Genomic DNA, 72,089 nt, shown 5'->3' with positions numbered 1-72,089 from the left:
TTATTTTGAATTATAAGAGTGGATTCACCCATCAAGAATGTACATTTATAACATAGACTAAAGGATTAGAGCACTGTCAAATTGGATCTTTGTGTGATATATAATAGCACTTTTTTCTATTTATTTGAAAGATTGTCAGACCTTTGCTATTTCAACAATGGATCTTTCATACATTATGGGCTGATTCAATAATCCAGATAACCATATTTCTGGCCATTACTCTCAAAAGCCCATTTCTCTTCCTTCGCTGTGAAATAAAGGATCCATGGGGCAGGAAGGCCTTTGTCTGGGGAAAGAAGGTGCTTGAGCCTTGAAGAGGAGCAGGTCCTCTGGTGCAGCTGCACCCTCAGACCCTCTGTGTTCCAGGCCTCCCCCTCCCTCTACACACATGACTGTGTCTGTGTGTGTGTGTGTGTGTGTGTGTGTGTGTGTGTGTGTGTGTGTGTGTGTGTGTGTGTGTAGCATTTATGTGTGTGCATGTGGTGTGTGTGTGTGGCATGTATGTATGTGTGCATGTGAATATGTGCATGTGTGGTATGTGTATGTGTGTGTGTGTGTGTGTGTGTGTGTTTGTGTGTGTTTTTGTGTGTGTGTGTGTGTGTGTAGTAGTGTTAATTTTGTCACCTTTTTTTAATTTAGTCTTAGTCTTAGTCTTGTGACGAAATGTCCTTTTTAGTCTTTGTCATATTTAGTCATTGAAATATCATTTTTGTTAGTCAAGTTTTAGTCAACTAAAAGTCTCGTAATTTTAGTCTAGTTTTAGTCAAAAGAAAACTAAAGCTATCTTAGTCAGTTTTAGTCAAAACATTTCAGTCTTTTTTTATAACAAATTATTTCAGTCAGTCAGTATGTTTACATGCACAGGTAAGTCGAGCTACATAGCTCGGCTGGGATTTGACCATAGACAGTAAAAGATTTGACTGGACCACTGTCATGATCTTCGTAGACCAGTGTTTCACAAAGTGTGGTCCGGGGACCACTGGTGGTCCGCAAGCTATCCCAAGTGGTCCACGAGCAGACCTGGTAAAATATAATATAGATGAGTTGTTTGCAATATTGAACCAACTTGTATGTAAATTCAAACAGTTCTACAACACTGTCTATGTCAGATATGCCAGTTTAAATCATATGAATCCTCTGACACAATTAAGCAAAGTGCAAAGACAATAAGCAAGGTGGTTCAGTGAGTATTGTGTAGGCTAATATACTGCTAGGTCTATTTTTAATTGTTTTTAGCTAGGTAGTCCGTATGCGCTTTTTTATTGATTAGTTAAGTGGTCCTTCATCTGAAAAAGTTTGAGAAACACTGTCTTAGACTCAAGTATGAATGTTTACTCCGCCACGCTTAGATGGCAATATGCTCAAATGCAACACAAAACTCTCTATCTTAACTAACTTGCTAGCTTAACTTTCCATATTAGCTTACTTGCTAGCAAACTTTGCATCATCAGTGTAACTAGTTAAATAGTTGACATTACTTGCTGAAAATTTTCGTATGGACATTCTGGGGGATGTTAATCTGTATATGTATGAGAGAAGCTTCAGCTTCTGGGTATGTAGCATTGTGGCCTAATGCCTAGGTAGTTAGCTTGCTAACTCTGGCAGAAATCTCCGGTGTTCTTGTTCCATGTAGTTTCGTACAGGGTTGCAGCAGAGAATGTCTAGTTGCAGCAACAGCACGTAGACTAGCCTACAGGAAAGCTGCTGCGCATGAACCATGAACTCATTCGGAATATTTTTAAAACGTAACAGCTATTCTGGCTTCTCATTTTTTAGACGAAAATGAAGAGAGATTTTATCTTAGTTTTTATTTCATGCAAAACATTTTAGTCTCGTCTTTTTTCGTCAACAATAATGCATCTTAAGATAGTCTTAGTCAGTGTTTCAGGACATTAGTGCAGTCTTGTCATTGTCTCGTCTTAGTCATGGAAAAAAAGGTTGTTGACGAACATTTTTTCTCTAGTCTCGTCTGACGAAATTAACACTAGTGTATAGCATATATGTGTGTGTGTAGCATATATGTGTGTGTGTGTGTGGCATGTATGTATGTATGTGTGCTTGGCGGTAGCGTTGAGGGGGAGCTCATTTCGCATCACCCAGTGCAGCCTGAGGAAAAAAAAGCCAGTCAGGTGCTAAAATGTGAACGTGGATTAGTTTCTATGCCAACGGCAGCAGGACGCGCTCACGCAGCTAGCCATGGCCTGCCATACACTTGTTTTTGTCCCTTTCCTTCTGTTTTTTTCAACCCCTCTCTTTTCTTTTCCCTTTTCTTTCACTTGCTCTATCAGTCTCTGAGATAAGTCTGGGTCCTGCTCTCTGTGCTACAGCTTTCTGATGCAGCTGTGTGGCAAGGCTCGTTGCCGGTGCCTGATCCACTCTAGCTCACACACACACACACACACACACACACACACACACACACTGAATTCAGCACGTTAGCTGTCATTTGAATGGCTGCCATTTGGAGATCGTTGTGTCTTTGTTTAGATTCAGGCAGATTCACAATTTGAACATCACATCATCATCTCTCTGTTCTTGTGCTAAAAGAAAAAAATGCACAATATTCTTGATGATTTGGGGTCTGACTCCATATTGTATATGAAGCGTGGGGTCTATGAGAATTTTTGACCTTTCTGTCATCGTAAATGTGAAATTGTGAGGTTTCTTTGTTTGCGATGAACCTCCGTCAGCCAGCCTTCTATGTCTGCATGTGTGTGTGTGCGTGTGTGTGTGTGTGTGTGTGTGTGTGTGCGTGCGTGCGTGCGTGTGTGTGTGTGTGTGTGTGTGTGTGTGTGGGTGGGTGGGTGTTAGGTTCTGTGTATCCATGGGTGTGCATCTCTGATATCTTTGTGGCTTGTGTGTTTGGCAAGTGTGTGTGTGTGTGTGTGTGTGTGTGTGTGTGTGTGTGTGTATACAGAAAAATAGTAGGAGGAGGAGAAGAAGGGTATACAGAAAAGAGAGGCGGAGAGAGAGAGAGGGAGGGAGTCAGGCAGGCAGGTGCAGGGAGGAAAGGGTTAAGGTGAAAACAATAACAAGGGGGAGTGGGAGTGTACGTCTCCCTGGAAGTGTCTGGCGCTCTGTTCATTGACAGTGTCGTGCACCCGCCGCCCGGAGAGCGCCGGCAGGCTCACAAAGACAGACAGCTCGAATTAATCCCAGGGGGGAGTGCGTGACAGTTTGGCAGAGCAGAGAATTGAAAAGGAGGAGGATGCTGAAAATGGGGAAGGCGCTAGCATTTGTCAAATCATAATTAAATGATGAATCACTATTCCGTTATTAACGATGCCCACCCTGAACCTCGTCAGTTTAAAAAAAACTATATATATAAATAAATGGAAAAATACCGCTACCTCTCCACTACCACCATGTATGGAAATACAAAGATAGATGGCTGATCTATGAATATGCCTACAATTTGGTGCATTTGGAGAGGAGAAATTATATACAAAATATACTACATCCCATTGTCAACACTGGTCAAAATTCAGAGCAGAACAATAGATTCAAGAGGAGAATGGAGGCAGTCATCTATGGAAGACATGAGGAGGAGACGGCAGTGTGCTCAAGTGAGCTGCACTCAGATTGTATGTTTCTGCCCTCTGCATTCTATAACACTGCACAGTACGCTCACCAACCCAAAGAATCATGGGACGTCATGGCACGTAATGGCATCTTTATCCAAAAACTCAGACTCTGTCTGAGAGCTTGCATGACTGCGTAATGTTTCCTGGACAGAGTAGTTCCAAGTCATTACGAAGTGACATCATGACTGAGTGATGACATGGGAGGTGTAAGGTGCGTGTGTGTGTGTGTGTGTCTGTGTGTGTGTGTGTGTGTGTGGGGATCTTATTATGAAGCGGGAAACCGTGCTTTGAAGATGTTATGTTGCTCTTGAAGCTGTAATGTTTCTGTGCTAACTGTGGTGTCAAACAGATAAAACAATAAAACATTATTTGAATGGTGCTGGTACTGCTTTATACTAAAGTAATTAGAGGCCAAGGTGTGTGACAAAAGCCAATTGGCTTCCTGATAAACTGAATATTCCTTTTCTGTATGTTTTATTCATCCAGCGTGCAGCAGAGCACCTTTTAACAGTGACCTCTGTGTTTAATACTGGCTTGCGTTTGGTGTAATAACATTAAGTTTGGTTACAGAGCAATCAAACAGCATTTGTCATCTGTGGGTGCAGTATGTCTGTGTGATCACAGAGAGCTATTTCATGTTGGTAGAACTGTGGCAAAGCTTATAGATCTGACAGTGTGTATGGGTGTGTGGGTGTGGGTGTGTGTATGTGTGTGTGTGTGTGTGTGTGTGTGTGTGTGTGTGTGTGTGTGTGTGTGTGTGTGTGTGTGTACATGTGTGTGTGTGTTTTAAGATGGAAATAGACACCCTTTGTGCCAAACTTTGATCATGCTTCGCTCATCAAAAAAGGTCTGAAAAAACTTTTTTTTCACAGAAAAAAAAGAAGTGTTAAATTGTCCTTTTTCAGAAATATCAGATGTGTTGTTTGTGTCTGTCTTGTCTGTCCTGACTGAATAATACAATTATTAGCATTGTACAGGATTTGTTGGAGGAGGCCCAACACCTCACAGTATCTGAATACATTCTCTACAGCTAAAAAGCTGCCAAGATCTGGTCACAAAAATGCCACCAGTAGTGTCTGAGAAAACCCTTACACCTCTCCCCAACATGCTATCACGGCTAATGACACAGTCTATTTTATAGATGGAGTCCAGCACAAGTATGTGAAGTTGTAACACAAAACACTTATCTCTTCATCATGTCAAAGACGCACACGTGTGGTCAAGAATTCACTGTTGCACCTTTATGTGGTAGAATGCAATTTCTGTGCTGTTCGGTAATTGTAGATGCAGAGTATTTTTCAAATACAGAAATAACTAGAAATGTAAATGTACATACACTTCTTTAGCCTATACTTTGCATCATTTTCCATAGTCTTATTGAATCTATTTTTTTTTTTTTTGCAGGTTGGCAAACATTGCTACCTCCTAAAATAAAGAGGGGGAAGTTAACGACATCCAATTACTGGTGTGTCCTTCACACACAACCTAGTATGACACCAATTGCCACCATGTTGTGAGAAAATAAACATCCTCTGCAGGTAGTGGGCGGACAGTCTCCCTCGGGTGAGAACCTGCCCTAGTCATCGCTTGGAAGTATGTCATAAGACCGTCCAGTATACAGTATATATGTACGATGGTGCTGTTTACATGGCAACCTGTAGAATGTTTGTCATTCTACTCTTTTCTCTCTTTTTTTAAGAATATACCAGAGACATGTATATTAAGGATCTTTGAATATACTTTAGGTATACATTCAATTTGTGTGTGTGGGAGGGTGGGTGGGGTATGTGTATGCGTGTGTATGCCTGTGTGTCTCTCATCCCTCAACTCACTAGGGAAAGGGTACTTTTTAACTCATCATTCTCTCATTAACCACAGTAGTCAGGATCTCTTGGCTGTGACATCCAGACCTGCACTTGAGTGATGCCTTGTTTCCTTCTGTCAATATAGGAGGTGCTGTGCCATAAGAGGTCGACACCAGACTAAACTACATCCCCCGCCCTACATGAGCACACACATGCACTTACACACACACACACACACACACACACACACATACACACACACACAAACACACACACAAATACACACACACACACACAAATACACACACACACACAGACACGCACAAATACACACACACACACACACAAATACACACACACACACACACACACACAAACACACACACACAGACACACACACACACACACACATATGCACCCCCCCCCACGCACACACACCCTGGTCTGCACCTACTGTATAACCCCACTCTGTAACACACACTATCTCACATACATGTGCTTCTACACACACAGCATACTGTACATGGATATAGTGTACCACACACAGCCAAACAAAAACAATATACGTGCTCTAACACATACACACACACCACCCACACACTCATGCTCAATCTGTTGTTTACATTCATACCCCCTGCCCAACATCACACACACACACACACACACACACACACACACACACACACACACACACACACACACACACACACACACAAGCACAGACACACACATACATACACAATCACAGAGACACACACAGACGAGAGATTTGAAATAATGATCATTCAAAATCCCACACTACTACCCAGACACTGCTGGGGTGCCCCTCCCCCTCCTTGCCAGCATGCACACGCACCGGTGCACAGGGGGTGGTGTGCTGCCTGACGGAGGGGCTGACGTTGAGTTATGGAGGAGCCCGAGAAAGTGCAGCGCTCGCGTTGTACTGGGAGGAAATGACATCAGGGAAATGATAAATAGGAGTGGGTCTGTTTTAAATCTGCTAAATAAACCAGCGCAGTTGCGTTCTGCTCGTGGAAATGATGGGATTATTTTTCACGGCTGCGGGATCGCTAATGTATTCAATTATGGAATGAGAGGTGCAACGAATGTGATGTCCGTACTTTTTCCAGCACTTCTGTGGTGATCGGTCTCTTCTCAGGGGGCTTGCACTGCCATTCTGAACACTGTGAATAGGCCTCTTGGCAGTCAAAATACACTCTTAAGTGACACAACATTAGCACCTTTCCACACACATGGTCTCTTTCACACACACACACACACACACGCATGTACACACACATGGTCTCTCACAAACACACACACAGACACACACACGTACACACACATGGCAGAGAGGACTTTTGCATTGTAGCAAATAATGATTTTAAGTCACTCGGCACAACGGGGAAGTCTCCATCAACATCTTTCTGGGAGCTAATTATCCATAACTTATCCATCATTAATTGCTTAATTAATTAAATACATATGCTCATTTGGGGTCCATGTCTGGCAGGCTGATAAACAGGCAATATGTGCTGCTGAGTGTTGGCCTACATTCTCCTTGGCCTCCTCATATGTTGTGCACATTAAGTGAGAGGTCAGGGGTCAGGTGATGTGGAGGAGGTCCTCTGGCAGGCCTGGACAGGCTCTGAAGCATGGCTCCAGCCTGCCTGACAGTCACGGAGCTCCAGATGAGATAAGCACTGGGATAAGATAAGCGGAGAGGGGAATGAACCCGGCCTCTCTCTGATTTTAATTCCTCCCGACGAAGGCCCGATTTAGAACACGGCCCCATGTACCTCTGATTCAGGCCTGGAACACGGCTGATTCACACCTGATTCAGAACATGGCACGGCAGATTCAAACCTGATTCAGAAGAACAAGGCTAATTCACACCTGATTCAGAACACGGATGATTCACACCTGATTCAGAACACGGCAGATTCACACCTGATTCAGAACACGGCTGATTCACACCTGACAGAACACGGAGATCCAGATGAGATAAGCACTGGGATAAGATAAGCGGAGAGGGGAATGAACCCGGCCTCTCTCTGATTTTAATTCCTCCCTGACGAGAAGGCCTGATTTAGAACACGGCCCTATGTACCGCCTGATTCAGAACACGGCACGGCTGATTCACACCTCATTCAGAACACGGCTGATTCACACCTGATTCAGAACATGGCACGGCAGATTCAAACCTGATTCAGAAGAACAAGGCTAATTCACACCTGATTCATCATTAATTTGTCACACCTGATTAAATACATATTCACATTTGATTCAGAACATGTCACGGGCTGATAAACCTGATTCAGAACAGTCGGAATGATGTGGAGGAGGTCACTCTGGCCCAGGCCTGGACGGGCTCACGGAAGCATGGCTCCAGCCTGCCTGACGATCCGCGAGGAGCTCAGATGAAGGATAAGCACTGGGATAAGATAAGCGGAGGAGATGAACCCAGCCTCTCTCTGATTTTGAATTCCTCCCACAATGAGAAGGCCTGATTTAGAACCATGACCCTATGTACGCGGATGATTCACCTGATTCAGAACACGGCAGATTCACACCTGATTCAGAACATGGCACGGGCAGATTCAAACCTGATTCAGAAGAACAAGGCTAATTCACACCCGATTCAGAACACGGATGATTCACACTCATTCAGAACACGGCAGATTCACACCTGATCTGTGAACACGGATGATTCACCTGATTCAGAACATGGCACGGCAGATTCAAACCTGATTCAGAAGAACAAGGCTAATTCACACCTGATTCAGAACACGGCTGATTCACACCTGATTCAGAACACGGATGATTCACCTGATTCAGAACACGGCTGATTCACACCTCATTCAGAACACGGCTGATTCACACCTGATTCAGAACACGGCAGATTCACACCTGATTCAGAACACGGATGATTCACACCTGATTCAGAACACGGATGATTCACCTGATTCAGAACATGGCACGGCAGATTCAAACCTGATTCAGAACACGGCAGATTCACACCTGATTCAGAACACGGATGATTCACCTGATTCAGAACACGGATGATTCACCTGATTCAGAACACGGCTGATTCACACCTGATTCAGAACACGGCTGATTCACACCTGATTCAGAACACGGCTGATTCACACCTGATTCAGGGAATTACTGACACTGGCTGATTCACACCTCTCATTTATTCACACCTCATTCAGAACCGGCTGATTCACACCTGATTCAGAACATGACAGGAAACCTGATTCAGAAGAGACAAGGCTAGATTTCCAGAACCGGATGATTCACACCTGATTTAGAACACGGATGTTCACACCTGATTCAGAACAGCTAATTCAATAATCTGATTCAGAACACGGCTGATTCACACCTGATTTAAAGGGCACCCATATGAAGTGTGGATATGCATGGGAAAACTCATATCTTTTACATTACATTACATTTGGCTGACGCATTTTTAACCAAAGCGACTAACAACATGGTAACAGTTAAGTTTTAAAGCAATTCTCTCAACAATTTTAGGACAATTTAATAACGATAGAGTACAGTAAGAATAAGTGCATCAGTGAGTGCTGTTTGTGTTGAGTGTTGAACAGTTGAGTGTCAGTTCAAGACGGCTGGTAAGTGCTAGCATCAGCAAGACTTGTTGTAAGTGGTGCTATGAAAGGAGATGTTCTCTAAAGAGCTGGGTCTTCAGGAGTTTTTTGAAAATGGAGAGGGATGTCCCTGCCCTTGTAGGAACTGGCAGTGTGTTCCACCAACGAGGAACAGCAGATGAGAAAAGTTTGGATTGGCCTGAGCGTGCTGGTGGTAGAGCTAGACGTCGTTCGTCTGAGGAGCGCAGCGGTCTGGAGGTAGCGTATATCTGTATTAGGGCATTCAGGTAGGTGGGAGCAGAACCGGAGACTACTTTGTAGGCAAGGGTTAGAGCCTTGAATTTGATGCGGGCCGCCATAGGTAGCCAGTGTAGCTGGATGAGCAGTGGGGTAACATGTGCCCTTTTGGGGTGATTGTAGACCAGGCGCACCGCCGCGTTCTGGATCATCTGAAGGGGTTTCACTGCGCAGGCTGGGAGACCTGTCAGGAGGGCGTTGCAGTAGTCAAGTCATGAGATCACTATTGCCTGAACCAGTTGAGTAGCATCTTGAGTCAAGTAAGTCCTGATTTTCCGTATGTTGTAGAGTGCGAAACGGCATGACCGGGCGACTGAGGCAACATGATCTGAGAAGGTTAGTTGATTGTCGAGAACAACTCCTAGATTTCTTGCAGTCCTGGAAGGTGAAACAGACAGGGAGTCAAATTTGATGTTGGTGTCGTGGTGTATGGTCAGTGTATATCTGAAACATATGCGACATGAGCCTACAATATGTGTTCATAGTGTTGGAGCACGGTGTGTTTATTAAATCTTTAAATCTGGTCAAGATAGCCAGTAGAGCATCTGGTTTGTGAGTCTGAATGGTTGGACTCGTGGGAGGCTTCAAATTGAAAGCCCGAAGGTCTCGGCTGTATTAATACATCCACTCATTTGTCTGGTGGCAGATAACTACATGCACTTACCGGGGAATATATACAAATCTCCCAACTAGCCAGCTGCTAAGTGTAGGACAGCAATTTGCCTTTGACATTCCCAACTCCCACTCCAGCAGTATTAGACACATTTAGTGCAGAGCTGCTGCAGAAGTCTGTACTGTCAGTAGAGAGAAAAAAGCAAGAGAGACAGAGAGAGAGAGAGGGGGGGAGGGGGGGGGAAGAGAAAGCAATTAAAGGCCCATTAGCAGCACCTCCAACCCCCCTCCATTAATCAAGAGACTTCTCATCACAATGGCAACGTGTGCTCTGCAGCCCGACAATGAGGAAATGAACAGACCCAATGCTCTGTGTTTGTGTGTGGGCTGTGTCTATGTGTGACTCAGAGGTGTGTGTGTGTGTGTGTGTGTCTGTGTGTGTATGCATGTGTTTGTGTGTGTGTGTTTGTCTATGTGTGTGTTCTACTCTTTGCATCCTCACACCTCCTCCTCATCTCTGTTGAGCCGTGTGTTCGGGGTGTCTGGTGTGCTGCCAGACGATGTGAAATTATTTTTTTGTTGGGGTCAGAGGTCATGGCCCAACTGGCCCCGATGCTACAGTGGTGAGTTAGCAGTTATCCTCCTCAGTGGAGACAGACACACAGAATTATCAATGTGTTAGCAGTTATCCTGTGACACACAGAGAAGAAAAATACTAGTGTCATTGCATATGTGTGTGTGTGTGTGTGTGTGTGTGTATGCATATATACTGTATGTGATCAAGTGAAAGAATTTTAACACCAGATGTTCTTACTACTTTCTCTGCTATTCCAGGGGCCGATCTTCGACATCCACAGACAGATAAATCAGTAAAACGACCTTGACCTTCATATACCACTCATATTGGACAGGTGCAACAAAATTTCACAAATTAAAGTAGGTTTTCTGTACTGTAGTTTGAAGCAAAGAAAACAAATCCATATTCTGTTCTGCACACTCATAGGGTTTGGAGAAATTGTAGGGATGCACTGGGTCCATAGGTGTTTCAGGACACTGAATATCATCATATGAGTTTTACAGATTCATTCGATTTGAATGCCCAAGAGGGCATATATTGAAGACGGTCTCCTTGGCATTTTGTGTGTGCATCAGCCTGAAATTACACTCCATGTATTCTGATGAATCAGCAGGCTACCAGTTAATACAAAAGGGTTAAATGCTGCTGATAGTACCTAGGCTATGTAAACAGATACACACTCATATACACATACAGCACTCATACACAAATGCACACATTCATGCAGAAGCACATAAATCCTCTTCCTTGAGGAGAGGGAGAGAGAAAAGAGAGAGAGAGAGAGAGAGAGAGAGAGAAAGAGAAAAAGAGAGAGAGGGAGGGAGAAGGAGAGCCACACAGAAAAGTTGAACACACCATCTAGCCGTGGCTGTCAGTCGCTGCCTCCCCCAGTCCCCTGCCCCCCTCCAGTGTGCATTTCTAAGATGGATGCTTTCTCGCACACATTCATCCGCTGGCGCCCCGGTGCTTTATTATCTAATTTTGACAGGCAGCCCCGCCCACCGTGCCGATGCGTCGCTCCCAACGAATACCTCAGGGACGCGCTGGGCACAGCCTCCGCTGAACCCAATCGCAAAGTGCTAAACGTGTGCTGCGGCTCGAATGCTAATTTACTGTACCGGGGGAGGTAGGGAGAGCGGGCTGAAAGACCTCTTGTCATTGCAGAGACTGAAGTACAGCCTCCATCCCTGGCGCATGGAAGTTTTTCCATTTTTATTTTCTTGAGTCGATAAAACATGCGAGTAGGGGAAGTCGTCGCAGGTTCAAGGTTTATGGTCACTGATAAAAATGATGGTTTTGTGAATATTTCTGGTGTGGGAAGAGGATGTGTTTGATTGAAATGGGTTGCAGGGTCTAAAATGTCATTGACTGGCTGACTCTGTGTCTCTATGTACAGTGGAAGCATACACTTAGACTGATGATACACTGGACAACTCTTAGTCACAATCAACAGAGAGCAATTTTGTAGCACAAGATAAATGTTTGCAAATGACAAAGGACCATTGTGTAAAATAGCTGGTGTTATTCTTAACTACAGTTATAACGAACCAATATGATTCACAAAAATATTGATACCTAAAAACTAAAAGTTACTGATACAGTAGCCTAATAAGCCAAACCAAATATAGCATGTTTGCTCAATGTTGCCTTCATGTATTGAAATTGAAATATATTGAGAAAGGCTAACTAGCTGTCGTTATTATTTAATTTCTGTATGCAGTTACATTGTAGACTGTATTTAATCAATGATCAATGCCACTACTATGTTTATAAGGGATGGGGCCTGCTGACAGGGTTTCATGGTAACAGGATGAGGTTGAGGATGCATTTGACACCCCTTCCCCTGTAGTTCAACGCTACACTGTTACCCATCGCACCTTTAAGGTGGACATTTATTGTGGATGCAATTTTAGGATTGGGTGTGAGCTTATGGTATCAGTTAGCTTGGAGTTGGCTTGAGATAAAGGAATGTTGTTTATCTATGTGTTCTGTTCATCAGAATGGGGCATGTCCAGCAAACAGAATGTCTTCTGGTGTGAGGGCTGTTTGCCCTGATGGCCATGCCTCTTTCATTTGTGTCCTATGTGAAAACAAACCAAAAAAATAATCATACAAAATGCAAGTGGAAAAAAGAAACCATGCTGTTAACTAACATAAAGGTTAAAAAAACAAGTTGATTTTTCCCAGTAGGTCCAGCAGGTAGAATTCATCTTGTTTAAATCTAGCAGTGCTACGAAACACACACTCTGTAGTCGAGCTGAAACTGAATACAGTCATGTGAGGACCTCAGTGTATCTGCAGTGATGGATTGTGAAATCAGAATATTCCATTGAGCACCACTTGGGAAGAAATTTCCACTTGAAGCGACCAGCATCTCCCATTCCAATATTTGGAAGTCTGAGGAATAATTAACATTCTGGTTGAGAATGTATGGCAGATTATGTATATTATTTTTTTGCATGAAATTCAAATGTAATTTGTAACCAGGCTCTGAATCTGGATTCCTCACAGAATTCTGAATCTTGGCTGTCTTGGGCATCTACAAATTAATATTTTAATTCAGTGTCAAATTCCAAGTGCCTTATCACATAGAACTGCAATATTACTGACTGTGAAATAGATGTTTGTTTTATTGGGATTACTGGCATTTTTAATGACATTTTTGATGGACTGTTGGTTTATTAGAATAATCCACAGGATAGCATTGATCCTTCAACTAAAGGACATTTAATCTCATCTCAACATAGGAATAATGCATGTCAATATCTAAATGCTCTTTTCAATGCTGTTGCATTTTGGCCCCGAAACAATAGAACCAAAAATTTCCATTTTTCACACTTAAATATGAGCTGCAATTCGGAGGCGTTATCTTCCTCTTCTTTTTTGAAGACACTTTTGTGGGATCTTGCTAAAAAAATCAGATAATCCTTTTTTTCCCTCCTTTTTTTGTCAAGCCGCAGTGGTGCTTCAGCGAATGTGGTGGTAATTTCATTCAGCCCCCCACGCACCCCTCCCCCACACCGCCACCCCACCCCCATCCTCACATGCGGACCGCATTTGGTCAAATTGCCTAAACCCAGAGCAGTTGTAATTTCTGGAGAGGCTGCCGAGTGGTGCTTTGAAGTACTGTTATAAAAAAAGAGAGAGAGAGAGGGAGAGAGAGAGAGAGAGAGAGAGAGAGGGAGAGTGAGGGAGAGTGAGGGGAGAAAAAAAGCAGGACAGCGTTGTCATTGGGTATGCGAGCAATCTGCGTGAGGCGAGGTGAGGGGGGAGGGCGGTGTTAAGTGCTCTCAGCGAGGAGTCGAGCCCTCCCCCGCCGATCCCGGTGACGCGCCCCGCACTCCGATTCCCTTTGAAGCAATTACCCTTTCACCTGTACAAGCTCATCAGAACACACACACACACACACACACACACACACACACACGTGTACACACACACACACACAGAGGAAACTGGCATTAAACAAAAACAACAAAAAAACAGGACACATATGTCATCTCTTACAGGAGTCTATGCATAATTTCCATATCACCACAACAGCTCACTGCTGCTGGTTTGTATTTCTACTGAGGCTTTGGACTCTACACCAGTGCTAAACGAATAACAGTGTGCATATCCATGCTAAAAATGTGTGCTATACAATAAAAGACAGGAATGAAAATATCATACCTCACACTGACTGGCAAACTATACCAATACTATTCATGTGTTTAAATCCCTTAGAGGTCATGAACAGTACCAGCTTATTTCCTCTATTCGGTGTCATCAGCGTCTGACTGTCAGTTTTAAAGACAAGATAGTTCAGTGTGGAGGTGACAATTCTAAGGTGCACTTTCCTCCCTGTCCTTTCTATTTTCCCATCTAAAACCCAAACCTGCACAGTGTTGGGCACAAGCACACCGTCGGAAAATATGTGTGTGTGTGTGTGTGTGTGTGTGTGTGTGTGTTTGTGCATCTGAATTTTTTTTTTTTTTGGGGTGCATAGGGGTGGACAGGGGTGTTGGGGCACATTCACGCAGTCCTGTCAGGGGCCTCTGCGGCTAATCTTCATGCACTCTGTGACCTCCTCACTGCAAACCCTGCTAAATATATTATTCCCGTGGGGCTTTCAGTGCTGCTTGGTGTCAGAAATCAATATGTATGAGGCGCGTAGATGGGAATTTCTAATAGATCTCCGTGGCCCCGCGCTGCTCTTCAATATCTGCCTCGGACTATTAGTGCCGGCTCAGTGGCGGTGAAATAACCGAGATAATCTTTTAAGGTACCTTTCTTAAGGTGGAACGGAAACGCCCGCTCATAGACTTTCCCCGCCTCCCATGCAACCCAGTACCAAATATCTCTGTGCTTTTTTTTATGTGCTTGCAAACATGCTGCATTTAGCACAATGACCCACACAATATTTAGAATTCTTGCATGTTTACCTGCAGATGTAAACGAAAGAAGGCACAAACATATATGCATTTTATGTTATATTATGTTCACAAGATATCACTGGATCAGCATCGGATATGTTTTCTAATTCTATTCTTTGGATGGTCATTTATTTAGAAATGGAGGAATGCAAGTTTGTTTTAAGGTTGTGTTTATCTATGGGAGTCTACATATGTCTACAGTATGAGTACAATACTAGTATATTTGCACACACACACATACACACACACACACACACACACACACACACACACACACACACACACACCTCAGCATTGTCAGTAGGGATATGCCATAGTGCTAATTGCCCATATTTCTAATGTGGGGATGATTTGCAGCGGCACTTAGCTGCAGCACACTGGAGCAAGAGGCTGGCTCCTTCAGTGTAGAAAAGACATCCGGCTTCATCTGGCAGTCAGGGGATTGAAAGGAGGAGGAGGAGGAGGAGAGAAGAAGGGATGGAGGGAGAGGGAGGTGAGGCAAAGAGGAGGGGGGGAGGATGGAAGGAGTGAGCGAGGGGGAGAGGAGGAAGCGCGGAGGGGAGGGCTGGCTCAGACAGCGTGTGGTCCCCAGGGAGGGAGAGAGAGGCTGAAATTATTCTCCGGTCATGGGCTTTTTTCCCCTCTCCATCTCACACCGAGGACCTCCGAGTATAATCCCTCGCCTCGCGCCGCACTCGTATATCTGCCGTCCCCGAGACAAAGGTTATCTCCCTCTGCTCGAACCCCGCTGACCACGGCCACGGCACACTGCAGCTCGCTCCTTATTACACACAGATAATAATGACGTTAATGCCACCAGCGACGAGGGAATGAACTCTAATGAATAATGACACATATCATTGTGATTACTGTTATTATTGTCTTTCTCCCTTCTCAGTCATCACATGCACGTGAATGACATTTGAAGTTTATATTTCCTCCCATTCAGTCTATCACTCTCTCGTTCTCTCTCTATGTGTCTGTCTCTTTCTTTCTTTCTTTCTTTCTCTCTCCCATCCCCCTCCTTTCCTCTCCGTGTATTTTGAATGGCAGGTAGTGGGCAGCAGCGGTCTCCAGAAATGCAGCAGCATTATGAAATGCAGACACGCCGAAGGGTCTGGTGGAGAGAGTCAGACACTCTCCTCCTCCCCCTTACCTGCCCACCTTGACATACCCTGCCATAGCATGGCCAATAACATGAGCATTTATCTCTTGTTAGATGTTTAGCATTATTGTTCCAGAGTCAAGTTCAGAGATAGGGGTAGAACAAAATTCAAGGAGGCAGACTCTACATCACACATTTCAGACCAGTAGGTTGATTAAACTATGTACTAGAGGGTTGTTCGATCAGGAGCCACATTCCACTTTTTACAGTTGGATGTGTATCTCTCACAAGCTACTCACACATGAAAGCTTTATCATGATAGTTGCCACAACGGTTCTGTATATTCAAAAAGACTGTGGGCTTTAAAATGTATTTTTCATTCAATTCTTTTCAGTTTACTCATAGAATGTATCATATGATTACACACAAAATGTGGAGAACCTTATTCTGACGTAGTAGTGAAGATAGTATATGACACAGGACTTTGTCCAACTTGTGGTTGATGCTGATGTCACCATATCCCTTGTAAACAGTGAAAAAAGAGAGAGGGACACAGAGAGGAAGCAGTGAACCAGACTGGATTTGGGTATGCAGCCTCTGTGCCAGGCCATGCGGCCTCACTCGCTCCGTTAATCTAGATAATTACCTCCCTCAGGTATATGCTCACAAGGCTCATCGGGCTCCACTCTGCCGTCAGGGGCACTGTGCCAGAGAGAGAGAGAGAGGGAGAGAGAGAAGGAGAGAGAGAGAGAGAGAGGGCATACGTCTGCTGATCAGAGGGAAGGGGAGGGAAAGGGGGGAGGACGACCCTCAGTGAGGGACAGGTGTCATGGCAGAAGGAGGACTCCCTAATTACCCAAAGGTCACTGGCAGCCATTAAGATCCCTATCCAAGTCCAAGTCTCTCAGGCTGGGGGAGAAACCCACCTAACCATGCTCACAGGCTGTCAAGCACACGCCACTGCCACCCATACAAAGGAGACACACAAGTTTTCCATGATTATTTTGTCTTGTGAATGGTATAAGAAATGGAAGTCAGCTTGTCAAAATTATTTTGATAGTTTCTGTTTTTAGCACCCATATTTTAATGAATGTGATGTCAGTTAAATCTGATGTAGGCAAGTTCAAAGACATTAGCATTTCTTATGGAAATGCAAAAAAAAACATGCAAGACTGTCTCAGTGGTGACTGGTTGTCGCCTGTTAATAATACACCTTTTGCCAGTTTTTAATTTTAGAATTAGATTTATCCTTTACCTCTGCCTATTACAGTACTGAGTAATACGTATCTATGAAGAAACATATGTTTTATTTACACATTTGACATTACACAGCTTTTTTTATTTATAAACAATCTATGCATCATACTACAAACCACAATAAATCCAAATCACTCCAGTCAATCTCATTTAAAATGAATTAGGGTTCTGACTCTGGCTCGACCACAGTGGTATTCCCACAATGCTCTTGGCTTAACGGTGTGAGGTCCGACAAACAGCTAAAAGGAAAATCAATATCCATAGAGGGGGCCTGATGTCAGGCTGCTCTCCACAGTTCTCAGTCAAAACACATCGACCACACATCAAATGAAATGAGTGGACACAAGGCCCCGCCCACCGGGCCATGAGATCATTTCCCTCCAGGAAAAAGCACAGCATAACTGTGGCAAAAATAGCACATTTCTAAAGAGAGAGAGATAGAGAGAGATGGTAAGTGGGAGAGGAGGCAGAGATTCCAGAAATGGATGGAGCTACAGGCAAAAAAGAGAGGGTAAGAGATTGCTCTGAGTGGAAAAACAAAAACTCAAGGAAATCCGATGGGGAGAAACTACTGCCAAAAAAATGTAAAGCAAGGAGCAGTGAGGGTGTGAGGGTCTATGAAATTATAACTGGATATTTTGTGTTAGAGAGAGAGAGAGAGAGAAAATGAAAGAGAGAGAGAGAGGAAAGGGGAGAGAGAAAATCCCCTTGGCTGTGAGATTGTGTGCATTCCTGCATGCAGGAGATAAAAATCTCTCCACGGCAGGGGAGGTTTGGCCAGCATCATGTAAGCAGCAACTGGTGGTGGAGAAGAGAGCTGTGTGCTGCCCCTCTTTGACTGGGCATGGTAGGAGCTCAGGAGCCCCTGTGGATCACCCATGTGCATCATTTAGGCCAACTCCTGCAGGGCCTCACAACTACACCCCTGCCCCTGCTCAGTAGCTGCCAACACCCCACTTCCTACCCGACTCAAGGTTCTCTAAGAGACAACAGCACTCCACACAGATAGTGCTCTGCAGTCAAGGCGTTTTTGAGAGGTGGTGAGAGACAGACAAAGAAAAGGGAGAGAGATGGAAATAGAGAGCACAGAATTCAAACTTTTCCACATGCTTACTTTTCTAATATGTGAACTGGGGAGGCCAAAATTCGGATTGTGTTTATTGTCTGAGGTAGAAAAATGGATAAAACATCATCCTTGAAGGCAACATCTCAAACTGTTGTGTGTTATACCGTGTGTCATGTGTCAGTGGGTGACGTTTTGACAAACGGACAGCTGTGAGCTGTCTGTCCCAGTTGGACGCTGCCTCCTCTGCAGTCCAGCCGCTCCCCATCTCCCCCAGGTCTGGCTCTTGCCACGCCTCCTCCCCTGCCTCAGCCGCTAGCTCCCTCTCCTTCCGAGATTAAAAGCGTGCAGCTCCGGTGAAGGCACGCAGCGCCCATTTCCTGAACGCCCCCTCACCTAGGAGATGAAGCCTGGGCATGCATGCGTACTTTGATGGCTTCATTATCGCTGTGGAAACACAGGGCAGAGACACATCACCGGGTAAAGGCCCGGCAGTGGTGCGCCGACAAAAATACTTGCAAGATCGTTAGCGCGGCCAGAGGGGAGTTGAGGAAGTCAGACAAAGAGGGAAAGGAATGCTGTTTTTTTACTCTTTGCAGTCATTTTGGCTACTCTTTCACAAAGGTTTTGAGAGGCCTGCCATGCCACTTACAGTCTTCCTCTGCTGAAATCTGGAACAGAATTCAAATTCAATTTGCTTTATTAGCATGTAGCATGCAGTTGCATGTTTGCATACAGTGTTGTCAAAGCTACTGAATGTGGTTGGTTAGGTGTAGGTGGAGCTTGGTCCTTTTAGGTTGCGATTGGCCTTGATGTTGGGAAGGTACGAAATTATGTGAAATGAAAATAATTGATAACTCTCCTCAAATGCATTAACATGAAAGCAGTGTGTCTATTTTGTAAACGTACAGTACAAAAGTACAGACATTTCTGTTTAAATGTAGGGGAGTGAAAGTAAAAAGTTCAAACTTCCATTTTAGAGCAGAAATATGTCAATCGGAGGACTTTCGTGTGCATTCTATTTGTCCGTTCAAGTTGTCCACCGAGCTGTTCAATTTTCAAAGCCGTTCAATGTTCAAAGTTGCACAAGAAACACCAAGGGAACACCCTCTGAAGATCTAGTGCAACTCGTCAACTCGGTCGAACCCAGAGTACCACGAGATTGAATTTCCAAGATGGTTGTGCCCATTAACACTTTGAATGCCACGCTGTTTTCGGAAGCTTTCGAAGTGCCAGCAATCTAAATTATTGTTGGCGATTTTTGTAGAGCCACGGCGTATTCTGTGTTATAGCTATGGACACATTCTATGGCTCATTTGAAAGATGAGACTTTAAGCTCTCAGTGGGTACACACCGTTTATTTCTACATGCCTCTGTTCCCGAGAAATCCCAAGCTAAACAGTGGCTAGTTTTCATCAAAATCCCTATTTTTTTTCTAGGAATGGAAATATAGCGTCTTTAATGAAATATGCGCTGTTTGAGCCTGTCACTCTTCTGACACTTACATTTCAGCCAAAGGACTTGTGTAAGATAAATATAGTTTTTCTGTTCACAAAACCACCTTTCCACTGCTGTCAGGCTCCATAATTCCTCCTCCTCTTGGTTGTTAACGTCTGTGTCGCCATCACCGACATATTTGGCACTCTGGCGAGGACGTGCCCTCTTCAGAGACTTTCTAATGAGGAGACACAGCACTCAAAAAATCCTCAATTGAAATGCATGGGGTTGGCCGTTGTCTACACATATCCCACCCGTTCCTCGGCAAAACGTTGACATGTGAATACATTGAGCCATGTGTTGTGATCTTGCTGGAGCAAGATTGCAGTAGATTGGTGTCGTGAAGCCTTGCGCATGCGCATTTCTGCCGAGATGGATGCCCGATGAGTGCCCAAAAAGCTTTGCCATATGGCCGCCGAGTGGAGGGACTTGCCTAAAAGGACTTTGCCCTCTTGCAAACGTGACTTGGCCCGGCCCGTGGTGGAGATGATACTCCCTCCTCAGCACGGTGATCAGCTGCCAGTCACTCTTTCTAATGTTTTTGACCTGGCGTGTGGTGTGGTGCCCTTGCGAGACTAGGTGATAAACCCATGAAAATAAATGGCCTGGTTTTGACCTTCGTGCGCAGAGCTGCCAACCCTCACGCATTTGATTGGTGTAAGAGGGCGTGGAGCCAATCAAATGAATGAATCTCACTCTCAATGTGTGAGAGTTGGCAGCTCGCATCACTGATTCGACCCAAAGCGGCAACCATCAAAAGGCGAGTTATGATAAAATGTCCAGATAAAATGTCCATATCGTGCGTTTTCATGAGTTTTCGATCGTTATCTATTTCAGTTCTATTCATGATAGAGTTCCCAAAATCGCACATAAGGTGTGTTAGAGTGTCTATTTTCGTAATTTAAAAAATAATCTAAAAATGCAATATTGTGTTTTTGGCACTCAACGTGTTAACAGTAAATGTGAGCAGTGTATGCTCTGTTAATTACATAGACAGTAAAAGATATGGACACAGCTATCCCATAGACTTCGAACGAGACAAGTGAAGCAAATTTGAACCCATTTCCTGTTGGTCGACTTCGGTTCAGTCCAGGCGAGTGGGAAATGTGTGGCGTTAAGCAATGGACTGAAACACAGTAAGTTAACTTAGCCGTAGCCGTGCTAAGAAAATTGATAACGTGCAGAGTGCTGCGAGTTCAAGTGAAGCTTTTGGTAGGGATTTGTTCTGACGTAGTGCCAACCCATCAAAAATCACTTAATTGCTTTTTCCCCTCGATGCTTTCCTATCTTACCCGTGGACTTTTCACTAGACTGCCTTCGAGTTTCTTATCTTTCTTAGAGAATATGGTTACTTCGCTCCTGTGCGACGCTAAGTTGTATGCTCATTACGTCATGCTAGCATTGTTTTCAGAAAAAAAAGTTTATTATTCAGCCGGAAAATGAGTTAAGAGGTTATGACACCAATCACACAATGTATTTCTCAGAAAATAGAAAAGGTTAATCTAAAGGCTTAAAACACCTAAGATGTAACGTTATTTGATGTCATAGTGATGCCAAAATGAATGGGGGTCAATGGAATGCTAGCTGGAAGTGGTCGACTCCTAGCCTCAGAGCCGCCCATAGTGTCTACACTCTCCGAACGTCAACATGCATGTTTAAAGGAATTATCCGGAGTAAAATGCACTTTAGATCAATTTATGGATGATTGGGAGTACATACGTTGAGTTGACATCAAAATCATGTCATTCGAATGTGTTTTGAGAAAGTTCGATTTTACCGTTTTTAGTCAAAACTCGTTAGCCTGGAAGTGACCAGGGCATGTCATTTCGCCGCTACAAAATGATATTTTTATACCTCTTCTACAGTTCCCAAACAACATTGCACTTACGTGGTAGTGAGTAGAGGGTCCCTAAAGCCAAACCGAAGTATCCCGAGGTCTTTATGTGGTCGGATAGAGAGTCCAGAATGAATTTCATCAAGCCAGTACCTTTCCGGAAATGTTGCTGCTGCAGCTGGCATCTTTAGGGGAAATGACATGCCCTGGTCACTTCCAACGAGTTTTGACTAAAAACGGTAAGATCGAACTTTCTCAAAACACTTCCGAATGACATGATTTTTTTTTTTTTTTAAGGATATTTTTTGGGGCTTTTATGCCTTTAATGTGACAGGATAGTGGAGAGTGACAGGAAGTAAGTGGGAGAGAGAGTCGGGGTGGGATCCGGAAAGGGCGGGAATCGAACTCGGGTCGCCGGCGTACGGTGCAGGTTCCCCAGGCAGTTGCGCCACGGCTGGGGCGAATGACATGATTTTGATGTCAACTCAACGTATGTACTCCCAATCATCCGTAAATTGATCTAAAGTGCATTTTACTCCGGATAATTCCTTTAACGTGAACATGCACCAGGTCAAACAGACACATATAGACATTCATTTTCCGTATAGGCTTAATTTTCCGTTTAGCTCAAAACTTTGAGCGGGTTCGGGGGTGTCACCCCTGGGAAAATGTATTGTTATGTAAATGCATAAGTTCTGCGAGTCCAGACCCTGACGTGATCCTATCCGGACCCAGACGATTAATAATTTAGATTTTCACGGAAGATTTCAAAGCTGCGCTAAATGTTTCGTAGGTTGGGATAACAGCTTCAGGAACTATCATCTCGCTTGCTGCTACTCAGCCAGTGAAATCTGTGCATTCTGATAAAGTCGAGTCAGTGAGTAAAGTTACTATGGTGAAGAGACTCACTGATAGCCTGACAGGGAAAACGAGTGAGGAGAGGAGACGGGACGAGAAACAATCGGATGGATATGTAAGTTAGCGATAAGTAAGTTATTTTCAAATCATGGATTGCTCAAAGGGGAGAAAGCTAGACAGCGAGAACAGAGCTTTATAACGATCAGGGGCAATTACCATGCAGAACTGTCACGTCCATAACGTCAACTAAATAGGCCTACGATGGCATTGTGTTGGCGTTATGGGTTTGACAGTTTTGCGCGGAATTGCCCTGGACCGACGAGGCGAGATAGGCGATTGTTAAAAGTGCCCATTTGAAGCACCTAGCGCCAATTTGAAGCTAGGCCTACCCATTCAACAGTGAACTGAGACCACAGAATATTTACAATTTAATTAAGAGGGCAATATGATTGATCCACAAAAATCTTAACACCCATTTACTGCCCAACAACCATTTACTGCCCAACAACGTGATGTTCCTTAAAGGTTTCCAGGATTTTGGGTCAACATTAAAAAAAAAATAAAAAAAATAGAATTAAACTTATGATTGATGGGTTCAAGGAACCAGCTGTGGAATATATCCATCCTTGTCTCAGCTCAAATCTTATTTTAAGTTCACGTTAAGATCTTAAAATAGCCAAGGCTACTCAGTTTTTCTCCCCCAATTAGGGCCTACTCTTATTTTCCTTATTTCTCCTCATTTCGAATGTTGCCTTTAGGCTACTAATTTTATTTCACATTAAACATTAGGCCTAGGCCTACAACTAGGCTCCATCTATCCATCCATATATATATATATATCCACGCATGTTAAACATTATGATGTTCCGGACCTTTGCTTGAGGAAATTTTCCGTAACGGGACCTCGCTGAAGTTTAATTGAATACCCCTGTTTTAGGCTATAGGCCTAGTCTTTCTACGTGGGTTTAGTTACTGATTGGGCTATAATGGGACCATGTCGGCTATGTAATCCCTGACAACTGGGACACTTTCATAGTGGTTGGTGTAAACCGTGACATTTCAGCGTCACAACAGGCTTTTGCCTGGACACGGGACATGCAACTCAAAATCATAACTGTCCCGGTTTAACCGGGACTTAGGTCACCCTATGCTAATTACAAACTGGCTAGTAGCAACTGCTAACAATAGCTAACAAACGGTAGCACGTCTTGTTGAATGGGATGCAAACAGCTTGGGTTTTTAACACTGATATGACATCACTGATGAGCTTCAAGTCGCTTAGGACAGTGGTTCTCAACCTTTTTTTTTAAGTGATGTACCTTTGGAGCATTTTTAGGGGGGCTCTGGGTTTTTAGGATAATGAAATTGAATAGCCTACTGAAATATAAAATTAATTTTATGAACTTATTATTTTCCTGAAATATGTATTAAATAATTGTTTTGAAGTATTTTTGCATGGATTCTACTTTTTAAATCTATGTATATTTTAACCCTAAGCTGTTTTGAGGGCATTTTCACTACCTTTATTCATAAGGATTTATTCTGGTCATTGTAAGTGCCACACACACATATTATATATTGTTTTTTTTTCCAGCAGAGTCTAGGCTATCCTGATCTGCCATCATTTCATGTATTAGTACTAGCATTGATTGATATTTTGATTTTTAAAGAATTAAAATATAAAAAGCGTATTATAAAAATTCTTATATTTTGACATGTATCTCACCACAGCAAGCTCATAGCTCTACATGCATTTCATGTGTGTGTAGGGCAGACTGTCCTGAATCTGGCAATATCAATGAGAAATTCTCTGAGGCTAAGCAATTTACAGACATATGTGGTGTGTGCCTTACAGAAATAAATGCCATTTTTTTATTTAGTGATTTAATGACCTTTCTGCGCTCCATATCTGTGACATGAACTGATCTGACCTGACTTGAGCCGAGTTTACATGTTATAGCCTGTGTGTGCCTATGGTGTCTGCACTCATGATTCTCTACAACTTTTTACTGCATTGCCATGAACAAAGTAAAGGCAAAAAAGGTGTTTCTTTGCCGAATAAATTGGGATGCAATATGAGCCTTGAATTGGATGCCATGCAGGAATTTGGTAGGATCTCAAAACCGGATTATGAACATTCTTTGCCATAGAGAAACACACAATAGCGTTGGATTATAAACATGCTTTGCTACAAAAACAGACGAAAATGTGAGGTAAGTCGAGCTATATGAAGTTATTATTTTGCTTGTCATTTCGTCTGTTTTTTAACCCAGAAGGATGTACTTGGTATCAAATGATAGCTCCGTGTCTCCTCTTTCATCTGACATGCGTGGCATATCTATCCGATCACCGCGAGTAATTCAAACGAGAGTAATGGGTGCGCAGGTGAACGCAGAGAAGTAAAGACTGTAAATATGGTGCAATTTGATTTAATTTCATGATTTTTTTCATTTTCATACTTTAACGTACAGACAAGTGCGTTGTCTCGTTGGAAAGCCCCACTTCTGCTCTGTCATGCAATAAAGGTTTCATCTCGCTGCGATGAACAGTTGCTGAGCAATGTAACAGGGAAAAAAGGGTGTGTTTTTTGGCGCACTTTGCGTCAATCGGCTTCTAAGGGTTAAAATCTCATGTAGGCCTACCCCCTGGAGTGCCTTCGCGTACCTCCATTTGAGAACCACTGGCTTAGGAGACAAATAGAATGCAGCATAGACCTCTGAAGTTCGCCTACAAAAAAGCTGCCATCTTTGACATCCGGTATCTGGCGATTTTTCCTATGGGAAAATAACATGGGGATTTTGAATTATTGCACCTGTTAAACTCTCGCGGGGATGAAAAAGTCTGAAATGCAGACGTTTTCCTGAACACACTTTTGTCCTCTGCCTTCGAGTGGATACTGTGATCTCCGGTATGTGAAGCCGGCACACATTTTTGCTACCCCAGAGCTAACTTGCAAGTGGTAGTTAGCTTCAATTAACAACCGGAACTCCTTATATGGGCAAAGGTGGCCGTTTTGGTTCGTTTTTGTAGGCGAACAGAGGTCTATTGGTTTGGCACATTGGCGCAGCATTGGCCTTGCAGCCAAAGACCGTTCACAGTAGGCTCCAGCATTTTCTACCCGAATCTCCAAATCAAAGTGGTGACGTAACATCTGAAGGGGTGCAGTGATCAGAGTGATGGTTTTGCGTCACAGTCCGTCTTTGTTCAGATTCGCAAGTTTGTAATGGTCATTTCAAAGTTCAAGATTTCGATATGAAGAAGTAAACTTCAGTGTTTCCGGTTCATGGTAGCTTTGTGGCAATGCACCGAACTCTACTCAACAGTAAATATATTGTAACATATAACAGTTCATATTAGTTGTACTTGTTTATTGTAGGCCTTTGGAGGGGCTTGAAGGACTGATACACTGCCATGTTGGTACTGTTCAGTTTCAGTTGGAGTGTTCTGTTTCAGATTTTTTTTGCTCATCACACACAGAAAGCTGACATTTCTTTCATTCAATCTTCCATTATCCCTTTACCTTGTCCGTAGGCTTCATCATGTAGGCTATGTGGTACTTCAAAGTAGCATTAGAAAACCTCCTCCCTATTGATTTTTTTAATGGACTTGTGCTGACACATCTTCATTCTTTTCATTGCCAATACCATACAAATAAGTGAAGCTCTTAAAAACACAGCCACCACACAACAACCAAGATGTTTTCTGTTATGGAACTCTCTCTCTTTCTCTCTCGCACACACACAGACACGTGTACGTATATGTGCAGACACGTACGCATGAAAAAGACGACTCAAATGTGGCCTCATGCTGGCAGAAGGGCGAACCATTTATATCAAGAAAGGGGTGGGCCGCAGAGCCCATCTGTCTTCGCCATGGGGGAGGGGGTGTGAGGTCGAGTTCGGTTTAATTGAAGATTATCTGCTTAATTACTCAAGCACAGCCAGCGCTAAATAGCCGTGGATTAAGAAAGCGTCCGCATGCAGACCTTCGGGTTCGTTGCTGCGCTCAATTAGCACGCCGCCCCCCAACGTGTATCCCCATTTCCCTACGAGGATCTGCACACGCTAACCAGAGAGCTCTGCGCCTTCATGGTGCATCATCTCGCATGCAACCACTCCTGGACTGATGTTGCCAGTGGAATATAACTCTCTCTCTCTCTCTCTCTCTCTCTCTCTCTCTCTCTGTTTCTCCCTCCCTCTGTGTCTATCCACCTCTATGCCTATTCTTTTTTTTGTAAATTTGTTCCTCACAAGATGCTACACCTTGATGTGTGAAGGCTGACCTAAAAAATAAGGGATAGAGGAAGTTGGGAGATGATGGGAAAGACACTGTAGAGGTACTGTATAGAAAAAGAGAGGGGCAGAGAGAGAGGTAGAGAGAGGGACCGATAGATAGAAGGGCATAGAGAGAGAGGTAGAGAAGGAGAGGGGGCAGAGAGAGGTAGAGAGAGAGATGCTTCTTCCATTTCCTCTGTCACTCATGTTTATCTGGTAGCGGTGCAGCTGGAGGGAGAGCATCTCCACAGTGATGGACAGGTCCTTTTGTCTGGCTGACCCCCATGATGTGTCGGGGCCGGGGTCATGTGACCAGCTCCCATGACCTCATTCCCCGTCTCCTCGACCTCTCACTTATCCCTCGTCCCTCCTCTTCTCCTCTCACCTCAGACAGACACTCAGGGATGCTCCCCCATTCAGCACTACAGACTCGGGCTGACACATCCAAGGTCATCACCGCCGAAAGTGTGAAGTGTGTGTGTGTGTGTGTGTCAGTCAGAATGTGTACCTCAATGATGAGCTTTACTCTTGTTGGATTCTTTGGTTTGCCCAAAAAAGGTAGCTTAAAAAGTCTGGTACACATCAAGAATGTTTTGGTTGATAATATAGGATCACAGTAACACATTGATCAACAAATAACGCCATACAATTTTGCCCATTACTGCATGCTTATGAACTAAACAACTTTACCTTAACCTGCGCAAAACTTTTATATAGCCTATGAATTTGATCATAGTAAGCAACATATATGTGATCAAGAAATGTAGTGAGATGTGTAATAGATCCACAGAATTTTACTACTAGATGTATACAAATATGCTATACTTGTTCATGGAGATAGTTTCTAAAGTATTACAACAGTTTCTAAAGAATTACAACACAGTGTACATTAAGTAACCTCCAACCTAACATTCTGTACATTATGTACGATCCCTTTTGATACTGTAAATGGTGTCATTCTGTGTTGAATACATAGTTTAAATAGGTCAGCTCTCTTTCCTCTCCCAGCAATCTTCAGCATGCTGAGACCGGTGGAGTGGGAAGATGGGAGATTTGACTTTTAGACAGATGTTGGGAGAACGTCTGCAGAACAGCTTAATTAGGAAATAGGCAAAGTGTTCGGAGAGGCACGCAGCTTCTCTTCTGCACAAAAGGGCCTGTCTTCCTGGAAGCTGTCTCAGAACTGCATACATTACAGCTACTTTGTATTTCCAGTCATGCATTCACAGGAAATGCTAGCACCATACAGAACAAAATGAGGCTTCGGCCCAATGCCGTCTCTGTGTTTTTAAAAATGTAATTGGCTACTTCTCAGACAACAGTTACTCTCAATTAAACATGAATAGACATGCTCATGCTGAATTGTAGGGGCCTTGCCCCACACTCCTTTTTCATCTTCTTCAATTTTTTTGTAAAACTGCAAGATAATCTGCTGCAGAATCTGCTGGCCTCTTTGTTTCATTGTACGGCCATGTAATTGAATGATCGCATAACTGCAATGCCACAGAACCAACCAAAACGCAGACGGGCACATTTGACAGGACCCACCTGATCTTACCTTAGAATCCTATTGTCCACTTGCTCAGGAGGGAAATTTTAAACCTCTAACCCTTACCCTTATAACAAAATATTCAGCATTCAACATACTGTATTAATTCAGCATTGTGTGAATACTCTGGATTCAGTCACTAACTATGAAAATAACACTGTATTATAATTATTTATAATAGGCAATACATATTATTATATATTTAGCTTCAGAGCTGCACAAGGTTTGGTATATTGATATAAGTTAGAATCAGTCACATCAATAACCTATTTGACACTATAGAGATTACTGTGTGCCTACCACTAATATTTAGTATGAGGACCTAAATAGAACAACCCACAAAGTTTCATATTTCAGGAAAAAATATTCTTAGCATTGCTTATGTCAATGACATTTATTTAGTATCTGATGATAAACAACAGACAGATCTGATTTATGGGCTTCATTCCTAATTCAAATGATCAGTGCTCCACTGCTAGATGCGTGGGTCTAGCGTTCCCTCAAGAGGACACTGTGTGTTTGAGAGGCCGTGTTGACATCTCCGGGCAGAGAGCCGGTGCTGGAGTGACCTCCTCCCTGATCAGCAGATTGGGCTGGAGCAGACTGGGGCAGGTCATTGCGCAAATACTTCCAACTTAGAACACCTCTGTAGTGCCAAGCAGACACTGTGCAATTCTGACCCAATTTTAAATCAGTGGGATCCAACAAACTTGAATCAGATTAATTTGAGGAGGCTCAACGCCCGATTAAAAGATGTAACAATCAACGTTCCAACTCCTGTCCATTCCGATTAGATTTCAGGCATGTCTGAAATATTTGTCGGCTGTCTTGCAGTATGAGCAGTCGAATGCACAGCAAAGCAGTGTGAGCACAGGAACTGCGTTCAATTGAAACGTTTCCATGTTGTTACTATGTCGTATGCAACTGAAAAAAAAGCACGGCTTTAGACCCTCTACCATTTTCTTCAACACATTCCACTTGCTTGTGATATTCTCCAAAGAATCCTACACTTCAGAACTATCACGATCTATTCTACAGCTATGGAGCTTAAATTGTCTTAAACGACATAAAGTTGTAGCGAAACTACAATAATTATTCCATAATCATAAAAGATCTCACAATCTCGACTCTTGTATTAATTCCATGTCTTAAGCGTAATTATGAATTAGACTATCGTACACTGTTTCAACTAAGTGATTAAAATCCTCAACCACACCTAAACAATCACACACACACACACATTCAGTACCACAGCCAGAGAGCCAGGTACTCAGGGAAGGAATGGATTAGCCCCTTAGTGGCAGATTCTGGAGTGTGTCCGAACACGAGAGAGAGAGAGAAAGAAAGAGAGAGGGAGGTGAAGATTTTGTTCAGCTTGAGTGCTCCGTTCATGTGGTGGAAACGCTGCAGAGGTCAGCAAGCAGCCCCTCCCCCATCTCTGATCTCTGCCTTTCTTCATGCCTTCCTCCCCCTCCTCTCAGCCCCTCTCTCTCTCTTTCTCTCTCTCTCTCTCTCTCTCTCTCTTTCTCTCCCTCTTCTCCTTATCGCTGACTGTATTTCCTCCCTCTCATGCCACACGTGGCGTTTTGACAAACAGATTTATCGGTTACGTCATATTTCTTCCCTGTTTTAATCAAACGCTGAGGTGGCGGCCTGACTGCCACTCAGATTAATATCACCATTGATCAGATTGAATGGAGGTGTCCTCACGCCTGCTCTCCTCTCCTCTCCTCTCCGTCCTGCTCCTGTCTTCTACTCCACCTTTCCCTCTCTTTCTTCTGTTTTTATTTATCTTCTCTCCCCCTTCTCTCTTTCCCTCTCTTCCCTGCGCCTGTCTAATGTCCTTATGGACCACCTACATTTGGCCAGTAGTGTTTTTTCATACTCTCCTCATTCCCCAGTGGGATCCCATAATGTCTGTATGTATGTGTTTGTGTGTGTGTGTGTGTGTGTGTGGGTGTGGGTGAGGGCATGCAAGTGTGTGTGAGTGCACAATTTTATGGCAGTATTTATGAGGACATTTAAGGTTGTTAGTCTGACCATGGAGCATGCACCTTCTGTCAATACTATGTGTGTGTGTGTGTGTGTGCCGTGGGCGTGTGTGTGCCGTGGGCGTGTGTGTATGTGTGTATGTGTGTGTGTGTGTGTGTGTGTGTGTGTGCGTGCATATATGTGTATGTGTGGAAGGGGAAGAGTAAGAGTAAGACCTAGATAGAGCAAGCAATAGACACAGACAGAAAAGGAGAGACAAGAGTGAAAGAAAAGAAAGAAAGAATGAAAAATGGGTAAAAACAGGTCTTGTATCGCCAGTAGCAGTGACTATGTGAGTTGGTATGGCTAAGCCTAAAGATACAGCAGGAGTGTCTTTAGCCGAGGCTGTCTGGGTATCCAGTTTTAGCAGCAGTCCTGAGCCTCTTCTCTCCTCTCCCTCCTCCCTCCTCCTTGCTTTCTCTCCTTGTCAGCCAGGGCCTCTGCCCCCCACTCCCCAGTTTCTGCCACTCAGGTTGCAGCGTGGCAGCGTCTCTTTCCACACTTCGATCACGCGTGACACACGGGTCAGCGGCGGCGACGGCGGAGGCTGCAGCGGTGGTGAGGTGAGCGGCCGGGCAACCCACCCCCACCCCCACACCGAGGGGAAGTCACGTGGGGGAAATGACCACCCATCTTTTGTTACTAAGTGTGTGGCTGACTGATGAACAGGGCCGGCCTCTGTCAGGCGCTAACTGCAGGGGCGTCGCAGGGCTGGAGGGGGGGGGGGGAGAGGGTGGAGGAAGGGAGCTGCTGCTGGCGCTGATGGAGGGTAGGGGGAGGGAGCTGGAGGGGAGAGGAGAGGAAGGAGGCGCAGCCTTCTGATTAAGGGCGAAAGACTGCCAGCGCCAGCGTGCTGGGGGGAGGGAGGGGGAGAGAGAGATGAGGGAGAGAGGAAAAGAGAGAGAGGGAGGGAGAGAGAGAGAGAGAGACAATTTAACACAAGCTCAAAGAGATTGTGCCATCTCTGAGGGTTGAGTGAGAGGGAGCCAGCCAGCCTGCCCAGGCTGTGTTAACAGCCTGTTATTTGTGTCCTTGCCTCGCGCTCTTGCCTCCCCTCTTTGTTTGAGACTGAGATATATGGACGAATTAACAGAAATGTATAGACTGTAAAACCTATTAAACATTTTATATTTTATAGCTAAAGGATCTTTCCTGATGTTTCAGGAAAAAAAGTTATATTATGATGATGCATTCAAGTGTTTAATAGTGAAATTACATAATTTCTGTTATTTGTGGAATGTTAATATTAACATAATAGTAAAAAAATAGTACATATGGCTTTAGATTTATGACACTGAAAAACTTCAACCTGAATTGTGCCTACAGTATTTAAACTCCTGTGGAGGCAAAAGACCGACAGACAGACAGAGGGAGAGAAAAGCAGAGCCGAAAAGGGGAAGGAGAAAGAAAGAGTGAGAGAGACAGAGACAGGAGAGAGAGTGAAAAAGAGAGGTAGAGAGAGAGAGAGAGAGAGAGAGAGAGAGAGGAATGGATGATCAGCCCTCCCTGCTCGGGAGAGTGAGCACCTGTGTCATTGTTATGCCTGTTGCCTGGTAACAACATTCTTCATCGAGCCCCACACAGGGAGCGGAAGCCATGCATGAAGAAAGCCTTCCCCTTCAGAAATGAACAAAGAATTCCATATTTCACGGACATTTGAAGAGGCCGTTCACATTGGGATGCACTGCGACCATGCTTTCTGTCTGCATTCCAGTTTAACCAGTCGTCAACAGAGAAATTAAAAAAGCCCCCTATGTTAGACTTTGGTCTTCTGATAAAGGCAAATCTGGGAGCATTGACGCATTTAGAAATGTAGTCACTCATGTGTGGCCACTAGTGTGTTGATTTCTTATCGACAGTAGAGATGCGGTCATCCCATTGGATGGTCAGTCTATACTAATGAACAAAAGATTGTGATAAAAAAATAAAGCATAAAATGTTTTTGACAAAAATAAACTATGGTAATTTAATGAAACATTTTAATGATGTATTCATCAATTAGATATGCGTAGATAATTGAATAGGATCTCAACATTTGGGACAGCACTAGGGCAATTGATTATTGTTATTTGGTGAGGTTGTGGTGTCTGGTGAGTTGGTGATGTCTACTGTCGTTCTGTCATCCCGGCTCTGATGGGCCTTGGGGTAGTGAGCCCAATGCGTGAACTATGAAAGCCATGCCTCACCACAGCTTCTGTCATCTGCAAGAAACTGCTCTGCCTTTGATGGCTGTTTCCATCAGAATCCTCCAACACACGAATGCAAACACACAAACAACACATGCGCGCACACACACACACATACACATACACACACACACACACACACACACAGACACACACACACAGCCTATTCTGAAGTAATATGGATACTAACATAGTGTCTTGGATGTCTACCCCTCTTATGGAACTGTTGTATCCATATTAGCCTACTGGTGTTTTGGATATCCATCCATATGGGTCCTAGAGGGTTAAATGAAAAGTTCAGTATTAGACCCTTTTTATAAAACAGATTCTTTCATACTGGAATGTTTTTTCATACTGGAATGTGTCTTTGCGTGAATTGTGTCTTTTCATACTGAAATGTAGATTGTAGTCTCCATAATAGATACTATGAAGAAGTAGACACCGTTAGACTGTAAAGACGCCTTGATCATATAGTTTGCTTGCAAATATGATGGCTGTTTGAGGCCTGATGCTTGATGGGTCAGTAAACATATACAAATATCAATGTATTTGTTTACAATGTATGTATATTTTCTCTATCATGTAAATATATTTTTGTACATTGTATTTATTAGAATGTTTTGTACATTGTAGTGTGTGTGTGTGTGTGTATACTGTATATGTATATATTTTAACCATTTTTGGATGCCCACCCCGCCATCTCACAAAGCTGAAAAACTAAAAAAAAAAATGATTTTACAGTAGTATAACACTAAAGTAATGCACAAAATATATGACAACTACGTTGCATACGCTGTGAGTGTACTCTGTATGCTCACATGAATGCTTAAAGTTATACTTGGTATGTAAAACTATATTTTACCAGTTATTTAAACAATATGTTACTCATATAGGAACAGGATACATCCCTGCTGAAAATAAAAAAACAGCCTGACCAGCTTAATGTGGTTTGCTGATTGACCAGCTTGTTAACCAGCTTGTTTGACCATCCTATGATGGTTGTCCAGCTAGACCAGCAAAACCTTTGCGAAAACGTACCTTCAGCTGGTTTACCCAGCTTACGATGGTAATTCATTTTGCTGGTGTTGCTGGTTTTATGTTGGTCATTCTAGAGCTTATGTTGGTCATTCTAGAAAAAACGCATGACCATCTTACACCAACAATGTCAAGCTTGGCCAACTGGTGGCCCAACCAGCTACACCAGCAAAGACCAGCAATAGCTGGAAGACAACCAGCAAAGACCAGCTAAAACCAGCTACCAGTATAAGCTGGTTTCTAGCTGTTTTTTTCCAGCAGCGATGTCACACTCACATGTTACGTATATCACACCCCTGCACATGCTATAGCTTTACCTATAATCTATCCTTAATCCCTATACTGGAAAATATGGCAGGCATCAGCATCAGGACCGTTTGGCACCCTAATGTGATTGGATAGGTCAGACTGTTGCCATGCACACACATCCACGCTGAGCACCTCCCAGCATCAGTTCATGTGTCCCCATGACGATTGTCACAAAACCCAACTGGTGATAAGACCTAGTTGCAGAGTTTTTAATTAAAGGAAGATCTCAATTGGTGTCCCAGTGACGCCACTTCCATTTGCCTCCATGGGACCTATCTTTCAAAAAATTTTGAACGCCAGTCTATGGCGAAAAATAAATTATTTTCTGGTCCCGGTTGACTTGTGCCTTGAATTATCCATATGATGTTTGTCAATTTTAAAGACAATTTTTCATGTAAAGACATTTGCAGTTTGTTTCGTAACTATTGAATTACAACATTGTGAAAGATCGTAATTCCAACGACTACAAACCCAACAGTCGCACTAGTGACGTTAGCTCATTCACAGCCACACTAGATTGTACAAGCATACCAGCAACAGGTCTTAATTGGGCTTTCCTTGCCGATGAAAATACCATGAGTCAGAGGATTAAACACATCAGGTAAGTTGTATTCGTCCATAGACTGTACATTAGATACTGTTAAGTGACATAGCAGGCAGCAAGATGCAACCGTTAACTAGCATAACAGCTAATCTTATCGTTAATTACGTTGGTGACGTACATCGTTTGAGACGAGAGATGTAGTCCACTGAGCGGATTCGCACAAAACCAACATAACTTTTGAAGTCTATCGAACAACAGTACTTTCTTGACGTGAAAAATTATCTTTTAAATTGTGATTTCATATGTGAAATTCGTGGCACAATTCAAACTGGACCAAAAAATAATTATCTCTTCATTAACTCCCGTTCATATTTTTTTGAAAGACAGGTCCCTTGTAGCGGAAGTAAAACGGAAGTCACTGGGACACTCTATAGCACATGCACATCCAAATCCCGGTTACCAAAAAATATATATACTTAAAGTTAATTTTATGAAGTTAACTTACATGCAGTTGATGTATAATTCACAAGTTCACTTTATGTAGTAAGTTTACTAGTATAAATGTTCTTGTAGTATACTTGTAAATGTACTATTTTAATACTTATTTGGATTAAATTGGCCCGCTTTCAGTTTATAATAGTAAACTCGTACTGAGAACTATACTGTAAGTAAACTAGTGAAGATACCAGTTGTACTTCTAGCACACCTTTTAGTTTATTATAGTAAAGTATTTTTAAGATGTAAAAGTAGAGGTAAGATGTAAACTTTTGGGTGCACTACAAGTGAACTTATAGGGGTACTGTTTACTAATACATGTAAACTGCATTTATATTGCACATACACCAGTGGCGTAGGCTGCCTTATTACACGGCTCTCCCTCTGTGGAGTACAAGTACAACTAAATATACTTTTCCATCAGTATAACTATTGTATATTAAGTATAAGTACCACCAAGTACAGGTTAGGTACTAAACCTTTATGTATACTTATCAGTATAAACCAAGCATAATTCAATTTAATGTGTCTCTGATCAGTACACAAACTATATGTAGCTTAGTTCAGAATAAGTAGACCAACAGTACACTTCCATAAACTTCTTTTTGCTAAGGGTAAACAGGTAAGAACACAAAATGGAGGGAAAGTGACATGTGACAGGTAGTGGACGGAGACAAGATCACATGGAACCACAGATGCACATGTCATAACATAAGCACACGGTGAAGGTAAACAAAAACAGAAAACAGAGATTCATATTTTGTGACAACTTATTTCCCACATTATGTTTTATTTATGAAAGTTTGAAGATCAATGTCTCAGAGCTGCTCAGAAAGCAGATTCTGCTCAGAAAGACCATTCTTTTCTTATTTTGGATGTGTTTGGATGTTTCGTCTTTGACATGCTCTATGTCTATATGATAATATTAGAGTTTTATTTTTTGTTTTTATCTCATCTTAAGTATCAGTAGAGCTCATTGAATTGAACTGAGCTATCTGTATGCAGAGGTAGAATGTCCTGCATGCTGTACTGGAGTGAGGTGTCCTGGTGTGTGTGGTTGGTGTCCGGCGCTGGTGTGCTGCAGGGTGACAGGGTGAGGTGCTCTGCAGGCGTGTGAGGAGGGCTAAGTTGCTGGAAGTCCAGGCGGCTGGGGTAGAGTTCATGTTACCTCGCGGTAGGTCAGGTTCCACCGGCTCCTGGCCACACACAGTGGGACTGGGAGAGGACCACACGCAGTGGCATTCACATGGCAGCTTTCAGAGCCGCGTCTGGTGCTGATGCCGAACGCACAGGTCATCTGAGTGGATTCAAAAGCATGATACCTCTAAGACACTGAGGGGTAGATGTCTTAATGGTTTTGCGACCACTTGAGGCGTCTTTTCTTCGTGACGTGCTCGTAAAAACATGGCGTGGTATGTACGAACACGAACAGGCCGCACTTCTTGTCGCAGGCAGGGGCGGTCTTAACATAGAGGCATAGGTAGGCGGCTGCTTGGGGCCCCCTACCAGTAGTCTTTGTAGGGGGGCCCCCAACCAACCTAAAGAAATGAATAAATAAAAACCCCTTGTCATCATGAACGCTTCAAAAGTATGGTAAATTGTAATAATATTCTTAAGAAATACGTTAAAACATTGACGTAGTAGTTAAAATGTCCAGTTCATGGTTATGTCCCTACACATACACCCCCTACTTCCACAATGAAATGGACTAGTCGATAACGTGCGTTGCGCGAAAGATAAACACAAAGGACGTCTGGGAAAGTGTTGCCAATTTACTTTGTCGCTAGATTAAGTGACTTTTGTAGCCTAGAAATCTAGATGCACCCTAGCGGCGGCAAATTAATTTGCTCAGCCTGTACGTCTAGTATCAAACCATAGGGATTTCTATTGGCTGACACCGTGGACTTCATCCAATCACAGTGCTCTATTTTGTTAGAGAGTCTTAAGGCGGGCTTAACAGGATAACGACAGTCCTGTGACGGTGAACAACAAGGAAGGTGGCTATGACTAACGAAGAGCGGTTGTTTGAATCGGCGTTGGCGTCAACTTTGGAGGAGTTGGACTTGTGCTTTTCTTTGAAAGTTGAGCAACACAATGCACTTAAGTAATTCCTTTCAAGAAGGATGTATTTGCCGTTTGCCGACCGGATGTCGGATATGGTCGAAGCGCTGGCCTATTGCATGCCTAGGCAGTTTGAAAGACAATTCTCTGCCCGCCCCTTGGATTAAGCGAGGTAAATGGTTCGATTCCAGACTATACATTTCAATGATATAGGCTGGCCCGCCAGGCTATGACTTTTGGCCATCCCTAGCAAGAGAAAATGCCATCTAGCGACTAGCGGCAAATTTGCTGACTTCTTGCAACAATGGCTAACTCTGTTTCGTTGTTGAAACGTCAGAAAATCTCCCCTCTCATACCAGTTTCGTTAGTGAATTAGGCCTACATCGCAAATTCGCCAAAAGCGTTGCCCCACAATTATAAAAGTTAGGACTGGTTTATGTGGTATCAGCCCGTGTCATTACACGAAGAAGATGTTCTATAAATCTAACAGCTCAGAAAACTTCACTGGAAGGTGCAGCAACAACGAGACGAGAGCAATGACATGATGACAGGGAAACGCTTGCCAGCATCGTTCAACAAGCACATTGAACAAAGGAAAGGAGGCTACAACTTAATTCACAAAGTAGATAGTTTGATATCGAGCATACAAGTAAAAAAAGTAGAAAAACCTATAACAGTTGTTTAGGCTATGCAGCATGTTGTCGATGCAGGACAGACTGTCGGCTGGAGTAAAAAAACAATTCTCTCGGTCTGTCCGAGTGACATTTAAGCCTATAGCCTATATCCAAAATATAGCAATTGTCGGTTAAATTGTGTAGGCTACCCTATGGTGAAGTTATAATCAGATGTCAAGCTGTACAAAGCAGATGCAGCAGTTGGGAATAGGTTAGAAATGACTGCATTTCAGCCACCTGATGCTCGTTCTGGTGTAGGCTATGACAAGATAGTATACAGAAATGTAAAGTGTACCAATTAATACTGTATATAAGTATTAAAACAATTATATTTCAAGAAGTTGCCCATAATATGAGTAGGAGAAAAGCAAACAGGCGTAAAGGGGAATTAAAGGGCCATCACCAGGGTTTTTTAGGTGGTGGTGGTGGTGGGGGGCGGGGGTCAGGTTCTCTGTTGGGCTATCGTGACTATTAGTTTATGTAGTGCTACAGTGCTTGTGTGTTCTCTGCTTTCCATCTTCGTTTTGGAGTAAAGAAGTGTATGCAGGGTTCAAAGGGGAAGGTTTTTTTCTCCTCTCCAACCTTTACTTTCCCGTAGATTAGCTTTACCTGCCTATCCACCATTCAGTCGGTAGGCTACATTTTTTTTCGTTCTCTTTTAAAGATCGGATGGGGGGGCCCCATACATACCTTCGCCTTGAGCCCCCAATTTGCTAAATCCGCCACTGGTCGCAGGAGCAGAGAATGGCAATTTGCGCTTTTCAGTGTCATGCATATTCATTCATAGGAGGGTCAGGGGAAAGTGGTCAGGGAAGAGTTTTGTGTAAAAAGATGGGAGGGGAAACGTAATATGTATTACCCTGTATGTACGAAAACTGCCTGTGAAAGTGCAGAAAAATTTCCGCCTTTTAAAAGCAGGTGTAATCAAATTGCGGTTAAATGCATCAGTAAGAGAAGAGTTCAAGGACAACAGAATCAGTATTCAGAGCACCAGTTTTGCTTCTTTGTACTACTGTATGTCAAAAGCAACCTTAACTTTCGCCGGCCTTTCTAATGTCTAACTTTCACTTTCACGTCATACACTTAAACTTATATCTGCTAGATTTGGCCATTAAAGCCTACGTGCACAAGTAGTTTGAGTATTTTCTTAAGTGGAGTAGAAATGGTCTGCATTATCTCTCTGCTTGTTGACATCTTCTGATCATGTATTGGATTATTTCATGACCGCTAAACTTTTGATTCTTTTTAATGTTGTCATTATCAGTTGACTTCATTCAACTGAGCTTGTGATTGAATCATGGCATTGTGAGCAGTGCAAATTGCGGTAGGGGGCGGAGAAAAGGGGCTGATTACCCGATGAGCTACAGGTATGATAAATAGCACGTAAAATGAAGAGGCACAGCGTGCGCTGTCTGCGCTTGGCCATGACGCTGATAACGCTGCATTCGCAAATGTACCTAAATCTGCCCCTCAGTACCTCAGTTCTATAGTTTTAGGTGGTAGACTAGTGAGCACATGGACCTTTCAACATGTGTAAAGAAAGACCTCAACCAGTAATCTCTAACCATTGGATTAAGATGGGGGCCTTGCCTTTCTCAAAGGTGCAAACAGCATAAACATGCAAATTATAATGAAACAATTATGTGCTCATCAGGTGTGTGTGGGAGAAATCTGTCACTTGAAGGTAATAGAGAGAGCCAAGCTCTTGCTGTTTCACTCTCTGTCTATCTCCCACTCTCTCTCACACACATACTCACTCTCTCTCTCCCTCTCTCTCTCTCTCTCTCTCTCTCTTCTCTTTCTCTCCACGCCTGGCTCATAAGTGCTGCCTCAGTTCCCCAGAAGGATTGAAATGCATTACCAAGGGGGGGAGTGTGTGTGTGTGTATGTATGTTTGAGAGAAAGTGTGGGATGGGCTGTAGATGTAGGGGGGAAAGCAAGAGAGAGAGAGTGAGAGAGAGAGTCAAGGCTATGGCAGAGGAATTGATTTTAAATGCTCTCTGCAAAGGCGCTGTTTACTACCCTCCCTGGCTAGCCTCTGACAGCAGCGGTATCAAAACAAGATTTGTTTTTCTCTTAGGAAAAAAAGGAGGAAGGCCTTTCAGGAAGGCAGCAGTTGAAAAAAGGTTGTTTGCCTTTTTAGCGCAATGATTAAAAACCTGGCCAATGGCAAAAGTGTCCCCACAATACTAAACACAACCAGATGTTTGTTAGTTTTTATTTTTTTTCGTCATCAACTTCCTGAATTTTTGGTCAACGATTCCCGGGACACCGAAACACCGGGGCAAATGAAACTTGGTGGGCCTGTACGGAAAATTTTCATCCCTATCTTCAGATGTGTATGGAATAACCTGACATCCTCTGGGGGGTATGCCAAGTTTATGTGTACATTTAGTGACTGTACACCAAGGCAGGACTGTCTCACACACATTCTCTCTTTCTCACACACACACACACATACACACATAAACACACACGAGCACACACACATGCACGCATACATACACACGCACACACTCAAACACACATATAACATACACACACAGGCATGCACACACTCATACACACACACACACACAGGCATGCACACACTCATACACACACACACACACATGCATGCACACACGCACACACACACAGGCACACATGCATGCACACATACACACAGGCACACACATACAAGCATACACAAAGGTTGCAAGAGTAGGGGATGGAGTAGGAGATGGAGACAAATTGACAAGCGTGATTTATTTTCGTGGAGAGGATGTCCAGGACTGAGCGGCGGTCATATTTTGTACCGCTATGCAGTACATCTAGTTTTTAAACATGTACTATAAGTTTATTCACCTGTTGGACATGAGTCTGTGCTGAAGAGATGCCGTGAGATCCCTGACCGGCCCAGACACTATATCACATTGACACACACGCTGTGGCTGGATGTGCCCTTAATAGCTTCTGTAATTCATTAGTGCTCATTACTTATGAGTTTAATGTGGCAGGCACCAGACTGGCTGTTTCCACGGCTCCTCCCAGGGCGCTTCTTCTCCGCCTCTGGGGAACGCAGCCCTCAATGGGGCCTGAAACAACAACCGACTGCTCTGGTCTGGACCGCACTGCGGCTCAATCAGAGACCCAGTGAAGCCCAGGCGGTCTCAGTGTTTTGGGGAAGGCAGATACAGGCCATGGTACAGGGTGTTGGCGCTGAAGACGCAGAGGAGGTGAGCGCAGCATGGTGCTGCATATGGGAGCGGGATGCTCTAACCTGCTGTCAGAGAGCCACTTGTTAGAGGAAGTTTAGCCTCCCTGTGCCTGCAGCCAGAGCGTTAATTATTAACAGCACAGCTCGCGCTGCCGTCGGCTCTACAGAACTCTCTCCCACTCTTTCTCTTTCCCTCTCTCTCACTCTCTTTCTCTCTCTCTCTCTCTTTCTCTCTCTCTCTCTTCTCACTCCCTCATTCTCTTTCCATATTCGTCTTGTGTGAGAGAGACATGTAATGCATATTTTCATGCTGTGGCTGTATTTTGTCGGCTGTCTTTGTTTGTGAGTGTACTTGAGCAGGCAGACGCTGGCCTGTGCCGTAATTGCAGCTCATTTGTAAACACAGAGGAGACACGTGACCGCGCTCGCTCCTCTAATCAAGGGAGGAAGGCAATTATCATGTCAGCTGGTATCGTTTAGACCGTCCACAGCCAAATCACGTCCCCTACAAGTGCGTATCAACAATTACCTCACCCTCCTGAGATGCCACACCACCCTATCTGCTGGAAGGCATTGATTGGGTCGACCTCCAGTGCCAATGACCTGTTCACTGGTTTTGTGCACCATCATTTCAACAAGGGGGGAGGGTGGGCGACTGTCTGAAGAAGTCCTTGCTGGTATATATTTGGTGATTGGGTTACTGTCACAACTTAACCACACCACGGAGCCCAAGTGGACCAATCTGATCAATAACTGCTTCAATCATGAGCCACTAAGTACCATTGGGTAGCATCTACCACGGACAGTTCCAGGTCCATATGTCAAACATACCCTTAAGAATGTGTGTGAGATTCTTTAATTTTAATGAAATGATAAACATCTCCGTTCTTTTCTTCAACATGAAAGAATGACAGGTCTAGATATTTATGAGAGAATGTGTAAGGATTAATTGATTTTGATCTCAAGCAGACAGCTGTCATTTGAAAGAGAATTTCAAAGAGGAGTCTTCTAATTTCCTTCAAAGAGGGTTAAGCAAGAACGAAGTTTGTGTTCAAGGGCATGAAGCATAGTTGTCATTTCTGGAACCTTTATATCTTGGTGTTATATCAGGTCCTTTATACATCAGAAAGTTTTCACCATTATTAGTGACCAACAGTGGAAGAAAAAAACAGCGCAAGGTGATAATGCTGAAATTGTTTTAAATGTTTGTTAAGAATCACAGCCCACTCACAATTAATGTACTGTCATGTATTGTGATAATTGAAATTCAGTTTTCACCTGACACTTATTCTTTATTATTCATTATCCTCTTTTGTCTGACATAAAGAAACTGAAATGAACATCACTCATACCTTTGAAAAAATATATTTGTGTTATGTGAAAACTAAATGATTTCCTTTCTATCACTTTTCATTTTTACAGTAAACAACCAGAACTCAAAGTCTTGAGGTTTCCTAAGACTGCTCCTAGCCACCGATTTCTGACACTATCAGACTAGGGCAGTCAAAGGCACGGGAAGAGAATGTGCCTCTTTGACCTTTTCCAGTTCCCTCTCTCCCTCTCTCCCTCTCCTCGCTGCTCCCCTGGGGAGCTCATGGTTCAGTGGCGTAAAACGCCTCCACGTGCGTATCGCTCCCTCACTCCCTTCCTCCATCTCGGTCTCCACTCCCCCTCTCTCTCACCTCCCTATCAGTATTTCGGCAGCCCTCACCCATCACATTTTAATGGGAATCTGCGGCCTCGCCGGCAAGGGCTATCTGGGTCACACCACAAACTTGTTCACCTGCACACACACACACACACACACACACACACACACACACACACACAATGTCACAAAGTACAATGTTAAAAGTGCATGTTAATATACACACAAATGCAGAAAACATGCTCTCATACATACTCTCTCTCTCTCTCTCTCTCTCTCTCTCTCTCTCTCACACACACACACACACACACACAGAGAGAGAGAGAGAGAAACCCACTCCAATGCACACAGACACTGACAGCCATACACACATCAGTCAAAGCTGCGCCGGACGGTCTGGGTCATCTCCATTGATGATGGAGTGATTACAGGGCCCAGGGGTTGTCCGTCACCAGTGGCACTGGAGGAAAAACATCATGGCCGCCCTCCTCCTCTCCCTTTTCATCCTCTCTGGATGTCTTTCCCAGACATGCAGGGCCATTCATACTGTCCTCCCCCCAGCCCTGGCAGGACAGATGAGCTGAAACCTGGCACAGGGGGAAGGATCACTTCCTACTCCTACACATCTCAGCTACAATCAGCATGACAAAGATATCCGGAGGGTTTTTTTGTTTGTTCTTGAATGGAAAAAACTCCAAGAATCCGAGGTACTTTAACTTTTAATGCCTCGCCCCTCTTGTCAGTCTCATGAATGTTGAAATACAGCAGGCTATTGGGAGCGGGAGAGAGGAAATGAATATGGCAGCACCCGAATGCATTGCGACAGGTGGAGAGCTGGCTGCATCCATTGTCTTATGTGTTGCATTAAACAGAAGTAGCACACAATGACCCCAATGGGAGGTGACATACCTTATCACACTATCCATAAAAGAGGGCAGACCCTTGATGTGGTGCCTCTAACTGTCCAGTTGGCGAAGATGACCAAACCTTCCTGTTCTAAGGCACTGGGTCATTTGGGCATGTACACCATTTCTGAAAAAGTCAGAGCGAAACAACATTTAGAATCATGCATAACATCAGCAGGAACAAATAGGATCAAGCACTACACCACAGAGCCATTTCATTACATCATAAGTTAGTTAGTATCAGACTTGAACTTGAACTTGAATAAACAATATGACACGAGGGGGAGTGGGGTTGGTAAAAGATACCCCCACGGCTGTAATTTGGCCATAGGTACGAGGCCAAAATCCGAGTGCTGCTGAAAGCAATTACAGCCGTGTGGATATTCTTTACCAACCCCACGACCACGAGTGTCATTTTGCTTTTATACAACAGTTCCTATTAAGATACAAAATTGTGTTTTCTATTGTTTATTTTGTTTATACTTCTAATCTTTCTTCTAAGCCTTGTCATTTACCATTGCCAAGCAACATGACACCACTCGAGAGACGTATATTGCTTGAAAGTGAACTAAACAAAAATAACCAACATGCCGGAGCTAACTCTAAAACAGCAATAGTTCTGTATTAACAAATAAGTTCAGGGTTTGTGCCCTTACATTTTGTAAAAGTTAGCGAGCTCATTTACGACCTATCTACCTACCCACGAGCCACCTACTTTGTGTTGATCCCATTGTTCCTGCTGATGTTATGCATGATTCTAAATCTTGTTTCGCTCTGACTTCTTCAGAAATGGTGCACATTTGACATCATCAATGGCAGCTGGTAACCAACCACCTAAAATACGTCTATGCGACTTTATCCACTGGTTTACCATATATTTGCTATTTTCTATAGCCTAATTTATGAATATGAGGACATACACAGAAAAAAATGAAATGCCAGTGTTTTGGCACTAGAGAGTGGCAGTGCCTCTGAACTGGGGCTCTGGCTGTACTTGGGCTAATTCCTTGGTTATCTGTCTGGTTGCCTGTCACAGAGAGTTCTAAATGATGGGGGAAGGCATCAGGGCAGGTCCTGCAATGTACTGCCCCAATCCATCAGTTCTGTTCTGATACGGTCCACTGTCTGTGTGTGTGTGTGTGTTTGTGTGTGTGTGTGTGTGTGTGTGTGTGTGTGTGTGTGTGTGTGTGTGTTTGTATGTATGTGGTGAGCCTAGTAGGGGAAGCCAGATCCTAAATGCAGAAACCTCCTCATTCATCAATTACCCAGAGAGGCCCGGCCTGTCACCAGACGAGCTGAGCTGAGGAGGGGGCAGGGCTGCGGATCTGCGCTGCTCTCACTTAGGGCACCACGGTGGCACATCCGCTAAAACCAATCAATCTTAACTCTCCGGCCCTGCTCGTGGAGGGAGTCCCATTAAAAGAGGTAAAAAAATTAATCATAAAAAACCACCTTGGTAAGACATTGTCTATGTATCGAAGTAACACTGGCATTCTAACATTTTTACAAACCCAAAACATGCCTACAACGTAAAATGTGAAAGCTGTGAAAACTGTGTTGTTGTTCTCACCCAGACAGTGTGCTGCCAGTGTAGATCCAGCCGTGCCCCTCAGAGGGGAGATTGTGTCTCGCTCGTCTTACCTGCCCTTAAATGCGTACCAGTGCCTCTCCAGCTGTCACACCGCATCAGCCCTCCACTGATTACTTCCACCTTGTCTCCTTCGTCAGGAAATGATTCTGACACGCACTCACACCCTGCTTTCTCCACATCAATATGCGTGCGATGGAAAAACTGCAGACAGTAAATAAATAATGAAAAAGAAGGGCAAGCCGTACTTCTCCTCCTCTATCTCTCTCTTTCCCTCCATCTTTTACTCTCTCACTTTCCTCTATGAGTCAGACTTGCCCAATGCTGTGTTTTTGTTTGTGCATGTGTATGTTTGTCTGTGTGCATATGTGTATCTGCTCATGTATGACTTTGTGTATGTGTTTATGTGTGTGCATGTGGGAGTGTATGTGTTTGTCTGTGTGTTTGTATGTGTGGAAAAAAAGAAAAATGTGATACATTAAGAAATGGTTGCCCACCAGGAAGTTGAGGTCAAATGGGTGTTAGACTTCATTGATTTTGTCACAACCTCCGATCAATACATGGATGGACGGTCAATATAGCAACTCCCTGATGTCACACTCTAATGAAGCTTCTGTAGAACTTAATAAATCAATTAATTAATTATTTTCAATCACGCATAACATAATGCTGCTCAGTCACTCTGGAAAAAAGACATAATATTTGATATGACTAGAGAGTGGCTCAATCACTACATTTACCACCTGTCAAAACAATCCCTGACCTCCCACACCAAAACTAGCAGCTCTCCTTCCCCCAGTGGTGGCGGCTGGCCCTGTTTAGTAGTGTATCTCTCTTCTCATGTGTCAGGGCTGTGCCATGCTGGTGCCAACTCTGCATGCTGAGTGAGCTTCCCCTGCAGAAATCCCTAAGGAGATTACCCAGAAGACTCCGCTTCCCTGGGGTGGGCATGCCCACGGAACACAGCGTCTCATCAGCCAGGTTCACCCACGGAGCTGGCACCCCGGCGGGCATGCCGGAGAAAGGGCACTAGATGGCTCTACTTCTGAGTGTGTCTCGCTCTTAAAATGGAGACATTTTTAGATTTTAGACTATAGAACTGCCTCACTACGCTGGCAGTTGTTGGCAGTTATGCAAGGAACCAACTCAGACAGAATGCGTTGAAGTAATTGTGGCTTTTTTTTATGTATCCTAGTCTGCAGTCACTTGTATCATTTTAAAGTGTTCTTTTGTCATCTCTGCCATGCCATGCAGGGAGAGGAGGAGAGGGAGGATGCTGTACTGTTTGGAGATGGGTTTTCTGGAGAGCTGCGCTGTAGCTACGCCAAGTGTTTTTACCGTGATGGACGCCAGCGTATTTTTCGTGGGAAAATACTCTCAGCCCCATACATCTTTATCCCATTTATTTACCTTTCTCTGCGGTGGAGGAGCAAACGCTTCCAGGAGCCTTATTACTTTAAATCCCCGCCTCAGAATGCGCAGAGGCGGAGGGCTGCGGGGGGATTAGGCCGCGCTCTGATGTTGTTTAATCTCACCGTCCAGCGCGTCGCTGATGCCCGTTATCACCTTGTGATCACCAGCCGAGGGGATTTGGCACAGCCGCCACTGCTGCTGCCGCCCCTGCTCCCTCGGCCTTATCCTGCCAGCTGCTCAAACGGGGTTACGGCTCCCCACCCGTCTGGGGAAAAGAGCACGTCAGCCCTAGAACGTTTTCACATTCCTCACACACACTCTGTCTCTCTCTCTCTCTCTCTCTCTCTCTCTCTCTCTCTCTCTCACACACACACACACACACTCTCACTTCTCTCTCTCTCTCTCTCCTTCTCTGCCTGTCTCTCTCTCACACACAGAGACAAACACTCATACATGCAGACAGACAGACAGACACACACACACACACAGAAATGCATACCAGCAGGCAGAAACACACAAAAAGAGACCATGTGTAGGAAGGATGTTAAAATATATATAAAATATAAATATGTATACATAAACACACACACTACATCCACACCCACACACAAAGCACAGCCCAGACATACATATACACATACACTATACATACACACACACACACACACACAGCACAGCCCAGACATACATATACACACAAAGAGATTCCAGCCTCAACCTAGCCTATTACCCTTCTGTCTCTTCCCTCTCCAAAAACCCAGAAATCGCTTGCGTGCACGAGCCGTTGGTAAGGCTTCACTCACTTCACCCCAAATCCCTTATCACCGCCCCCCCCCCACGCCGTCACCACCAACCCACTCACTCAATCTCCTCTCCCTCTCTCTTTCTCTCTCCCTTCCTCCCTCCCTCCCTCTCTCCCACCCTCGCTGCCTCTCTCCGTGCATTCCAGCGTGACAAACCACATGGGATTTCAGTCGCTCTTTAAAGCCTGACGCCTCTGGGAACCACTCTCCTCACTATGCGACATTTTAGTATTCTGGGGAAGATGTGACTGAGGATGCAACGGATGCCTGATTTTTTTCTCTTCTTTTTTTGTTTAGGGCTTTTTTTTTTTTTTTGATGTTTCTGGATAATTTGAATAAGAATGAGGAAAAGAATTTTAAAAATGTATAGGTGATCATAATCGATGTTTAATTGTACATGTGAGAATAAAAATTTCCATTATTCATTGACATCAATTTTTTCCACATTTTTGTATCTGTTTTATTATTTTAACACATAAAAGCATCACAACAACAATTTACAAATTCTTTGTAATTTTTAAAACCAAAACACATTTACACATGCAACAATAGGGATTAAGACGATGAGTAACTTATTGAATAATTTAGTTTGGAATGTGTAACTTTGCTTCAGTTCAACAGACTATAGCAGATCAGGTACAGAATTGTGGTGGAAACATATGCACACTCCAATTTTGCAGGATAATCAACCCATAGCTTTGATGCACTTTTAGAGAATGCTGGAAATTTAGATTTTAAATGTTAACTAGAATTCCTTTACTGGTACTTCTAACTACCTTTTAGACAGCTTACTTTCAACCATTTGAATTGCAAAGAAACAAAAAAAGAAAATTTTCAAAAAGGTCAAGCAGCTATTACAAAAAGCTCATAACACCATCGTTCCAAGTTACTAGTCCAACCAAAAGCTTTCTTGTGCTCTAACATGGGATCGTTTTAGTTTACACAACAAAAGTGCAACCTGTCAACAAGACAATGTGCCCTGTTCTGTCACATGCTGCACACAGCAAACACAACTAAAATGAAAAGAAAGAGTAAAAAACAACTAGCCTGCCACTGCTGTCTTCTCATGTCCAATCAATTAAGAAACAACATTTTCATGAGAGGGTTCTGAGGCTCTGCGGTAGATGGTGGCACACATCCTTGAGGTGGGCCGACCAGGCCGAAAAAGAGGTATCATTTAATGTGATTAAAAAGCAAACCTGAATGTGATGGCGAGGAATAATCACCTTAAAGATTATTGCTCCAGATCTACAGAGTGTGTTGATAATTAATCCAGGTGGCCTCATGTTATCCTTATTTCATTTGTTATGATTGTCTATTGATTCCTTTATATAAGAATGGCTGCAACTTGCACAGCCACAACACTGAAACACATTCATAGACACCCAAAATATACATTATGATACTGTCAAAAGGTACAATAATTACACAGGAAAGAAAATTACAGAGTTAAACCAACACCATAATGTTTTCTTTTTATCTTTTTTTTCTGTTTATGTCTTCCTTTTCTCCTCCAGTCGAAGTGTTCCATTTCAGGAGCCCACAAGTGCTTCTTGCAGTGAGTCAGAGCCTGACGTGTGTCAGAGTGATGTCACCAGGGTAGGGCCTTAAAAGAACCATCGGAACGCTTCGCCATTATTGACCGGTGTCCTCTGTGGGAGGGACAGACAGAGGAGAGGAGGGGAAGGAGGAAGGGAAAAAATCCAATATTAGTGAAGGGCAGACTGACAGCTGTCACAAAGACCCAAGGTAAACTGAAGAAAAAGTTCAATACACAATCCGGTGAGAGAATCACCTCACCGTTACATTAAGACATGGTGTTGTTAAGGATTCCTTTCATTTTGCAGGTGTGGTTGGGGGCATACCAATGAATCAAGAAAGCACTTAGCTGAGTGATTAGATAGGAAATGTGGGAAACCAAAGCCCCACCCTACCCCATTCCAGAGCTGGATTTAATTTAATCGTAGAGCGACCCAAGGTGAGAGACATTGACTCCCAAACAGACAAAAATAATAATTACGGGGATGAGAAAAAATTACTGTGAATTCCCAAGAAGCAACAATGAGGCATTTAATTGCGGCAGCTCCGACTGCAGTGAGGAGGAACGGCGCGTCATCTCAATTTGAGAATGCGCCAAAGCTGGAGAACAGAGTGACAGCCTCTCCTTTTGCAAAACTAATTTGGCAGTCAGAACATAAAGTACTCAAGTCTCCAGCAATCTCCATGACCAATTAGCACATTTTTGGATTATTTGTGCCATTGACACAAAATACTGCATAGTGATGAGGACAAAAAGTCACTTCACACTATAGCCGAGTGATACCCTTTTGACAGTCAGTATGAATGGTAAGATACATTATACTGACTGAATCACAAGATAACATGTGGGCAAGAGTAAGTTTCAGTTCCAGTGCAAATTAAGTGTTGGAAGTATTTGCAGTATGCACATGCAAAAGAAGCAAACATCATAAACTGATGCTGATGTTTCTGTTTTCCTTGCATGTGCATGCATCAGTCACACCAACAACTGACTTTTTCCTGTAAATAATAATAATAAAAAAAAAACTGTATAGTGTCCACTGCGGAGCTTGATATTTAGACACTGCAGATGGCATCTTAACAGTTTGAATGACTATCTAAGTTTTTTATCGGTCTGAATGACTATCAAAGTTTTACAGGTGGAAATCAATGTGGGAAAACAGGGCAAAGTAATGTAAATGAAAAAAGGATCAAGCTCTCTGTTTGCTATTAGCACACAAATAAGCTCCTGCAATTCTATTGGTTCTCCTTACCAAAAGTGCATGGCAACTTAGAATTTGTAATTTATTTATTTATTTATTTATGTATTTATTTATTTATGCAGTCTTACAAACATTTTCTTCCCTACAGACTGGTACACATAATGTATATTGAAATAAATGGAGAGGATGTAAATTAATATATGTTAAATAAACAATGTAAAAGGAATTGAATCAGTTGCAGGCAAGCACAGGAGATAACATCATCAGCCAAAGCATACAAAACAAATAAACAAAACAACATGACAGTAGCTATTCCATGACTAAGTAATGTAAGATTCTCCCCTCCCCACTGGCAGCAGTACATCTCATAGCTGTGGTGCAGACTCAGACCTTTGGACTTCATAGGGCATCATTTAATTAGCAAGGGTTCATTATCTCAATCAATGGTTTTTCCACTTTAATGAATGTGATTAGCAACTTGTGACTAAGTATTTTGTTATACATGCTTTTAAAAACACAAAATCTATGTAGAAAATAAATTTGTTTGAAACTGCTATTGTTGTTTTCTCTCTATATGTGATGTGATCTGAGAAAACCCTTCACATGGTGCAATTTTACCAACTTATGATTCTGATATACTATCCTAGCAAAATCCAAGATTTTGGGAGGATGGTATCCAGGATTTTTTAGGGGACAGTGTCCAGAATGTTGCTAGGATGGTATCAGAATCTTAAGTTTCACCAGAGGGTTGAAACAGAGCAAAAATCAAGGATTTTTGAGTGCACCATGTGAAGGGTTTTTGTAGATCGCATCACATATATCTATTTCTCTCTTTCTCTCCCTTTCCTGCATTCAACCCTGTTAGGATCTCTAGTGAAGTTCATGTTTGTCGCTTTTAAGGCCTGCCTTTTAGGTTTACTAAATATGAGATACTGACAAGTTATGTTTGCTGTGACCTGATAGTTAATGGATGTTGAGAGGAAGATAGTTCACCGAATGTTCCACTCATGGGTTCTTTGCCTCTGCCATGTCCATTATTTCTGTATATTGGGACACCTCGGCGACTGTTATCTTACTTATCATCAATATCAGGTCACAATGAGTACGTTTTTAAGGCATATCCAAAATAGCTAAAGAAGTTGTGCAAGGATCTTTTTGAATGTGTCCATTTTTAAATGTAACATTTTAAACTGGACTATAGCTTCTTTTAAAGCAACCTGAGTTTGCATAAGCTTAACTTATTTTAAACATATTGATGTCTATCTAAAATTGAGTTCCAAAAATGTCTTGTTCTGCTATTTTTGTTTGTTTAGGCAGATATTGTAGTTAGGCAAGCTAGGCTTCTTCTCAACGGACCTAGCCTAGTCAGTCCCTCTTCGGGACAACATGCAGACCCACCTAATGTTATCTAAAAAGCAAAGTTCGATTTTGTGACCAAACAAACAAGAATTTAGATTTTTGATGTGCTACAGATGTGGTTGCATTCATATTGTTCGATATTGAATGGTGCTTTGTGAGTTCTGTAGGCCTCCGGTGGTTTTCAATGCATCCACACAGCACTCTTCCATTGATTGCACTGTTTTCAATACAGCGCCGCATGTGGTACAAAGTGATATTACAATGGAACTGGGCTGGTGCTGGCTTGCAAGCTAACTTTATCTGAGCAACACAGAGCATGGTCGGTTATGATATTATGTCAAAACTGTTGTTTCTTTACATTCTGTTGATATTTATAGATCACATTAAACGTTTTAAATGTAAAAACTCCACATAGCACCTTTAATGCTATTCATTGTTATATGGTAAAGAAAACCATATCGGGCAGATGTGATGACAGTGGAGGCCAAACATTGATTTAAGACATAACTGACACGTGTGTGGCTGAGAAGGAAGGAAGCCTAATGGAGTCCACAGAAAATGAGCTGGTGACCTTGTGAAATGTGACACAAAGTAGGTTGACAGATTGGCTGAGCTCATTTTTTCATGACACAACTGCTGGTAACATTACCCAGCCCAAAGTAAGAAAACCGATCAAATTGTTCAAACTTGTTGAAATAGAGGAAGCTACAGTAGGGTCAACTCAATAAAAGTGGCTTGTATTTTTTGGCTGGCATAACAATGTGTACAAATGCTTATTTTTGAGGAAGAAGATGTTTTCAGGAAGAGTACAATTTTCCCCTTTCTCTAAGGAAAAAAAAAAATTATTCATGCATAACATGTACGGTTGATATCATAATGCTGAGATGTTTAGAAAATGATACGGCATTATAATACTGGTGATGGGAACTCTTTTTTTACCATTGTATCCTTAATTTCTTCTGTTCAATGTAAAATCAAAAAGGTATAGACTTAACAACTTGATGGTAAAAGGTCAATGGAACCAACACTTGCCTAGTTTCCACAACCACAGGCATGAAATGAAGTGGTTTTGGTCAAAATTGTAAGCAAATCATATTAACTGCTCACACTATGCCACAGTCGTTTAAGACGCTGTGCTTCATGTTATACCAACATGTGTAGTATTCATAGATGCATACACACCTGGCTTTGCATGACTACATTTCACAGTGCCAGCAAAACACTTCTGTCTATTCTTAAATAAAAACATGTGTTGCACCCACAGGTAATAATGCTATGGTTATATACCATTAAATATACATTTACCATTATTAAGGGTCTTGGGGGAGAAACTGGAAACTGAAACTGAAACAGAAATTAGGAGTAGCAATGTTATGACAAACATGGCACCCACACACTTAAATAGCTCACTTCCATCTTTACCTAACAATTATTTGAATGTTGGTAAAACTTTTACAAAGGTGCTAATGTAGAGATTTCACAAGGCATTGATAAGATATAAATATCTCATAAAAGCACAGTAAAAAGGAACACAACAGCTTCTCACATAATGGGTGCATCATCACATGCCTAGTTTAACATAAGCATTGTGGTGTCAGTACTTTCTGAAAACTCTAACCTTGTAAGTACTGACATAAGCTCATCATGAGCACATATATCACTCTTAAATATTGTATGTTATTCATTGGTTACAAATGTGTTACAAAATACAAATTTCATACTATTCATTTGATTTATAGGGAAAATCCTCACATAATGTTGCACCAAAAAGTATTATTTGTAGCAATTTTTCTTTTAAATTGATTGTGCATGTTAAATGTATATAACACAATGAAGCAATAAGTCAATGAAGTATTCTTGAATGATGATCTTGCAGCCTAAAAACATGCACAGTATAGCTATATACAACAATGTAGACGCCAGGGATGCAAAAAAAGAAAGAAAGGGGAGAAAATGTTTATCCAGATCCATATATTCTCACATTGATCAGTCCCCAGAGGAAGTGTGGCTCGCCAGAGACAATAATGACCCTGATGTGTGCGCGCGGCATGTCTCTGTTTTGTTAAGTCCTGCGATATCGATTTGGTTCGGCTCTTGAGTGCTGCTCGGATTCACTCAGGGCTCAGGCTCGGCACACTGCAGTGACCAGGCACAAAGAAGGCTCAATTAGCACAGCTCCACGTCAGCCCGGCCTCTCCTGCGCGCGCCATCAAAATCACTCCATCAACCACCAGGGAGGGAGAGAGAGAGAGAGAGAGAGCGAGGGAGAGCGAGGGAGGGAGAGAGGGGGGCAGGGCGAGGGATTGTGTTACGCGAGGGATCCACAGAGCAACGCTGAGGTTTCACCTCCAATCAAGAGCGGCACAGGTTGCTGCTCAGCCTGCCGTTAGCACCAGCCAGCCCCAACAACACACAGCTCACCAAAGAAATTAACAGGACCCCCACCACCCAGGTGAAGGAATGAGCAAAATGCAACAGCTATCTTTTCAGTGTTGGAACTTGTTTACAACTGAAGAAAAAAACTAAATAATCATATGTGTAACCAGGACATCAATCAATATCTTACGACGGCCTTACGAGTGAAGCAAATATAAGGAATAGGCTTGGCGTATGTGAGAGATGTTAGTAATCTGGGGGAATGAGGGCAGAATGGATCCTGAGAGAGCCTGCAGTGTGAGTTATCACTGGGTGCGTCGAGGTCCTGGCGGCCGCTGATGCTGATTGGTGATGGCAGGTGCAGTTAATGGCGGGCCTCGCGTGTCCTGCACTGATTGAGGCGAGGGGAGGGTACGATGGGAGGGGCGGCTGGGTGTCTGAACTGAGATGCTGACTCATAATCTGGCCCTAATTCAAGTGTCTGTTCTGAGGGGGGTTCTGTAGCAACACCTCTCCAACACAGCGCCCTGCAAACCACCACGGTCCTCCTAGAGCCTCCTCTACCCGCCAGTTCCCCTCCATAGCCCTCACCCCTCCTCTTCCTCCTCCTCCCAGAGCCGGCATCATATGGAGCCTGGGCCGGAGATAAACCACTCAAGACGATGAGGATGATAATGGGCAGCGCCGCAGCGCCTCAAATTCAATCAACGGCAGCACGTCAGTGCGGATGAGCGTAAAAGTGAAATATGCTCGCCGGCATGTGTTAAAGACGGCAGGCAGGAGGGCTGGAGAAACAACCTCAACCACAACGGCAACTGCTGCAGCGGCAGCCAGCACTAACAGCCACCACAGGATGAAGGAAGAAGAAAAGGAGCAATTAAATAAAGAGATAAAGGAAAACCTCCCAGAGCAGCCACAGGACTATTTCCAACAAAATCCCTTTGCCAGGGAAGGGGGTATTTTAACTACAGACTGTGAATAAATTACCCTTTTGAACTCAGGGTGATTGCAAATGTGCTTGCTCCTGTTCACTTGAGACATGTCTGGCACTAACCCTTGCTGCTCTCCACCCTGCCCATCTCTTTACACATTTTCTCTCTCTCTCTCTCTCTCTCTCTCTCTCTCTCGCTCGCACATTCTCTTTCTTCCTCTGCCCACCCACTCACTCCCTCTCTCTCTCTCTTTCACACACAGACACACACACACACACACACACATCCTTACACACATACACTTTCATGAAAGTTTTAATTCAGCGCAATCAAGGCAGACAGTTTCAGACATGGCTGATTTTTTTTCTCTTTTTCTCCATTACAGTATGCTGGTGGAACCAAGATATAGCATGTGGTGCATCTAAAAATCTGAAGAGAGAGAGAGAGAGAGAGAGAGAGAGAGAGAGAGAGAGAGAGAGAGAAAGAGAGCGAGGGAGAGGCGGGTGTGGCGTTGAGAGACAGGGGCTCATTGTCACCGGGCAGACCTTCTTCTCCTCGCAGGAGGACGATGAATAGCAGTCTGGAGAGTGCGCTGATGTGCTCCAGAATGCTCATTATAACACACGGCCCATACGTTACACTGACATACCCATTATTTATTAACGTATGGGCTGGGAACCAGGCCACCTTCCGAAAAACTGCAATCCTTCGGAGGCAATTCTGACAGGCCTTTCTGAAATAAATAAATAAATAAATCCTCCCTCAACTCTCCCCCCTCGTTCCATTCCTCCCTCTCTTTTTGACACAGGCCCGGTCGTCTGGCTGCCATAATTACAAGCACATTTCACACAACGTCTTGACTGCAACCACACTGAAATTCAAGAACATGGTAAGGTCAGCCAATTTAAGTCTTTTTTAATCTATTGTTTCCCACAATAAATGCCTTATCAGGTGTCTGCGCCTTGACAGAATAAAGCTTGTGTCTCAAATTAGAGCGTTTCAAAGCAAACCTGACAATGACCTTGATGAGTTCTCCTATTTGAGTGAAGACAGACAAAAAAACAACTAGAAAACTGAGCAAGCAAGTTAGACAGCGAGAAAAGGAAGAACACATCAGAAATAGGCAGGTTGGGATTGTGGGAGCCAGCCAAACATCCAGGGCCTCTCTCCAGCCTGTAAAAGGGGGGAAAAAAGTTCCACGGGTGCAGTCAGCCCTAACTGATGTGTTATATATTGCCTGTCACTTTATTCTGCGGGAATATTGGGGCGTTGCCGAGCTCAAACCTGGAAGGTATAGCAATCCATCACAGGCTCTTGCAGGGGGAGATCTCATCTCGGAGCTGCTAGCCAATATTCTAGCCACCCCAGCGATGTATAAAAAGGGCCGGCTCAAGGCCGTCACCGTGGACAGACCACTCATCTCTTCCCCTCTCTGCACGCGATTGCCTCAGCCTTGCATCACGCCAGCCACCATCATGCAAACGGCCTCATCTCAGAGGCAGTGGGAGGAAAAAAAACAACAGGGAAGAAGCTTGCTGCAAGTGATTGAAAGTGCTTATGAAGGCAATGGTGCTGCTTGGAGGAGATGGCTTCGGAGGCTGCATAAGCTATTTGTTGGGGTGAAATTGTTTCCTCTGGTATCAGATGTTTGGCTTGTGGATTAGCTGTGTGTGTTAAGGTCTGTTTGGTAGGCTGTATTTGATACAGTGTTCTGGGTCACTGTATCTGGCTGTGGCCCAAGCCACAATTAAGTATTTAACAATAGTGTTTTACAATAGTTCATACAGTATAAATACAATAGTGTCGTTTACCACAGGGATCCAAAATGGTTCATTTGAACATAGTGATTTTAAAGGTACTCTGACTCTAAGCGATGCTGGGTAACGTCACTTCTGTTGTCTTTCAAACCAAACAGAGAGCTAGCTCGCTACTTCCTCCCCCTTCTTCCCGTGCTGCTCCCCTGCAATTGAAACTCTCCTAAACGCGCATCTCGTCTGTGATTTGCTGGAACAGTTTGTTATGTTTTTATGGGCTAGATTTGCCCAGGTTGTTTTTGAAGCCTGGGCTGTCCACAGAGATTGCAGGTTGTTTTTTTTACAGTGTATTCAGGACACAGACAGCTAGCGGTTGGTTAGGTTATGTTTGCAGTAAGTGACATAAAATGTTTTAGCTTAAAAAATGTGTGGCATCGCTTAGAGCACCTTTAATGTTGATATGGTTGATAGGTACATTTACCAGTTCTAGAATTCTAGCTTTTTTGGTGACCAACCTGGGGTGGGGTAACTATGGTTCTATTCTGGTGCATTTTGTCAGTTCAAGCATCATATTATAAAAGACTTGTAACCTCAGATTTGCAAATCTGGGTGCTGGTGGCTATCAGGAGGTGTCTCTCATTTCCTCAGCATCCTGGGTGCATTTCACCATGGCAATAATACCACATAATGTGTTCCTTGCTATGATACCACTGCAGTGTTCCAGCAGCCTCTTAACACTATTAAACTGAGGTTAGGCTTTTATTATCGCCATAAAAATGTGAAAAAAGAACCTATAGCCTTTTTTAGAGGTCTGAGAATACTATGTAATGAAGTCAAATTGGGTCAGCCAAAACTAAAAAAATACAATGCAAATTGGGACTGGGCATATGAGTGTCACAAATCAAATTTTGTCACGTTTTTATAAATGACGTGCAGTGATTGCAGGTAGTCAGAGCGTGTCTTTTGTTCGATGAGTTTGCAGATCTGAGCTCATCTTGCTGTGCCGTACAGAAGCCCCTGAAGCATGATTAACAAGTGTTAGGGGAGAGGCGTCTACTTAATTTGAGCCACTCATTACCAGCTGATAAAGACGATAACAAGAAAAACAAAAAAAACTGGCCTGCAGGCACATTAATATCACAGAGCCGTCAGGTGATGGGAACAGGAAAGCAGCGTCCCATCCCTGTGGGTACTTCCTCTCTCTATACCCTCTCTCCCTCTCACTGCCACTCCGGTGTGGGGGCTAGCACACGACATGCAAATGTCATCTCCATGCTCTGCGGCGCTCACTTTTGGACACAACAAAGTCCCATGAGGCCAGCCCTCCGACCAGCGCACTGGTATGCCCACGCACATTCTGGCATCTGGTGAACTGAGTCCTGGTCCAAGCAAATCAAGCTAAGTGTATTGCGGATGTTCGTGAGTAACAGGGAATTTGTTTTTTTTTTTTCTTCTTTTTGCTGACACTGCAAAAGTCCAGAAATGGTGGTGTGCTGTAGAGAGCCAGCGTCTGTGGATGGGGGTGTGGCCACAGGAGAGAGATTAGACATGGGGCAGCGAAGGAAAACGGAATCCATCTCCCTCTCAGAAACATCCTAAAGCTGATTACAGTTTTGGGGACTCTGAGTGTGCATGAGAGAGAGAAAGAGAGATGGAGAGAGAGAGAGAAAGAAAGAGAGATATGAGTGGGGGGGTTGACGACAGACCGTAGAGCAATTAGCATAGATGCAATACCGTCGCAGTCCTCTGACTTGATATTTGACCTTCTGCGAGAGAGTTGCCAAAAACCACTCTAGAGATCCAGAGCGCCATATGGCATGGTGCCACCAGAGGCCAAGCACTGTGTGTCCCTCTTGGGCCCCCGTATGCAAATGGGGAGAATGTAATTACAGTAGAGTATTCCTATAGGATCTCTACTTTACATGCCTCCTATAGGGGTGGATTTGCATAGAGACTGGACTAGCAAATAGGTCTGGCACTATCAAAAACTCATCTCCCGCATTGTATACCAACTTTAGGATAGCTGGATGGCATTATAGATTAACTATTCTGTCAGCAAATTAAAGCCTGTAATGGGTTCACTTTTTTGGTCATGTGTAACATGTAAAACAAAATCCTGTTTAAAAGGAAAACAAATCTTTTTATATCCAAACCTATACCTAAATTGGTCTGCACTGCACAAAAGGTTCATCACTGTCTGTCCAAGTAGATGAAACGTATGGCCTCTTTCAAGCATGAATTCTAAGTTGACCTTTCCATTGGAGACCAGCTTTAGCTGTGACCCTTTTGCATCTAACATGTCTTACAAAATGGTTGTTATGATGAATTTGTACTTTCACCTGCATCCAACCTGGAAATTAAAAAGATATATGATCATTTTAAACTTCTACACTTTTGTCATGAACACACAGTAGTGCTAAGTGTGTGACCTTGAGAGGTGTGTATTTGGACATTTTCCTTATTTGCCTTATAAGAAAAGCACAATACTGCTTTCTATATGAAAAAGAGAATTTACAGACCTGAAGTCAAGTGACTGCAACATCAGCCAGCATACATTCAGTGTAACACTGACAAAGTCTAGAAGTGTAATAATGGCAATACATATACAGTAAGAGGCATTTCGGTTAAAAACAGCTGTTCCTTAGGCCCTCGTGTTGTTCTCCTGCCTGGGTCTAGCAGTGAGGGGGATCTCAGGCCCACACAGTGAGGAGGAGGGCGAGAGGCCAGGGCTCCTCCGGAGAGCATTGGCCTCACTGCCACGCCTGGCTGCAGGGTCAAGCCCATGAGCAGTGCCCTTACCACAGGCGCGCTCACCTGCGCCACCTCCCCCCCCGCCCATCCATTTCAATTAGCCTTCCCCTCGTGCTCCTCTGTGGCCTGCGCCGTGTCCCTCTCCACATGCTGCAGGCAGACTAATGTGGACAGAGCCCAGGCTCGCAGCAATGTGGACATACGAAAACAAACAAGGAAAGAGATCAGCTTGGGAAGGTCAGCTCTGGAAGAAGGATACTAAGGGGGAAAATGGGGGGGCTTATCCTGTTTTAACGTATTCCAGGAAGGGAAGAGGGAGGTGAGAGACGGAGGCCAGGTTCGGGGAGAGGGGAGCAGGGTCCAGCCCTTTTTTGACCGAGTGGAGCAGGTAGATGGCTCCTCTGGGGGTTTGCTGTGAAAAAAAAAAAAAAAAAAAAAAAGTCCACCTCCCCGGCAGCACACGGCCCTTTTGAGCGACACAGCGTCAGCGCGTCCGTGCGAGCGTGGCGGGGAGCCATGTGGGTGTAGCGAAGCGAGCACCAGCATATTGCCAGCTCTCTGAAATGTTAAATCAAAATGCAAAGTAGGAGAGGGGCCCTCTGCTCTCTCAGCAGACACGCCAGCATATGTGTGGGAGCTCAGAATGGCACTGGGGCCCTAAATGAGGAACACTGATATATTGAGGCATTTTGACACCTTACGAAACCTTATGGTACGACATGTGTGTCTCTGTAATGATGTATATTTATTTACATTTATGCAAGACTATGGATTATCTTGTAGGCTATTTGACCATCTCTAATAGATTGGAACAGATTCAGATTCTGAGTTGTAAAATTTGAGAAATATTCTTTGGCATATACATATTCATGATTCATGGAGTCTATTTTCTTTATTTTTGTTTCATAACAAACAAAAGGCCAAGGCTCTAGAGTCTGAGTTGTATGGAAAGGTATACACTGTGCATAAAAACACCTTTTTCTAAGAGGCACTTAGAAAAGAGAACTTCTTCTCACTCATTTTGCTTAGTCATTCCAGCTCCCCACTGATAGGATGGAGGAGAGGGTTATCATTTGTCAAAACACGACTCAACACCCACCGATTGATGCACATCACTTACTCTTTTCAATCCTGTGCACTAAAAGGTTGTTTGTTACATGACTTTTGTTACATGAAATTGAGGATGCCGAGTGCCTGGACTCAGCGGGGGCCATCATGAAAACTCTCCTGAGTCTGCACGAGAACTTGCGTCACTCTGACATTTTGTAACCCCTGGGTCTCATCGAGAAAAACACTGAAATGCCTCTGCGTGCGCTGGCGAGTATCAGATGTTGAGCATAAAATATTCATATTTGAAAGCAGACCCACGGAAGGAGAGGTGGCACGTGTGGAACAGGCAGCTGGACACCAAGACACTTAAGAGTGTTTTTGGACTTCCTCTGTAACTCATGTTTGCCTTAATATTTCTAACTTTGCTTAACAGACCTGTGCAAAATTATCCATGGTATTTATTGGAACATATTTAATTTCAACTCCTTTAATTTGTATATTGTATATTATGTATATCAAGAGAACTCTGACACTGTTAATATGTTTTTTTCGTTCTAAAACCAGACAATAAATCTCTCCGTCCAGAGTGCTACATTTCACCACACAGCAGAAATTTTTTTCCCAACTCTTATTTTTTCAAACAGGTTCCCTGTAATGACGAGATACCTTTTAACTTCTCAGCCAGAGCCGGCATCAATTATTTACAGTCATCTGTTTAAAATTTAAAGTGCCACACATTAACGTCCTCCGCACCTGCACTTTCACGCTGTCCACCTCTCTGTTCGCTGCCAGTCCCCTCCCCCCACCACTGCCCTATGATGCGGCCAATGACAATGAGTCCCCTTTCACCGCTGAACCGAGGATGTTAAATCACACAGGGGCAGGGGAGGCGACAGGCCACGCGCTGTAAGGGCACAGGCCGGCCGCCTCCCATTACGCCTTGGCCTTAATTGGTGGCAGTGGCAAAAACTATAAATTCTTTAACAGCGCCATGGCAGCCTTCACGAGACGCCCTAAGGCCCTGGGAGCCGAACTGCCACTGCAAATGGAAGCTGACAGGAAATCCACAGTGCATGATGCAGTGAGAATGAGAGAATTAAAAAAACAGAAAGCAAGGGTAAGAAACAGAACCCTCCCGTGCTCTCTAAGCAGCCCAGCGCACCACGCCAGTAGATGTCTACAATTAAGTGGTCTGTGTTGCTGCTCGGGTGGCAAAATCCCATTGTCTTGACAGGAGCTTAAGGTTGCCCTTTTGGTTTGAGACGCATTGCACGTTTCAAGGCCCTGATTTTTTTTGTCTACCCTTTCCCACCCCCCACCCCCCAGACCTCCGTCAAATTAATCTGCAGTTTTAAAGCTTGAATAAATCCAGTAAGTTAGAGATCTGCAGATCTAAAGGCTGCCTGTCCCTTAGGCCTCTCGCATCTCTCTACCAGTCTCTCCTCCCCCCCTTTCACCCCCACTCCTCAGCCTGCGGAGATTGGCTGGGAGCACTCGCCGTTATCTCCAGGGAAGCAAAGGTTGGGGGAGGGAGGAGGAGGGAAGGCCACAGATTCATCCTTATCTATTCTGAGCACACCTAAAACAAATTAGACCTGGCCAGCGTCGTTTATTTGGCTCCTGAGCTCTCATTAAGAGACGTCTCCTGCCATCTACTCAAGGTCCTGCCACCCCACCATTTTTGAGGAGGGGGAGAGTGTGAGTTTTTTTCAGTTCCAAATGAAATTAAAAATGGGCAGCCAGCCTAGCCATTCTCCTTATTATGAATACAATTTCAGCATAGCACAAAGACAGCTACTCAGGTTTTTTTAGCTCCATCCCCCTTTTTCTTTAACATATTTAAAAACTTGATGCATTTTGCAGTACTTGTTAATTGTCTTGAATTTCAAGGGCCTATATTCAATTGCATACAACCTAAATGGTTTTCTCTCTAGCCACACCATAACACTGTCAATCATATCAGCACCCCCCTGGTTGTTGCTTGTCAAGGCTATACTATCATGTCCTTTGAGACCATTGTGCTGCCGAATAATGCAGAAGTTTTTTCCAATGTGCTCACCTCTGTGGAAACTTGGAACAGAAATCTGTAATATGTGTCTTATTGTCTTTCAAACATGTGACAGGGGATGGTTGTGCAGATATTCATCTGTCAGCATTTGACAACACGAAGCCTGGGTTGAGTAGCAGTGTCTAGAGGACTGCAGAATTCAGATATTTCGAAATTCTTAAAGGATTCCATGGTTGGTATGAGGTAAAAAAAATGTCTGTCAAGAAATTAGATGGAACTACTGATAGTGGCATTGAAAGCAGACATACTTGATTGCAGACCTTCAGAGGAGTCTGTGCTTAGGCTAGAGAGTAGATTTTGTGTCGATATGAAGATGTAGACAGATATGGACAGTTGAGATAGAGAGGGTGAAAAAAAAAGCTATTTCACTTTTAAGGAAAAGGTCATCAGGACCAAATCAGGACATCCCGAGTGGAACGGCATGCATATTTCATATCCACTGCTACCTCTCTCTTCTACTTTATGCACATTGTTGAATGCTGCCACCCTCCCATTCACCACCAGCTGTTTCCCATCACCATGAGTGACATTGGAAGGCTCACTAGCAACTCAACCCACTCCACTAAGAGACACTTCAGCTACATTCACTTGAACAACCAACAGGTTTAAAAGTAATTTACTATGAAAATGATGTTATGCTGAATATCAGTATGTATGTGATTGATTGATAAATTTCGGTCTTTGTGTCTTCGGTCTTAAATGTTATAACAGTGTGAAATAGCTTCTAATGTTTGAACTGCCAATGACCCAATAACTTTATATGGTATGGTTAAATTAAGCATGCATTTATGCAGTAGCATCTTGTTTTTTTTATATACACCTCTACAGTATATACACCTCAAGAGCAAGATTTTAACATTATAGCTGTATACCATGTTTTGGTCTTCACTAATTCAGTACTTGCACAGTGTATGTATGTCAAGAGGATCAACTGATATGAAAAGGGAAAGGAAATCACATAGCCTCGGGTCATGTGTACACTTAATGCATTTAAATAAATCTGGGGGAAATGTATAACTGGGCTTCATGGAACCCCATCTTAGATGCAAGCTTTTCTGTTGGACATATGAAGTACATTGCTCTTTCACTATATGGATTGAAAGAATGACAGGCACACATAAACACCTACATCCCCCACACACACACACACACACACACACACACACACACACACACACACACACACACACACACACAGTTAGCCCAAACCCAAGGAGAAGCAAAACAGAGACCTGTGTGCTTACCACTCGGCCCAAGGCAGGCAGAGGTAACTGCTCTGGAAATGTTAGGTTAGATGAGATGCCTCCGCTAGACTAATCCATTCTGGGGCCTGTGAGCCTGCCGCACAACTGCACAGCAGTGACACGGGGCAATCCCCCAAGGTCTTGCATTAGCGCTCTAAATTAAAGGGGGTATTAGATTAAATTGGCTCTCCGATTTCAGGGGTGTGAGTAAAATTCTGATTTGCATTTTCCACTGCTGCTTAAGATATAATTAGTTCAGGGTGATTCCCTAGTGGAAAACACTGACAGCCAAATCTTACTGGCTGCTGGTAGCTTAACAGCTCCTGCAAGGCAAAAGGTACAATCTGCTAATGTTTACATGTTGGTGTGTGCATGTGTGTGGGTGTCTGCTCATAGGAGAGCGAGGTCTCTGCGTCTTTCACAGTGTGCCTATGCCTTGGCCACATGTGTCTGGGTGTGTGTGTGCTTCTGTACGTGTGTGAGAAATGAAAACAGCATGTATGTGAGACTGGCTGTGTGGGCTGGGAATTGTAATAAGCCCCTTGGCAAACTAAGCTCTGCCTGCTTCCTTCACCCCAAGCAGAACACCCTTATATGATGGCATCATGGCCAGCCCTGTTTGTTGCACTGAGCACATATGGTGTCTCACAGGGCGGGGAATCTTGCGCCGGATATGAAAATAGTAAGATGTTTGCCAAAGTGTGAGCAGGCAGATAACTTCACACCTTCACACTTCTTAGAGCCTCAGCACATTTCCTCTGCACTTCGTTCTATAATTACAGAACAGACAAATAATAATTATCAGGCAGGGCAACCTATGATATAAATTATAGCACCCAGTCAACTAGTCATTTCTTAAAAAGCAAGTTTGGATGTGTTTTGGTGTGCCCCTTGTTTCCTCACTTCCCTCATAGTAAATTCAGATGTCTTAGAAAATGGATGTTTTCCAAGACAAAGCCAACCCTGTATTAGGCATGCACCAGGCTCTTCCTGGACACCTGTTTGAAACACCTGTTAGTGCATGATATATGAAGTAAACATCAAATGAGCTTCCCATTAGCCCGCCTGGCGAGCACTCCACTAGGCACCACCTGTACCTTTACATGTAAAAACATGCAGATGTTTTTTAGCGGGAACGCAGGGCTTGTGCCATTTATTCTCTTTTTACACCACACTCCCGTCCAGCTGTCTTTTTCACAATTTATATAGATAGACTATCCAGGATATATACCAGCAACCCACCAAACACAAGGTAAAAACCACAAGTTCCTTAAAGCTAAGGCAAGCAGTGATGCTAATGAGCAGTGCTGTGACGTCTCGGCACTGTGTTTACTCTATGAACTGAGCTCCAGAACAAGCTGTGCATTCTAATGGGAAGGAGACCAGTAATCATTTTGCACTTCAATACCAGTATTTTCTCCATAGCAGGAGGAAGGAAGAGGCAGAGTGGTATTCAATTAAAAGAAATGGATGGAAAAATCACACCAAGCTCCAGGCCATCACGTTCACAACAAATCACATGTGCAATTGGTGTACAACTTTGCTATTAATAAATTAATGGGCTTGAAAATTGGAATTGCTATTGATATGTGCAACCCTAATACACTAATTTTATTCCACACATCAGTAGTTGAGTAGTTAAGTGAATGTGTGTACAAACTACTTAACCTAACCACAGACTTGACCAAAAAGTTAAACCCTAGTAAGTGACCTTCATAATCAACACAGAAGCGCCAACATGTTCAACTCTACAGCAACAGTAACAACATTTCAGCAAGTGAGACCCTCGATTGCTGGCATTGCACATAGAAACTTGTCCCTAGAAGTTGTTGTGTGTATTGCATATGGGAGAACAATATCTAAACGGTATTCTGAAAATAGATACTATCCTTTGTGCTTTAACACCAACATAGGCATACAAAATGCTGGACTCAGCAAAGAACTCAAATATTTAATTGAGCAAACTATCTATGTCTTCATGACTCAGGACATGGATTTCTGTAATTTCTCTGAAGGAATGGACAAATTCTAGGCCTGTTTCCATACAGTATGGCTGAAATCTAGACTTTCCACTGAGGGGGGTTAGGGGAACTGGCAGCAGCAATCTTAGCCATCGCTCTGAGCGTCTCATGGTGGTCGGGGCTTGTGGGATATTGATTCACCCCCGTCCAGAGACGGTTTCCATAATTGGTTAAAATGACCAAGTGCAGAGAGGGATGGCTCTCTGCTGAAAACCATTTCCCAGCTCAGCTTGGAATGGAGCCAAGCCTGGGGTTGTTCGGATGCGTTCCAGCCCCAGCCTGACTGGCAGCAATTAGGGGTGTCTGAGCCAAGCTCAGCTTGCGCTCCGCACAAACACCCCTAATTACTGCCAATTAGGCTAGGCGGGTAGGCAGATTTGAGAAGCCGGGGGGATGTTCAGGCATGGGTGGGCATGGAAACAATTTTCAAGGGCTTAGAACGTGACTGGAAGAAAAGGTTAATGCTTTAGAGTGCAGGGGGATAATAACAAAAGAAAAAAAGGGGGAAGTGCAGCCCCAGTCTCACCTCCAGCGACGAGCCCGGCTTCTTCTTCAGCTCCTCACATTTCCTAAATTTGCAGATCTGGTGGCCCGTTTTGCGGTTCCGACAACTGCTGCACACCCCGCAGTTGATTAGCCTCCTGCAGGGCGCGCAGACCCCACACCTTTTCCTTTTCTTCTTGGCTGGGTTTCCACTGGATGCCGAGGAATTATTCTGTGGGCAGTCTGCCAGATTGGCAATTTGAAACGCACTGTCTGTAACGGCTGCTGAGGCTGCGGGGGAGTGAAGGGCTGTCATGACGATGACCCCGGGAGGTAATGAGATGCCCCCTAAAGCCGGAATAGCGGAAAAAGTTCCAACGCGTTCCGGGAGATTCATTATCTCTGCTTCAGCAGCGCCGCATTTCAGCTTGTTCATGCATTCTCCTGCTAAAGGTCTGCAGTGTTCGGGGGATAAGGTAGAGAGGAAATTATTATTTGCCATTTGCAGCGTCTCTGGCGACACGCCAGGCTTCCCCGGCCTCTGGGAGTCATTTCTGTGCATGCTGGTCCTATTAGGGTTTATTGCCGCTGATTTCCTTCCCCAGAGCATGGCGTTATCACAGTTCCAAGGGGACACGCCGATTCTGGCACTGGGAAAAATTGGCGTTGTGATGCGGGCGATTTTTGCAGTCTGTGGAAATGCCCCATTGTTTTTATAAAAGTTTGCAAAAGACCTGTACCTTTCCATTTCTGCATTGTAATCCAACAGCTGGCTTAATCCACCATCCTGAAGATTATCCTTTTGCAAGAGAGACACGTCAGCATTCTGTCCATTCTCAATGCAAAGTGGATTGTTTATATTTGACATGGCTGATGGTAGTTTTCAAGCGGCTTGGAAGTAAAGTCTAAGGTTGAGTTGGCCTTCGTCTAGCTGAAGCTGGTTATGAACAATACGTTACCATCCTGGTTTATCCTCTCCGGTACTAAAACAAGAAAACAACAATTACAGGTGCAACCAACAAACATCCCCCATCACCCCCAACCCAGCATTTCTCCAAGTTATGGAAGAGATAAGAGCTCAGCTGGCATTTCATTTATTTTTCCTGACTGCTTTTTTTTAATGAAATGTATCTCACATTCTAGAGGCTGATGCTTATCTGGTGACAATAATATGATACCTGTGACACATGAACGTGACACTGTAATAGGAAACAAAAATTAGTACGCTTGAAAAGACACTTGAAGTGCCAAGCCAGGCATTCAAGAATGTACTGTAGAATGACAAGAGTTTGAGACTGAATCAGCATTACTTGCTGCAATCAAGGATTGTACGACAGAGTTAAGTATACCTGCACACTTGGTGTGCATGAGTAGCATAATCACCTAGTAGTTAATGTGAACAGAAAGAACATTAAAAATAAACTTAATAGGGCTTGAATAAATCCAAGTAAATAAGACCAATAGCATCCAGCTCTGGAAACTTGCAGCAGACACACCAAAACAAAGACATGCAATATGACTGGTACAGTAAATGGCACCTTAGTATTCACAAACAGCACTGCTATTCCAAAACCTACAGGCGATTTGCCTTCGATGTACATGCACCTCATTCAGGCTTTTTAGAGACCACCTGGTATTCATTCATTGCCATCTCTATTACATTTCCTCAATGGCATGGAGATAGCCACTGGTGAATTTCAACCTCTTCAAGCCCCAGACCCGACAACTGTAGTGTCAGCTGCCTTAGGGGGACTCCATTTCCCCTCCTCCAGTCTGTCTGGATCTTGTTTCCACAGATAAAAGCCCATTAGACTGCTAGCATTACCTTTTTCTGGGGCTCTTATTCTTTTTAATTGCTAAAACCGATCCATTTTCAGAACACTACAGCATTTCAAATCACTTCCATGCAAGAGCCCAACAGCTGGCTCAGAGATGAATTATAAATATGCGGACAGGAACTAGTGAGACCAGGCTACTGGGTGGCCTTAGGAAGCTCTGTGAATAATTCAACACATGCAAAATATTAATATTACTTTTAGTGAAAATATATCCCACCTAAATTGGTCTCCACAAAATACTCACACACCATATGACTGAAGTATTGATGCTATTCTTTCATATTATCCATCAATAAACACTAATAGTCCGGAACTGGAAGTAAAATGCCCATTTAGTCTAGCTAAGCCATAAAAACTACACATTTACAAATAGAGTAAACAAAATAGAGCTTATTTTTCTAAACAAACCCATGCTATTTCTATATGTCTATACAAGCATGTGCTCTGCATCCACCGAGAATATACAATCCTAGTAAACAAAACCTACGTGGGCTTAATGATCGGCCCTCCTCCGGGTCATTATTACTTAATCAATTCACCCCATGAGCAAAATACGCAGCCGCGGGCAATCAAGTCACGGCTATCGATTTTCAGGCTGTAAACAAAGTTTAGAGGAACCGAAATGTTCGATACTTAGGGGAGACAGAGGGAGGGCGAAAGTACTGCGCGTCCCGATGACGAGCCCTTATGCTGCTGCACCACCGTGCCATTAATTACGCCGCGTCTGGTCTGTCGGAGACATTCAGATCAAAGGTCATGTACAGAAAATCCGAGGAGGGGTCTGAACGGTGCGAATAAACCGATAAAATTAATCCGCCTGCGCCCAGATCACTTTGACGCCGGCATAACCCACGTAAAAGAAAAAAGGAAAAAGGTAAAGCGGGTAGTCAGAAAGCATGCAAATCTGACGCTTGACAGTGGAAAATGGAAGAGCATCACCTACCAGATTCCTGGTGAGAACAGATTCCAGACGCTAGCAGTCTGCCGATATAAAGCAGCACATTACTGCTTAGCGTAATGAAGAAAAATAAGATACAAGATATAGGAGCACTCTGTCTCACACACACACACATACACAATGCTCAAAACAAAAGAACCATTTTAACGACTTCTGTGTCGGAAAACAAAAGTACAAAAAACAGCGGTAGTTTAAAAACAGCTTTCTTGAGCGCCACAGCGCCGTGGGGAAAAATATCGAAGGGTTAGGTGTTTCCTCTTGGTCCGGGGTGTATTGTGTGGCTGCCTAGTGTTTGCTCGGTCCGTGTCTCCTGTCGCTGTGTGTGGCTGATTGGTGCTGAGGTGAGGAAGCTGGGATGTGGACACCTACTGATCATTGGCTGGAAATTACTATAGAAACATGAGGAGCACTCGGGAGGGGGATGGCTCAGGGCTTTCTGCTGGGAAATAGCTATGGGAAGCTGCGTCTTAACCTTTTTCGCCGTGCTTTACACTTGTTATTATTTTTGTTCGTGCACATGACGGACCGTTTCGAAAGACTCGTCATATTTAAGGATGCGTCTACTAATAGGGATTTCGCGGTTCGTGAGGGGGGGGGAAACTTGTCAAATTAATTAGAGTAGAGGCGTTGAGTGATTAAGATAAAATGCTCCAACAGGGGATTTTTTCTCGCGGCAGAACGACAGCCATAATTACAGGGACCTGCGCGCACGACCGCGGGGATTCATCATTATTATAAATCCTCCCCGATAGCCACGGACGTCAGCACACTGGAAGCGAGATCACACTAGCTTGCCTTGTATTTATCATGTCAACGCGTGGCACACAAATAGATTCATGCACTGAATTTTGAAATTTGTCCATGAAGTTTTGTGTAAAGGAGTCTTTTTTTAGCACAAGTTGGGAATTGATTGATTATAGCCGAGTGTTCATTCACATTTTGTCAGTTGTTGAATTTATGTAAAATTGTTTACATATAGCCTGTAGAAAAGTATGTGGATGTGCTGGAAGTCCAAATGTCCATGAATCCGTCTAGAATCAATTCTGCACAGCACAGTGTCAGTCTCTCTCTCAGCAATGATTGGCATTTTAAATGTACCAGCTCTAGCACTGAGTATTGGCCTAACTAATATGACTGTGATGTAAGTCCATTGAGTGAGTTATTATTGCCAAAACAGTGAAACACAGCCCATACAGTTTCCCTACTCCACTATACTATACACATAGTATAGTGGAGAAGGGAAAAGGCAACTATCAAGACATAAAACATTTATTTAAAAAAAAAAAGTTCAATCAGTGAAAAGGCATTTAATAAGACCGCCATTAAAACGTTGATTTTCCCCCCACAGCAGCCAGATGCAGCCACATTAGCAGAAAGCTGACTTTATGCATCATATCTATACGGGCCCATTATTATATAATTTAATTGTTTGTGTGTGTGGAGAGGCAGGTGTGCCCTGGTACCAAACTTGGATATTATATCCAGAAGACTGTTCTCAGACCTATGAATGCATTAAAACCAGCTTTCAAGTTGTCAATCTGACAAGGGTGAAATAACGCTTTATAGGCCCAAATGATCCTAAATTGCTTGCAGCATCCTTAAAACGGCAGTGGTTGTGGTGGTAGTGGTGGTGGGGTGGCATCTAGGAAGCATGCAACATCCTTGCACATACTGTACCACCAGAAGCCCATTGGCACTGATTAAGTTAGCTAACATGTACATTTTGGCAATAGTTGTTTGCAAAGTTGTGCTGTGAAAGCTTTTCTTGAAATTTGTCAGGGTGGTTGTAGTAACCAGGGCCCACTTCCCCGATAACGACGGAGACACGCTCTTAAGAGGGTTTTCTACGATTCATCTTACGATCGTTCGTTTGGTTTTTCCGACTGTTTCCCGAACATGCTCGTAGCGTGAACGCGCATGCACTGCTCTTAAGATCCTCTTAAGGGGAGCTGTCCACGTTAATAGTTCTGAAATATCCTCTGATTTGACGGTGATGTCAGGTGACTGCACGTCACAGCTATAGGCCTACCATTTAAACTTCGGATCTACACATTAATTCACATCAATACGAAAATAGAAACACTTTGACATCTGCATGTAAGCATCCCAAGTAGGTTATATACCACACAGAGACATACATAATTGTAGTTATTTTAAGATTAGATTGTTGCACCATGCAATAATTTTTCGCGGTGCCACTTAAGAACACGTTTGAAGATAAGAAAGAAGTCGAGTAAGAAAGAGAGGAAATGTGTAGGCTTAGATTTTGATGCAGTAGGCTACAGACTAAACCACATGTTGCTTTCTCTGCTTTTTACCTCATAGGCCTAATAAAATATTCACTTAGCAAAGATAATGTCAAACTATTCTGGCAACGTCTCGTTTCATAACTTGATTGCATTTTTGTCCGCTTTTCATCACATTATTATGACCATTAAATGTAGTCTATGCTATTTTGCACGCTAGAATCTGATTCATCACAGGTAAACACAATAAAGAATGGGAACGTAAATTGGATTATGTATTCTAAGTTGTAATTCCTCTGTATGTCCTGTTGGTGACCTCAGTGAGAAGTACTGTTAAGACGCTCTTAGCCGGTAACGAGTACTCTGGAGCACTCGTAGATCTACGAGTGTTTTCACGATGCTCTTAAGCTACGATGGTTTCGGGAAACAGTCGGCAAATCTTAAGACGTTCGTAAGAGGGACTTAGGCTTAAGATGCTTTCGGGGAAGTGGGCCCACGATAACTGAACGATAAACTTCTTTTAGTTCGACCCATAGACAGTAAAGGTTTGACCAAATATAAGCTACTTTTAGCTTTCCGTCTCTGGTTCAACCACGGGTTCAATAAAGCACCGAAGCTGTGTTCGGATTTAGAAGCGCCTTTCATGTTGAGGTTATAACACATCGTAATTTAGCTTTTTTTGCTTAGTTCCCAGCATGCATTGCAAGTCAGTTGCCTCATTTATCGAGGGGGCAAACATTCGGAGAGCGACCCCCTATGGATGGCTATGAGGCTAGAAGTCAACCACTTGAAGTTAGCATTCCATTGATCCCCATTCATTTTGGTGTGACTTTGACATCAAATAATATTACATCTGAAGCGTTTTAAGCCTTTATATGAACCTTTTCTATTTTCAGAGAAATACAAAATTGGCTGGTGTCATAACCTCATAATTCACTTTATGGCTAAGTAATAAACATTTCTTTCTGAAAACAATGCTAAAATGATGCAATGGGCATGCGACTTTGCGTCGCACAGGAGATAAGTAAACGTACTCTCT

The 72,089-nt window shown here is 43.4% G+C and overlaps 1 protein-coding gene across 4 annotated transcripts; it reads right to left on the bottom strand.

Moving 5' to 3' along the window:
• Nucleotides 1-47,650: 47,650 nt before the first annotated feature.
• Nucleotides 47,651-69,173, bottom strand: cxxc4 (CXXC finger 4). Of its 4 annotated transcripts, none has more exons than XM_048263054.1 (4): nt 68,790-69,173; nt 66,052-66,991; nt 52,635-52,673; nt 47,651-48,881 (listed from the first exon to the last, which is right to left on the bottom strand). In XM_048263054.1, the coding sequence occupies exons 2-4, from the start codon at nt 66,874-66,876 to the stop codon at nt 48,837-48,839; spliced, it is 909 nt and encodes a 302-aa protein (XP_048119011.1). In that variant the 5' UTR covers nt 66,877-66,991; nt 68,790-69,173; the 3' UTR covers nt 47,651-48,836. The 4 variants fall into 4 exon arrangements, with proteins under 4 accessions (XP_048119011.1, XP_048119020.1, XP_048119028.1 ...); XM_048263063.1 differs by lacking the exon at nt 68,790-69,173 and adding an exon at nt 68,334-68,617; XM_048263071.1 differs by lacking the exon at nt 68,790-69,173 and adding an exon at nt 67,547-68,202.
• Nucleotides 69,174-72,089: the final 2,916 nt, after the last annotated feature.

The sequence above is a fragment of the Alosa alosa genome, chromosome 1 (assembly GCF_017589495.1).
Source record: "Alosa alosa isolate M-15738 ecotype Scorff River chromosome 1, AALO_Geno_1.1, whole genome shotgun sequence".
Lineage (NCBI taxonomy): Eukaryota > Metazoa > Chordata > Actinopteri > Clupeiformes > Clupeidae > Alosa > Alosa alosa.
The sequence above is the reverse complement of the archived record's forward strand: the minus strand, read 5'-3'. Positions and strand labels throughout refer to the sequence as shown.

Excerpts from the sequence above, each read along its gene's own strand:
- cxxc4 (XM_048263054.1), bottom strand. The coding sequence starts at position 66,876 with ATGTCAAATATAAACAATCCACTTTGCATTGAGAATGGACAGAATGCT. Across the intron at positions 52,674-66,051 it reads AGCCGGGCTCGTCGCTGGAG|TTTCAGTTTCCAGTTTCTCC; the intron begins GTGAGACTGGGG and ends TTTCTGTTTCAG. Across the intron at positions 48,882-52,634 it reads CCCCAAGACCCTTAATAATG|AGGACACCGGTCAATAATGG; the intron begins GTAAATGTATAT and ends TCCCTCCCACAG.